General features: G+C 31.2%; 3 long non-coding RNA genes and 1 pseudogene across 5 annotated transcripts; 1 reads left to right on the top strand and 3 right to left on the bottom strand.

Annotated features, from left to right (window-relative positions):
• Nucleotides 1-16,530: 16,530 nt before the first annotated feature.
• Nucleotides 16,531-18,113, bottom strand: LOC110648879 (choline monooxygenase, chloroplastic-like; annotated as a pseudogene).
• Nucleotides 18,114-18,169: 56 nt separating this feature from the next.
• LOC131171862 (uncharacterized) lies at nucleotides 18,170-22,811 on the bottom strand. The gene is made up of 4 exons (XR_009142502.1): nucleotides 22,699-22,811; nucleotides 18,683-18,992; nucleotides 18,294-18,339; nucleotides 18,170-18,187 (listed from the first exon to the last, which is right to left on the bottom strand). It is a non-coding gene; the product is annotated as an uncharacterized LOC131171862 (long non-coding RNA).
• Nucleotides 22,812-24,617: 1,806 nt separating this feature from the next.
• On the bottom strand, nucleotides 24,618-27,469 carry LOC110648878 (uncharacterized). Of its 3 annotated transcripts, none has more exons than XR_009142504.1 (3): nucleotides 26,831-27,469; nucleotides 26,387-26,515; nucleotides 24,618-26,240 (listed from the first exon to the last, which is right to left on the bottom strand). It is a non-coding gene; the product is annotated as an uncharacterized LOC110648878 (long non-coding RNA). The 3 variants fall into 3 exon arrangements; XR_009142505.1 differs by having other exon boundaries at nucleotides 26,387-26,521; XR_009142503.1 differs by having other exon boundaries at nucleotides 26,387-26,749.
• A 25,468-nt stretch (nucleotides 27,470-52,937) lies between these two features.
• Nucleotides 52,938-55,118, top strand: LOC110650694 (uncharacterized). Its single transcript, XR_009142506.1, has 2 exons — nucleotides 52,938-53,384; nucleotides 53,857-55,118. It is a non-coding gene; the product is annotated as an uncharacterized LOC110650694 (long non-coding RNA).
• The last annotated feature ends 16,971 nt before the right edge of the window (nucleotides 55,119-72,089 follow it).

Consider the following 72,089-nt stretch of genomic DNA (forward strand, 5'->3'; position numbering starts at 1 on the left):
TAGTATTGTATGCTTTGGCCAACTGGATCATACGGCTTTGTTCCTTGTGTTTTTGGGCCTCAAAGAAGGGGTTCAAGGGACAAAATCGCGAAATTCAGTTGGCGAAAGTAGACAATATTATCCAATTCCAAGAGAGGCGTTACGGTAAAATTCATTTTAAATGAATTCTAAAAGTTGTGATGAATTGAAGCAAACACTATGTTAATGTTTGTTAAGCATTATTGTTTGAGCCGTTATTGAGAAAATTTTCTAACCGGAAGATCCAAAAATTTTTACAAGCAAGTCATTTTTTTTCCTTGTAATTTTCTGTTAATGTTTTTTTACTCCCTTTTCCCTCAATTGGCAAGGACTTAAAACTCATAAAAATAATTTTTATGTATTAAAATAAATATTAAACCTTAAAAATAAAAATTTAGGATGTTGATCAGACTTTAAATATAAATATAAATAAAAATATGATAATATCCAAATAAATGTTATAAATGTAATTTAATTTATAAATAATCGCATAAAAATAACTAAAAGAATAATTTTAATGACATTTTATGTAAAAAATAAAATTAATTTGTGCGTAGCAAGGATTCACTTCTCTTACTATAGAAGCTACGATGCCTGTGAAATGGCGTGGGTATTTTTTTTTTATTAAAATTTTTACAATATTACAAATAAATGAAATTTTTTTACATGTATATATATTAAATGAATTTTTTTTATACACTTAAACTATATCTATATAAATTGTCTGGAAAAAAAATATAATGCTATGATTTTATAAATTAATAGGCTAAAATAATTTTGATAGGTAAAAATTTTGTCTCAATTTCTATAAATTTTGTTAGAAAAAAATTTATAAATTTTGTCTCAATAATTTTGATTTTTTATTTAAATCAAGGAATTAAGAAATTTAGCTTATAAATTTTAATTTTTAAATTAAATTAAGCTAACCTTTATCGGCTAATTTATACAAAGACTCCTTCACCCCACTTTTTTTTCTTTTTCAAGTGATTAGTGATAAATTACAAAACAAACTTTTTTTTAAATAAATCATAAGTATTTTCTAGCCTAATGAGTTAGGTCTAATCCTGTTCACGTTGGAGAGGCCCATTATGAAAGTAAAGCACTCATTGTAAAGATTTTTCTTATTCATAAGGATCGAATATTCGACCTTTTATATAAAAATTGAGATAAAATTTTTAAAATTTAATATTATAATGAAAAATCAAAAGTAGAAATTGAGAGGGTTCAACCAATTGAAATAAAAAAGAAAGAGAAAAAAAAATACCAAATAAAATTTCTGCAATATTGTTGCTGAAATAGTAACTCATAATTGAGTTTTGATATATATAAATAAGATTGATTGCATATGTGTAAAAAATAAAAAATAAAATTATATACCCTCCCATCTCCTTCTCGCCTTTTTCAATTTTTTTTATCTCATCTTTATGAATTAATATTTTATATTTTTCTCAAAAAAGTAGTTTTCCTTATACTCCATTTTTTTTATTCTTCAACCCTGAAAGAATACTATCATTTTTTTAATTATTTTAATTATTGGCTCAAATAATTTTATCATTTTATTGTGATGTAAATAATGTGAAATATTTAAATTTTTTTAACTTTATTATGCATTCAATAAATTTTTATAATATTGACACCCTTAATTTTTGTTTTAGTTTAACTATACTCTATGATGATATTTTTTAAATACATAGCATTGATTCATTTAAAATATATAAATAATGAGTGTAATTATTTTTTTTTCTAAATTAATATTGTATTTGACTTAACCAATGGTTAAGCTAAAAATTTTATTTACTAGAGTCATTTATATAATTAGTCAATTTTAAGTATATGTATATAATTATATAAACCAATATATATATATATATATATATATATATATATATATATATATATATATATAATTAAAATTTGAAAGAATTGTAAATAAGAATAATTAATTTTAAAAAATAAGTCAATTTTAGTATTATTTTTTGTATGGGGGATTGAGGAAATAAGAGTCTTAAATTTAATTCTATCAGATAAGAGATATATTTTTAGTTATTAAATTAATTCATGCTACACTCAAGTCAATAATTTTTACTATAATGGTTACAACGGTAGAATTATCATATATTAAGAAATTTTATCCTATAATTTGATAAAAGTTAAAAATGTAAAAAAAAAATTGATAAGAATAATAAAATAATATATTGATATGAAAAAGTTTAAACAGTAATGTATATTACACTAATTAATATTAATTATTATAAAATTTTAGTGGTAATTAAATTTAATATTTAATATATATATATATATATATATATATATATATATATAATTACATATTATAAATTATTTGTTGCAGCATGTGTTTAAAAAAAGAAAAAAATGATTAATATAGTATTTATTATTTTAAAATAATAGATATTATATAATTTTATTATTAAAATAATTTAATTTAATTTAAAGAAATTTACATATCCCACGTCGTTTAAACGTAAGAAATGAAAAGGATTAATATAATTTGCTCCCCGCTTACCCTCCAAGTAAAAGTTTGCAAGAATTAAAATGGAAGTGAAAGGGGGTACTAATGTACTTTTCTCATGGAAAATGACAAACTCTTGAGAATGGAGATGGAAAAATCAGAGGAAAATTGAAGAATCCAATTTTTTAAATTGGACCTACTTAAACTTCAATAAAATGGACCTTAAAATGGACATTTTTATTGAGGTGATGGTGATTGCCACTAGCAATCTGCCAGGAACTTTATTGGCAATGTTTATTGGCAATGAGCCCAATAGTTTATTGCCAATGTTCCCTCATTGCATTGCATTGCCAAGCTTTATTGGCAATGTTTATTGGCAATAGTTTATTGGCAATGTTCCCTTATTGCATTGCATTGCATTGCCAATAAACATTGCCAATAAAGTTCCTGCCAGATTTCTGGTGGCAATCACCATCACCTCAATAAAAGGGTCCATTCTATTGAGGTCAATTTTATTGACCTCTTGTTTTTGGCATTCTCGATTCCACTTCAGCTTCTTGTATATATATCCAAAGCTTAAGTGAAGGAAGATCATCTCTCTCTGTAGCACAGCAATATACCTACCGCTGCACAACAACTTGTATAGTCAGTTGAGCAGCTTCAGCACCTGCTTGCCAAGCCAAATGTGTGTAATAGTCTCTTTCCTCTTTCTTTATTTAATTTCTCTTGCAATTTCATTTCCTGTTTTAACAAATTAGGCATTTTGCCTCTCCCCCAATGCGTGTAACTTAACTACTCCTTTTTGTCTTTTCGGTTTAATTTGTCTTTCAATGACTTATTCATTTCTCAGGTTGCAATCCTTTCTTGTAAGCATGAAGTTTTTCATTGATTAAAGCAAAGATATATATGAATTTTTGGTTGAAGTTGTTGATTAAATTAGTCCTAACATTTGCTTAAAATGATGATTAAATATTTATATGCTAAAACTCTCAAATTAATACTATAACATATATTTTTAAAATTGAAAAAATTTGATTTGATATAACCCGACTAGATACATCCACTTGTATTTCATTTTGATTCGTGTAGAATTTAAAAAATTGATAAAATAAAGAGTTCAATTTGGCATTGATTCAAAATTTGTATGATCTTATCTCTAAACTCATCTCTCATCTCTTTAAGTTAAATCAATCAACATAAATTTTAATAAATAAATGAATATGAATTGTTTGAAAAAAAAAATAACATTTTAATCCAAATGACTAGCAAATCATAGATTTTAAACTGTAATTCTTCATCTAACAGATGGGCTAATTAAAAAAAAATTGAAAAATTATTATTTAATTCTTTAATTTTGACAAAAATAATTTTATTGATAAATAATTTCCAATTATGTTGACTATAAAAGTGAAAGAGAGAGAATAAAAAGTGGAAATTTTATTTTTGAGAGGGAGGGCAAAAGGTAATTTTGTTTTCTTTCTATAAACATTTAATTTTTTGGGCTCAAATCATTTTGCCAACACTGGTATTTTTCTTCCTATTTATTTTGATGCATGAGTTTTTCACGGATTAAGACAATGATATAAATGAGTTTTTTTTAAGTTATTTATTAAATTAATCCGAACATTTTCTTCAAATGACAATTATTTGACTAATTATTTTTTAATTTTATCAATTAAAATGTTAATTGATAATTATTTTAATTTCAAATTAAAATGTTATTTTTATAAAAAAATTACATTGAATTTTTAAATTAAAATTCGAGTTAATCAAATTAATCTATATAAATTATCTTCATGTTAGAATCTTAGAAATATAATATATAAATATAATTATATCAACACAACAATTGAGATGAAAATAAGGCTAGAGGCTTAATTCCTTCGCGCCACACTTCTCAAGTTCGATTCCCAGTTCCAACATTTGTGTTCTCTTTTTATTTAACTTAACTAATCCTAGTTGTCGATTCCATTTTCGATAATCTCATCCCTTATAAGTCTTAGTATACCTGACCCTAGCCTCATCCTCACACTAGTGCTCATATCCTCCAAATTTCTGCTGATTATGGATGTCTTCCTTGCATTCTCATTTCCATTTTTTTTTTCTCCAGCAAGCCCTTGTGCTCTCTTTTGATTTCTTCTCCATCTCTAGATTTCTTTAATTTAAAGCCTCTCTATTTTATATTTTTTTTATTTTTTTTTATTTATGTAGCCCTTAGTATCTTTTCCATCAATCACCACTCTCCTCTCATCAGCTTGTCCTTTCTCTTCTCAGTGGCCAGTGGTCTCCTCTATGATTTTGGGAGATCATATGGCCCCAGTATCAGTAACAATTCTCCTTTTGCATGAGCAAGTCATAAGTGGCAAAGAGGTCAACAATTCTCCTCTGCGATTTTTGGGAGTTACTTTCTCTTACTAGAATAGATGGAAGAAATTTTTATGTTTAAATCTATGCTTTTTAATAGGTTTTATTAATTTGATAGTTTTGTAAATGATGATATTGTATTTTGGTATTTAGTTAAATACATTAGATTTGTTCTTTTTTTTTAGGCCTTTACTGTAATACATCAATTTTTTTTTTGTGTTTGCTGTAAATCTGTGCCTTGTGATGCTTGAACCTTGATGTTGAATGTGATAAATGTGTTGAATGTGATAAATGTGCTGTGAACCTTGCCGTTGCTTGCTTTTGTTTTCCTTCAAAAGATATGAACTTTTTCCATTGCTTTTGTTTTCCTTCGAAAGATATGAACTTTTTCCATTGCTTTTGTTTATCTCTACATATTTACTCTTTGAACTAACTATTTTTAATAACCTCCTCCTCTCTCTTCTTTTCTATACATATAAATCAGGACACATGATGAAATATTATCTATCCTTCAAATATTGTTTTCCCTCGGAGATCAGCTATCTTGGAAAATGAAGATGTTGGTGGTCACTCTAATCAACTATGCAATAGCGATGGCAATTGAACATGAACTCCAAACTCATCCCAACTCAAATTATAAAACATGTGCTAGAAATATTAGTCTCCTATTGGGTTGTATGGCAATTGTGCTATCGGCTTTGATTCATGTTCTCATTTATAGTGTGTTACTTCTAAGTTTATGGGTCTACTTGGTTACACGAGTAGCATGCAACCCATATCAAGACTTATATCTATTAGTAGGTGAAGATTTGCAACACTTAAAAGAGCTAGCTGAAGATGCAATCCAAAGGCTATTTGATAGGCAGGAGTAAGCCATCAAACCAATTGTCTAGTTAAGTATGTCATTTTAATAAACCTATTTTGTCCTTACAATTTTAGATCTCTCTATAAAATGTATGATTTTAGCAATAATTTTAAAGGTTTAAATGTGATAGTTTAGGCCATATTGATGTATCTGGAGTTATAGAAATAATACTTAGTTGTTGAATTTTGAAAGGGTGTTCATTGAAATTCTGAATTTATTTATATGTCTATTGCATTTTTAAATCTCCCTCTCTCATTTGTAATTTTTTATGCAAAGAGGATTTTGATTTATGTGTTGTTTGTAGAGAAAGAGATAGAGAGAGGGAGAGAATTTTTTATTAAATATTTTTTTAACAGCATTGAATTACAGTATTTGAGTTGTAGAAATAATAAAATTACTCATCTCCCTCATCACAGCAAAATACCCATCTCATTTCCAAGGTGTGTTTGAGAATAACATTGGCTATTGAATCTATACTCAAAACTCGTAAATCAAATTGTGTTGATCTTAGTCCCAAGCTTTGGATGGTTTCTTCTAGGCTAAGGACCTGCATATTTAAATGGGTAGCTTGGAACTCATACCAAGATCTTTACCATTTGCTACTCCAAGCATTTGATGAGCTGAAGATACTTTCATGAAGTTCATTTTAGTTAGTAAAAAATTAATAGTTTTAGTCATCTCCTGATGGGCTCTCTGGCAATTGTGCAACTTGTTTGGATTCTTTTCCCATCTTTAGTGTGTTACTTTTGAGTTTATGGGTCTACATATTTATACGAGTAGCATGCAACTCATATCAAGACTTATGTCTATTAGTAGGTGAAGCATTGCAGCACTTAAAGAATCTAGCTGAAGATGCAATCCATAGATTGGATAGGCTAGCTACAGTTGTTAGATATGACAGGAGTGAGTCACTAAATCAATTGTCTAGTTAGAGTCACTAAATCAATTGTCTAGTTAAGTATATCATTCAAGTAAATCAATTTTATCTTTTCAATTTTAGATGTCTCTACAAAATATTGCAGAATTTTTTATAGAGCGTTCATTATTTTCAATACACAAAATAATAATAATAATAATAATAATAATAATAATAAAAGTACACATAGCAAGCTTGAGCTAGCAACAAAACAAAATTAGATAAAAGTCAAAACAAAGCACACACTGGTCAAAGAGAAAGACCAAGTAATCAATGACAAGATAACAGCAAAGGTAACAAAACTCAACACCATAACTGAAAGACACGGTAGATGTATCTTAACTTCCTCAAGAAAACAAGTTGGCTTAGCCCACAAAAACAACAGCCAAGATGTGATTCTCCTGAGAGAAAAAAAATTACACTGGACCTTGAACAATTGAACCAGCAAGAAGCAAGAACACTTCGCGAAGAGAACTGGAACCCACAAAGCATGAGGACAATCAACCAATAGAACTCCTTAAGGCTCTAAAAACCAGAGAACATGAGTGAAAATGCGCAGAAACATTCAAGCTTGCCTCAAATCAGAACTAGATATTCCAACAGACATATCCCAACAAAGAAGAAATAAAGTAAATAAAATTGAGGAAACTTGAGGAAAAGAATCACCACTCAACATACATTAAAAAAAAAAAAAAAAAAAATTCCACAACCGATTTTACTACTCCAACACCAATTAGAAGACTCAAATGTAACACGTTAAAAACACCTCAAATAAGTCAGTTTCAAAAAGCCCAAGAATCAAAATAATAATAATAATAATAAAGAGACCAGCAGCACCCAATGACAGAGCAAATCAAATTGCAGCATTAGAGCGATGAACCTGATAAGATTTAATCTGATTTAAGAAAAATAACAATGTCGCCTCATTCGATTCAGAATTTGTCAAACCCAGTTCCTTCCCAATCCCCAACATAGTTGCTTCAGAATTTACATCCTGTTATGGAAAGTCAATCACTATATTATTTCTCTGTATATTCTGTATTCTATATTCCTATTTAGGATTTCTTATTTAGGATTTCTTCCTAATTAGTAGAACACAATTATAGGAATCAATTGTATATATATACCCATGTACAGATTAATTAAAATTAAGGAGAATCATCTCTTTCTATATGGTATCAGAGCAGGTCATCAATCCAGGGTGACTATTTGTTCTCACCACCTAGCTCAGGAGAGACCTTGGCCGCCGATCGGCCGTTTCGACCCCGATCAACATCGCCGGCGTCACCTCAACCCCCTCATTCCACCACAGTGTCTTTGTTGCACGATCGATTACACCATTAAAGGACTTCTGAGGTTTGGCTCTCAAATCCTATTTTGGTATTTGCTTGATTTGTGATTTTGGGTTATTTTGCTGCTATAAGCACTTTGGATTAGTGTTTCAGTTAGTTTTCTTTGTCTCAACAAATGGCAGACAATAAGAATGTTATTTCTGATGTGATTCCGATGATGACTAAGATCACGAAATACAAACTTAATGGTTCGAATTACCTGGAGTGGAGTAAGACTGTTAGGGTCTATTTGTGTAGCATTGATAAGGATGATCACCTTACTAAAGATCCACCCACTGATGATACACGACAAACTTGGCTAAGGGAGGATGCTCGGTTGTTTTTGCAGCTTTGGAACTCGATTCACAGTGAGGTAATTAGTTTAATTAATCACTGTGAATTTGTTAAGGAATTGATGGATTACTTAGATTTTCTGTATTCTGATAAAGGGAATATCTCTCGTATTTATGATGTTTGTAAGGCATTCTACCGTGCTGAGAAAGAGGATAAGTCTCTCACGGCTTATTTTATGGATTTTAAATGGGTATATAAGGAACTTAATGTATTATTGCCTTTTAGTCCTGATGTGAAAGTTCGCAGGCCCAACGGGAGCAACTGACTGTTATGAGTTTTCTTGCAGGCCTTCCTTCAGAGTATGAGACTGCTAAATCTTATATTCTTTTCAGTTCTGAGATTTCCTCTTTGTATGAAACGTTCACACGGGTCCTTCATACAGAGAGTACCCAATCTTCACAGTCTGCCAGTAGTGCTCTTATTAGCCATAATTCAAATGGACAACAGGGTAATAGAAGAGGAAGTAGAGAAGGAATTACAGGCAACAGAAGTAATCAGCGTAATGGAGAGGCTAGTTCTAATCAGGACTCAAGAGGAGTCATTTGTTATTATTGCCATGAGCCTGGCCATACAAAATATAATTGTCCGCAACTTCAGAGGAAAAATCAGCGATCACAGATGGCAAACATGGGAGCAGAGAATTCTACAGTATCTTCCTCTGAGAAAACTATTTTGGTATTTGCAGAGGATTTTGCACAATTTTCCCAGTATCAAGCATCTCTAAAGCCTACCAGTTTCCCTATCACTGCGATCGCTGAGTCAGGTAAATCCACTACATGCTTTGTGTCTTCCTTATCCAAATGGGTTATTGATTCTGGTGCGACAGATCACATGATAGGTAATTCTAGTCTTCTATCTGCTTTTCAGTTTAATCTCACTTCTTCTACTGTTACTTTAGCTGATGGTTCTACTTCTTGTGTCATGGGTTCTGGAACTACGAATCCGACTTCGTCAATTTCTTTGTCTTCTATTTTGTGTCTGCCAAAATTCTCTTTTAATCTACTTTCTGTTAGTAAACTTATTCGTACCTTAAATTGTTCTGTTTCCTTTTTTTTCCTGACTAGTATTTGTTTCAGGATCTTAAGACGAAGCAGATTATTGGTAGATGACGCGAGTCAGGTGGTCTCTACATTCTGAAAAATCATGTACCGAGGTCGCTTGTTTGCTCCAGTACCTTAACACCTCTTGAAGCTCATTGTAGATTGGGTCATCCTTCTTTGTCTACCATGAAGAAGCTGTGTCCTCAATTTCAGTCTTTATCAGTACTAGAATGTGAGTCGTGTCAGTTTGCAAAACATCATCGTTTGCCTTCTGTGTCTAGAGTCAATAAACGGGCTTCATCCCCTTTTGAGTTAGTTCATTCTGATGTTTAGGGTCCTTGTTCTGTTACCTCTAAAACTAGATTTCATTATTTTGTTACTTTTGTTGATGATTACTCTCGTGTTACCTGGTTATATTTAATGAAGAATCATTCTGAGTTGTTTTCTATCTTTTGTGCCTTTTGTAATGAAATCAAAACTCAATTTAATATTTTTGTGCACATATTAAGAAGTGACAATGCCAAAGAATACTTTTTAGCACAATTTTAGTCTTATATGACACAAAATGGCATTCTTCATCAGTCTTCCTGTGTGAATACCCCATCCCAAAATGGCGTGGCCGAAAGAAAAAATTAGCATCTTCTTGAGGTAACTCGTGCTCTTCTTTTTCAGATGAAAGTTCCTACACACTTTTGGGCGGATGCAGTTTCTACGGCATGTTTTTTTATTAATTGTATGCCGTCTTCTGTCCTTAATGGGGATATTCCTTATACTGCTTTGTTTCCTACAAAATCTTTGTTCCCTATTGAACCCCGTATTTTTTGTTGTACCTGTTTTATGCGTGATGTTTGTCCACAGGTTACTAAATTGGATCCAAAATCTCTCAAATGTGTCTTCCTTGGGTACTCCCGGCTCCAAAAAGGGTACCGTTGTTTCTCTTCTACTCTTAATCGTTATCTTGTTTCTGCAAATGTCACATTTTTTGAGTCCACTCCATTTTTTCCTCAATCATCTGTGTATAAGAGTTAGGGGGAGGAGGATGATCTCTTAATATATACTATCCAACCAATGTCTAGTCCTCTCCCACAGCTTGTTCCTTCTATCTCTAGACCTACTCAACCTCCCGTTGTTTATGTTTATTCGAGAAGATTGGAAATTCCTGACTCAGATCCTCCACCAGCTACTTCGTTGGGAGATCCTGTACCTCATACTGATCATGATTCTGATATAGACTTACCCATTGCTCTTCGTAAATGTTCATATACTTACCCTATCTCTTCTTTGGTTTCTTATAATCAATTGTCTTCTTGTTCTCGGTGTTTTGTTACTTCTTTAGACTCTGTTCCTATCTCTAATCGTTGATGAGGCCTTTGTCTCATCTGGCGGTGTGATGCTATGAAAGAGGAAATGGAGGCTTTAGATGCTAATGTTACATGGGAACTGTTGCCTTTGCCCACTGGTAAGAAAGCTATTAGTTGCAAATGGGTATTTATAGTAAAGGTAAATCCTGATGGTTCCGTGGCTAGGTTAAAAGCATGCCTTGTAGCGAAAGGATATGCTCAGACATATGGGGTTGATTACTCTGACACTTTTTCTCCTGTAGCTAAACTTACTTCTATTCGCTTGTTTATCTCTTTAGTAGCTACATATGATTGGCCCCTGCATCAATTGGATATCAAGAATGATTTCCTTCATGGTGATCTTCAGGAGGAGGTGTATATGGAGCCACCACCTGGGTTTGTTGCTCAGGGGGAGTTGGGTAAAGTTTGTAGGCTTCGGAAGTCTCTTTATGGCTTGAAACAAAGTCCTAGGGCATGGTTTGGGAGATTCAGTGAAGCAGTACAGGAATTTGGCATGCAAAAGAGTAAGTGTGATCACTCAGTATTTTATAGGCAATCTGAGGCTGGTCTAATTCTCCTGGTAGTCTATGTGGATGACATTGTCATCACTGGGAGTGACTCTGCAGGTATTTCATCTCTTAAAACCTTCCTCCAAACCCAATTTCAGACCAAAGACTTGGGATTGTTAAAGTATTTCTTGGGTATCGAAGTTATGAGAAGTAAGAAAGGTATTTTCTTGTCTCAAAGAAAATATCTCCTCGATCTATTGACAGAGACAGGAAAATTAGGTGCTAAGCCTTGTAGTGCACCAATGACTCCAACTTTACAACTGTTAGCAGGGGATAGTGAGTTGTTTGAAGATCAGAGAGAATCTGAGGAGATTGGTAGGAAAATTGAACTACCTTACAGTCATTCATCCTGACATTGCTTATGCCGTTAGTGTGGTAAGTCAGTTTTTGTCTTCCCCACCTATTGCTCATTGGGAAGCCTTGGAACAAATCTTGTGTTATCTGAAGGGCGCTCCAGGAAGAGGTTTCCTATATGGTAAGCATGGGCATTTGAATGTTTAATGTTGAATTTTGACTGGGCAGGATCTAAGGTTGACAGGAGGACAACTCTTTGGATATGCGTTTTGTTGGAAGAAATTTGGTGTCTTGGAGAAGCAAGAAGCGAGTGTAGTTTCTCGATCTAGTCTTTGAATCCGAATACAGAGCCATGGCACAATCAGTATGTGAGGTAATGTGGATACTTCAATTACTAGATGAGACAGGTTTTAAGACCTCCCTGCCTGCGAAATTGTGGTGTGATAATCAAGCTGCTCTCCATATTGCTTCTAATCTGGTATTTCATGAGCGAACCAAACATATTGAGATTGATTGTCACTTTATTCGTGAAAAGATTCAACAACAGATCATCTCAACAGGACACATCAAAACTGGAGAGTAGTTAGGAGATATTTTCACAAAAGCTCTGAATGGAGCTAGGATTGACTACATTTGTAACAAGTTGGGCATGATTAACATCTATGCTCCAACTTGAGGGGGAGTGTTATGGAAAGTCAATTACTATATTATTTCTCTGTATATTCTGTATTCTGTATTCCTATTTAGGATTTCTTATTTAGGATTTCTTCCTAATTAGTAGAACACAATTATAGGAATCAATTGTATATATATACCCATGTACAGATTAATTAAAATTAAGGAGAATCATCTCTTTCTACACGTCCAAACCCCCATCATCTCGAGAAGTTTGGTCCTTTGCATGTCTAAGAATAACCCAACAGATGTCACTCTTGTCCAGTTGTTCAGTCAGACAATTTCCACATTCGATTTGAGGGAGACATCAGTAGAACTACTTCCACCTTCTCGATTGGTCCTACCCATTTTAATTTGTTTCTGTCCCTTCTTGCCTCCCCTGTTCAATTTGGGAGAGAAATCTAGCAAATCAAAGAGAAGCTTACGCTTGCCCCCTTGCTTGAGGATTCTAGAGGCTCAAGTTTTGAAAGGAAGCATACCCTCGTTTTTATCAGCTGAAATGGATGAGTTTTTGTCAATTGAAATGGATGTTGGTAAGAGAGGCTCGCCCGAAATTTCATGTCTAGATATTCTTCATGATTTGGGCTGTTATAAGGGATGAGATCCGAGTTTTGATTAGAAGCCCGTTATATTGTGAAAGCTCATTAGCCATGGGCTCCTTATTAGTAGCCCAACCATTACTCTGCAGCTCACAATCTTCCGAATTAAGGGGAGGTGGAAGAGTGAGTCTCATAATTGTTATGGTTCTCCAAAAGCTCAAGTGAGATATCCAGTAAGACACCAGTAGGGACCCCATCATACTAGTTACAAATAGGATGAAGGCCATGTAGCAGCTCTCCACTATTAGAAGCCTCAAAATAATCTCCCGTTAATAAAGAATCAGATGATTTGGCCTCACTCACTTGGTGACTCGAAATATTAGACTCGTTATTCTTGAGTGTTGCCATTGATGAAATCTGTTTCAGGGAATGAATTCTCGCTCGAGGAACTCACCATTGGTGACATATTAGAGGTGATGAGAGCTTCACTGCAATTGTCTTCAATAGCCATCATAGGAAATTTAGAGTTTCCCATATATATTCAGAGATGAGGTTGATATAAGCACTCTTGCAATATTTAGTCTATCCAAATGTTGTTCAAATATTTTAGAATCCCAGTGCTGCGGAAAGTTTTCTCTCTTTTAAATGACTCTCAAATAGAAAATGTTTCAATTATGCAACAACATAAAATTACAGAATACAAAGACTTATATTGAGCCGGTTGGCAACCAAAAAACTAACAAGCAATGTGATTGTTAGAACAAATTAGTCTTAGAACTCTTCATCGACATTACCTGCATATAAATTTTGAGATCTCTTTATAACCTTTTAGATTATCTGATCTCAATAATTTTATAATATGAAAATATTTACAAGTTTTGGATATTGATGCAGATTTAATATCTAACAGAGTTGAATGACAAAAAAATGTCGATACAACACGACACCAATTAATTCAGAATTAAGATTTAGTTATTATTTATCTGTGTTTATAGTTTTGAGGTTGTTCTTGAATTTGTCACACATTATTAGACTCCCACTCATTTTCTTTGTCATTAACTCTTCATAATCTCTTAAGTGTTTGTACTCTTATAGGGCTTGCATTTCTAACACTAATCAAAGTTATTTGAGCTCTTTCAATGGACTAGGTCCAACCTATGAAAAATAAGGATTGCCATTAGAAATTGCCTTGAAAATCTGGGAATTGGGGCTAGAGTTATAGCCTTACCAAATCCTTGTGTGGCTTTGGCTTATAACAGATGGGCTTATTAAAAAATATTGGAAAAATTATTATTTAATTTTTCCATTTTAACAAATCTTACTATTTAGTTTTTAAAAAAATATATATTAGTTTATTGTTATATTTTTGTTTCGTCTATTATCTAGTCTTTTTTTTCCAGTTTAAATCAAGATTTTTTGTCCGTCAATGTATTTAAAAGAAAGAAATTACTATTATAAGAATTAAATAGTTCAAAAACTTATAAAATAGAGTGACTATATAATTGTATTTTCAAAATTACAAGGACTGAATAAAATTTAAACTAATGCCTGAAATGACCAGAGGGACCAAAAAGTAAACAAAACAAAAATATAGAGCCTAATCCTAAAGACTATTGTATAAAATCTTTTTGGTAGAAGGAAGCTTATTGAAAATCCTATTGTCTATGTGCCATGTGGCTTCTTTTAATAATATATTGGTTTAACTTTGCTTTGAACCTTAAACTCTTAACTTTTTGCCATCATTGATTCAATAATAAGACCAGATTTAAAAACTGTATTTTAAATTAAAAATGTTTTGAGGGTAGTGGGTTATGTGATGTGGGATTGTCAAACTTATAGATCTTATTTTATGCACCCTAATCAAGATTATTATTTGATTAATTAATTTTTATATTTAAAAAATATTTGGACGTTAAAATTCAAATTCTTTTAGCTTAAAAAATTATATGAAATGGGCGTAAAGAATCAAACATGATGTTTTTTTGTATTGGAAATAGACAAAATGGTGGGTTTAAACCTTTTGTTGTTCTGTTGCTCTCCATCATAAAATTTCTAGAAATAACTCCTAACAAATTATTTACACCTTTGAACTACTCTTAGATTTTAAAATTAAAAAGTGAATTATCGCTCCATATGATTTTCTTCCATTCTTACCTACGTGAGATAGTCGGAGCTTTGTTTAGTTTGTAGAATTAAATAACATGGAAATTAAATATTCTATAGATTAGCTATTAGTCACTAAATTTGTAATTCAGAAGAATATATATCCTATCCAATAACAATGTTTTTTTTTTTAAACAACAGAAAGATAATAATTATTGCATATTAAAAGTTTTGATAAAAATATTAAAAACAACGAAATAACTATTTCTTGATATTATTTCCATCTTGTCATATGCTATTTCATAAACCAAACAGAGCAGAGTAAAATAACTTATCTACATATCCCACTAATGATCAAGGCCTTGTATAGTAATATTAGTGTTGTTAGCTGTCAATTATTTTACCAGTTGTTAGTTATTAGATATTAGTGATTTAAAGCAAAAGTATTCAATTAAAATGACTGTTGAATTAGTTAGTAAATGTAAAAATAATGATATCATCTCATTGACTTTAGTCAAATCACTCACTCAACCTCTAAAATCTAGGAAGAGTAATTTTTCATGAATCACCCCCTTAACCTCTAAGAGCAAGTATAAACACTATGCCACTGAACAATATATATAAGAGAAGAGTTAAAATACTAAATACCACCTTAAAAGTTATTGCCAATCAAGACTTTAAAGTAACCAAACTACATAGAGCATGAAAGAGGCTGCAAATTAGGGGTTCGTAGTTTTCGATTCTAATTAAATTGAACTGAATTAATTCGAAATTTGTCTATTTTTTCATTATTGATTTTGATTTTGTTCATTTTTTAAGAAGTTTCAATTAATCGATTTGGTTTAATTTATTTGATCAAAAGATCCAACTAACTAAACCGACTAAAATTTAAAACCCATAAGGGAGCTTAAGCCTAAGTGTTAACCCATATATAGTCCCATGTTTGCACAACCTCAATAGGCCTTGCCATGGTGTTAAGTCTCCATCTTCAGTTGAATCAGTTGTTCTACTCTATAGACTTCTATTTGCCTCCCTCACCCACCCTCGACCTTCGCTCTTAACTCTTTGTCTACATCCAGTTGCCTCATTCCGTCCTGGTCAGCCATCTTACCGCTTCCCTCACACTCACTCTATCTGTCTCATCGTTGTCCCCCACTGTCTCTATCTGTCTCTTCAACACTTGGCCTCCTTCACCCACGCTCTCTATTTGTCTCACCCTTGTTTGCTTGCTCTATCTCACCCCTGCCCCTTGGTCTTTGTCTCGTCAACGTCGTCTAGTCTCCCTCCCTCTCTTGACGATTCCTTTGTCATTTGGTCTAAGTTTCAATGGATTGTGATTATTGGGTTTTGTTCAACTATTGACACTAAACAACAACGTTTTGTGATTTTTGGCTCGATTAAAAAAATGATGAATTAAACCGAACTGAACCAATTTGATTCAGTTTGATTCAATTCTACCATTGACTTTCATTTCATAAGATTTTGATACAGATCAATTAGGTTTGGTTTGGAACCGAACATATCAATTGTACACCCCTATTTGCAATTATTTTGATTGTCTTCATCTTATAGTATCAACAATAAAACCGATGAGGAATTGAAATCTCTTGTATAAAACCAAGTACCAAGAACTTGATGTACTTGATATTCATTTACAAAAATGGGGGGATTGAGTACTTGAAGATCTTGCCTAAGTTTGTGAGTGCATGATTGTACTTGATACTGAACATGAAACTTGTGATTAAGGCATTAGGACACTCACATTTTAAGATTATCATGAGCAATTGGTGGAAATGATGCATAGCTTTCTCAACTGTGGGAGCATATCTACTGCTACAATATTATGGAGATTCAAGACCACTATGAATGCCTTCACAAAGTATAATATCCTCAATCTGCAAATCATGTATGAACCCTAAAGATCTGCAACATAGCTATTAATTTTACAAGAAAGAACTGTAGTCTATCTGTACCTGTACTCTTTCACTATCTACTACTCCTTTCAATGAAAGCTTTGTCATCCTGAGGACACATATTAATATAGATATCATTAGAATGGGTTCCTGTTAATTACATTCAGTAATTAATAGCACGCATGTCAACAATTTGAGTATGTGTTATTGGTTAAAACCATGGCAACTACTCAGTTTAGCATCTATGAGACAGAGAGAGAGAGAGGGGCAGTCACAATATTTTTAGATCTTAAATATTACATAGTGCAGAATTAGTAAACTTGAGATGGTACCTTGTGATAAGCCTCAATAAAGTAGTCAAATATCACTTGGCATTTCTTGGCTCCGAGAAGCAGCACAAGGTTGGTGTCCATCCAAGGCCCATATCTGTAAGACCCAGAAATGGTTCAAAGTACAAAAGAATGGGAACAACAAATAAATCAGTCATTATTATTACATCTTCCACCCAATTACGCACTGTCAATCATGAAATTAGGATAAATGAAAGCACATAAAGCTTTTGATCCAAGCCGAACAAAATCATCTTCACTTCTAGCTGAGCCACCTTCACAACTTTGGATACTGACCTTTTCGTATATCTATCTCAAAAAAAGCAGTAATTTAGGTGGAGGACAACCGCACTTACTATGAAATTTCAAAAAAAAATGATGTTTTTATATAATAAATTGGGTTAATTTCATTAAAGGACATTTTTGTCGCACAATTTCAATTTGTATAAATAAAAAAGCTCAAAGTTTGATTTTGATTCAAGAAGATTGCTTCTACAAAATTTTTGTAGACATTTAGCCAAATTCTTTATGTGACGATAAAATATAATAGCTCTAAGCCTACAAAAATGTATTTGAAAATTTTTACTTGGTTATCATGTAAAAAAATATTATTTATATTTTATCAAAATCTAGCATTGATGATTTATCAAAATAAATTAAATTTGGGAATTTTACTGATAATTGAAATTTAGTGAAAATGCTGAAATTGGAGACCATGAGCAAAAATCATGGCAGTCTTATAGACCTATCATAATCAAGTGCTAAAATTGATAAAGCTAAAACAAAATGTTCAAGAATGACAAGGAAGCGCGAGAGGCATACTATGGTGGAGTAAGAATCAAGCTTCAAACCAGATGCCAAATCTTTATGTGCATATGGAACATGGTAGCCACCATCTAATTAGTTGTCGCAAAACATCTGAAAAGGAAGAAGGGGAATTAGCGGTCCATGAAATCAAGTCACACAATGCAATTAATGGATATTGGTTTCAGTGTCTTAAGTTTAGAGTAGAGTGAGCAGACAAATTGAAGTCATATTCAAGCATTTCCCTTTCTTCTTCTAAGAACCTAATGGAGCCCAAATGATTAGCAACATTTAAATGACAGCATACTGAAAGAAAGCAAGAACAACAAAAAATAAAAAGAACCAAATTTTCTACCAATATAAATGTACCTTACTGTGAAAAAGTCACGAGGATCCTTTATCTGTTCAGTGTATCCTGAAATTCAACATACAACCCAAAATTGGTAAATAAGATTCTACTTCTACTGTGTTACGATATGTTTGATGTATGCTAATCGCTAGGAGTTGAAGCCTCCACTTTATACATAATGAAAATACAAGGCAAACCCAATTATGCTCTGAATTCAATATTTCAATTTAGTCTTAAATTGCCGTATTTGATAAAATCATACCAAATTATCAAATTTCTTGTGTTATTAACTATTCTAAGCAACTTAAGACTCTTTTTTTTTTTGTAAAAAAAAAAAAGAACTAACCAACAACTTGCCATCCTCCATAGAAAACAAGATGGAGCTCATAATCGTAAAATGAAGGGTTACCAGGATCTGGGTGGAGTCAGGGCTTTCTCTATCGGAATACGAGGGTCAAATTTATCGACGAGTTTCTGACAATGAGTATGGAGAGAGCTTGGATTGTGAAGAACGCAGCATGAGACCTTGAAGGGCCGATTTTGAGCAAGAAATGGAGTATGATTTTTAGGTTGAAGCCTGCGACTGGTGATGAGCTTCAAAGGGATCACTGCGGTGGCAATGGCCATTGTCTTCGCTACGACGGTTGCTTCAAAGTAAACGACATCGACATTCCAGGGTACTCTTGTGTCCTTCAGTTCTTGTTTTGGCGTTCCTCTGCCTGTCGAAGAATCTCTCAGTTTTTTCCACTCTTTTACAATTTTTTTATTTAATTAGTTTTAATTAAAATTTAAAAATAATATTATTCAATCAAAAATTATTAAATTATCTGTAATTTTAATAGATTAAATTATTCTTATGTACAAGAGAAAGAAAAAAAAATTTTCCTTTTCATTTTTTTAAGTAAAAACAGCTGTAATTATTATAAAGTTTAAAACTAAAAAAATTATTAAAAAAATTAAAAAAAAAAAACATTTGACGCTGTGCTAGAAGATTAAGAGAAAAAATATTTATAAATATATTGTAGTAGCTATTGTTAAACTAAAAAATATTAAAAAAAGAAAAAGAAAAATGATATTTGAGAGGAATCATATATATATATATATATATATATATATATATATATATATATAAACTAAAGCATATAAATAAGGTCACAAAATTATGTAAGGTATTTTAAAAAATAATTTAAAATTTTATCATTTGTCATTTTTTTAGTATAGTTATCGTTAACCTATTATTTAGATCATGGTAAGTCCTAGCTTCTTAATGTAAATATGGCTCACAATATATTAAAACCAAAGCATATAAATAAGCTCACGAAACTATGTCACATATTTTAAAAAGTAATTTAAAATTTTATCATTTGTCATTTTTTAGTACAACTGTCATTAACCATTATTTGGATCATGGTGAGTCGTCACTTCTTAATGTAAGTATGGTTCATAGATGTGTTTGGGAATAATGACAAGTCATGATCATAGTATTTCATGATTTTTTCATGATTTAATTACAGGTTTGCCAAATTTTTTTAAAACCACTAACTCAATGGATAAACATAGTTTTACTCATTTTTATTCCAATATTGCCCATATACAATTAATAAAAGTATCTCTTTGTCCCTTAAAACCCTATCTACCGACTATTACTCACTCATAAATTTCTATCCCAATCTCTTACCCCTCCTCTTTTTCATTGCGAACTCTCAAATTTTTATCCTAATCTCTCGCCTCTCCTCTTTTTTATTTTTGTTTCCTTTCTGTTCGCCGACTGGATCTCCTCTTCTTCTAGTAATTTTTTTTCTTCTTTCCTTTTTAATTTTATTTTTGTATTATTTACCACAAAAAAATGCTATTTTTTTAGCCAGTCTTCTTTTGCAATTATTTTTATTTTTTTTCTTCTTTTTCTGTGATTGAGGTTTATAAAAATTTGTTGATATTTTCAAAGAATCTGCTGCCTCACTCTCCTTTCCTCTTGAAGGTAATTCTAATAGATTATGCATCTTGTGCAATGTAATGCTCACTCTCCTTTCCTCTTGAAGGTAATTCTAATAGATTATGCATCTTGTGCAATGTAATGCTGATAAAAGAAATTTCACTTTGTATATATATTATGCATTTTTGTGTTATTGTTTTGAAATTTTAATGTGGAAATTTGACTTGATACCCTTTTAACTTTGCTAACATTTTCTTCTGGAATCAAAACATTAAAGTCTATGGGTTCCATTGCACACACTAGCTAGGAGCCTAGGATAAGCTTGTCTATCTTAATGAAGCATTTGTAGACAAAGAAATAATGAAAAGCTTTATTATAATACACGAAAGTTCCTGATTTGAGGCATCTATTTATCTATAACTACTGAAAATTATAGCATGTGTTTTTGTGGCATTCCTAATTTGAATATTTCATTATTAGTAGATGGGGAATGATTACATGTAACATGTTCATGAGTATGTGTGTTGGTGGTGTGACTGGGGTGTCTTTGGGTTAAGGAAATTTGATTAGATGATTTAGGTCAATTTACCATTGAATTATACTCATAAGAATGTATTCTCAATTTTAAATTTGAGTATGGAAACCAATTGGAGAAGGTATGCTTTAAAAACATGCCAAACCTTTCACTTAGAAAACAAGTCACCTAGTGGTACCTACTTTCTATTAGAGTTTCAAATCAACAAATTGGTGAAGTTGAATTTGGTTTTTTCTAGTTAGTTAAGTCTGTGTCTTATGAGTTTGTAGCATTTTGAGGAATCAAATTCCGATTTTGGACGGATAAGTTATTGACATTTTAGTTTAGTCTATCTTGCTTCACCTAAGTTTGTCACATAGTATGCATTTCCACCCATTTTATCATAGTAAATCTACTGAATTAGGTCTAATTATCTTCATGAGAGTTGTAGAAAATTTTGTCCTCTTTCTAGATTGTTATTATAGGCTTAAATCTAATGAGCAGATTGTGAGTTATCACTTAAAAACAGAATCTAGTTCTGTTAACTCTGCTCATTCTGAGTTTTGTCTTCAGACCAAATTTTATCTAGCTTAATGAAATAATCAACCTTAGGTGTCTTCATGAAAGTTGTAGTGCTATTGATAAGGTTTCTGGAAATGTAAAGATCATTCATTTCTGAATTTCCTAGAGAGAATAAGCTTGAAATACCTACCTATGTGCAAGAAGAAATGATTTCTACACTTTTATCTATAGTTTGGGCTAGATTTGATAGGCTTAACAAAAGAATAGAGCTGACCTTTCTTTTTATGATATGAAACCCAATGGGTGTGGAGTCCAGGAATACTATTTTGCGTTTTGTTTTTTGTTTCAACCACTTTTGGCATATTGAGTGCATGTTTTTTGTTTTTTAATTTTTAAAAATTGAAAACTATTTATACTTTTTTGTTTTGTGTTTTCTGAAATCTATTTTTTTGAAAAATTTATTAAGTTTCTCATATGACTAGAAAATAAATAAGAATATTTACATTTTTTAGAAATTAAAAAATAAATAAATTCTAAAATTAAAAGTAATATTAAGTATAACAATATATTGGTTTCTTTATATATTTTTAAAAATATTATTAAAAATAAAGATTAATGAAAAAAATAATGTATAAAAAAGGTTCATTATAAACCATTACTTTAATAAATTTACATAATATTTACTATTATAATTATTAAGTAAAATGAGCAAATTTAGAAAAGTTTAACTTATTTGAAAAAATAATTGTCCTATAATAGTGGAGGAGTGAGGTCAGGGAATAAAAGAAACTGAAATAGAAAACCAAATGTGGTTGTTTCCCATTTTGATTGCCAAGTTTTAAAAACAAACAAGAAAAAAAAAAGAAAATATAAAATAAAAAGCTCAATCAAAAAAAATTTTTATTTTTTAGGATGAAAAATCAAAAACAAAAGTGAATCTGAATACACTTTACAAAATTTGTCTGTGTTCTTATGTGGTAAGAGTGGAATTGCATTTTATTTGACATTAATTTCTTCTGTTTTATGATGATTCAAAGTCATCTGGGAATATTGCTTTTTGTGGAAATATGTTTTTTTTTCAATTGTGGAAGTAATGGACATTGTTCAACAAACCAAATCAAATCAAAACATTTAATTCGATTATTTTATAAATTCAATTTGATTCAATTTTTATAATAACATTAATAATTTAAAATTTTAATTTTTTTTATTCAATTTCAATTTAAAAAACTAACCAACCCCATGCAGACCCTAATTATATATATTTGGTCTGCAAATGCAAGGAAATGAATACAAAAGTGCATTTTCAAATTCCATCAAAGAGCAACAATTCCATTCTCCGTCTCATTATCAAATAATAATAATAATAATAAATTTTAATCTAAAAATATTTAAATTATTTTATGAAAACTCAAATTTAAATTTTAATAAATAAACCATTTAAAAGAAATCTCACCAAGTCTCCATTGACTGCGTTTTTCCTTGGCAATGGGTATCTTACACGAAATCTCCTAGAAGTTGAATTTCAATCCTGATTTGTTTCCTCCAATTTTATAAGCTTCATGACCCGCACAGATAATTTTTTATATTTAGATGAACTGACGAAACATCTACAAGAGAGTATTCCTTGGTGCATGATATTTGCGAATAATATTGTTCTGATAGATGAGACACGAGAAGGAGTCAATAGAAAGCTAGAACTTTGGAGAAGTACTCTAGAGTCAAAGGGTTTTAAGTTAAGTAAAACGAAGACAGAATACATGCATTGCAAGTTCAGTGAAGGCCAAACTGGTGATAGGGAAGGAGTTAGTTTGAATGGAGTGGTACTGTCCCAAAGTAATCACTTTAAATATCTAGCTCAGTCCTTCAAGTAGATGGGGGATGTGAGGAGGATGTTAGTCATAGGATTAAAGCCAGATGGTTGAAATGGAGATGTGCCACGGGAGTTTTATGTGATCATAAGATTCCAAATAAATTGAAAGGAAAATTTTACCGTACAGCCATACGATCGGCTATGTTATATGGTAGTGAGTGTTGGACACTGAAAGAGTCGTATGCATCTAAAATAAGAGTTGCAGAGATGAGAATGTTAAGGTGGATGAGTGGTCATACTAGACTATATAAAGTCCGTAATGAGAGTATTAAAGAAAAGGTAGGAGTGGTGCCAATTGAAGATAAGTTGAGAGAAGGGAGATTGAGGTGGTTTGGTCATGTGAAGCGTAGACATACGGAGGCTCCAGTTAGACAAGTAGAGCACATTAGGTTAAAGGATAGAAAGAAAAAAAAGGATAGACCTAAATTGACTTGGAGGAGAGTAGTGCAACATGACCTAGAAGCATTACACATTTCTGAGGATTTAACCCAAAATCGTTCAGAGTGGAGAAAGCGAATCCATATAACCGACCCCAAATTTTTAGGATAAAGACTTAGTTGAGTTGAGTATATTAATATAATTAATAAATAAATAAATATTTATATTAATAATTCATCTATTATATTTTATAAATAAAATTATTATCTATTAATAATTATTAACTTCATTTTGTTAAATTTAATTGAAATAAAATTTTAATTATTTATTATATTGCATATTATTTTTATGTATATAATTTAATTTAAGAACAATCATTATTAATAATATAGTATTTATTGTTTACGTATTATAATAATAAAATATAATTTAATAACAAAATTAAAACTAAAAACAAAGAAAGGACAAAAGTAAGATTGACATTTTACTGTTCATAAAAAACCAAACGCGCAACTCATTTAATTATATCATTATTAAAAAAACAATTTAAAAAATTATTAAATTATTTTTTAATATTTTCTAATTAATATATTTAAAAAATTAATTTTCTCAGCAATAAATTTCAATAACAATTCAAAGACACCCTTAGATACAAGCTATATCATACTGGCACAATGCTGCTGGTGTAATTTTTTTATTAAAATTTTTATAATAATATTAATAAATAAACTTTTTATATGTATATATTTTAAATAAAATTATAATTTATTACAAAATTTATTTAATTTTTTTTTTATTTTCTACACAAAATATATTATATACGGTTTGAATAAAAAAATTATATTATTATAATTTCTTAAATTAATAAATTAACAATTTCATAGTCATTGTAATCATATTGTGATTATATATATTTGAAATATGAAATTAACACAAAGCTGATTCCCCTATAGAAATAAAGCCATTAATCAAACCAAGCTACTTGACACCATCTCTTTGATCTCATTGTAACTTATTCTATAGGCAAATAAAAAGATATGCAGGTAATTAACTAAAACAAAGGCAAAAAATGACACGAAGCCCATAAAATATCAGAATGCCATTATCAAAACATTAAAAAATACTTAAGCCACTGCAAACCAGCCTCAGCAGGTGGATTAAATTAAAATAAAAAAACTGGTGCATAAATAGAAAGCCACACCATGCTCATTTCCAAAGAGTGTAGCTAAATCCTATGTTTGCTTGGATGGAAAAAGAAAGAAAGAAAAGGGGAAAAAAAAAAAAAACATGAAGACTAAAGAGGAAAGAAGAGTGACTTCCCTTCCTTACATGTAAACCGTAAAATTCCATCCTTCACCAAATTCGAAAAAGTGTTTAAACATGTAAGTTTAAATTGTGTCTCTGTTCGTCTGAGCAGTTGGCTCCTTGTAGGGGTACCTGCCACAAATTAAAGGAAAAAAATACTTTAGAAACCCCATTTCAGTTTCTTGCAAACCTTTAAGTAATAAATAAGTAAATAAATAAATAAATAAAAATGTAATGGAAGTTTTAAATTATGCAGTGATTTTGAAACGATTAACGAAAACACAGCAGAGTTTAAGCCAGACTAATCATCCTCAACTGAAATGCATGGAAACTATTGTGTTTCTTTGGATGCGATATAAGCTGTGCTGACAAGATTTCATGTGAAGACTTTGGTGATATTGAATTTATAACACATCATATGACTTACCAAAGAGGGTGGAAAAAAAAGGAAAACTTACATTAGATGAAAGTTAAACATGTAAATAACAATCTGTCTCCTATGTTTGAAACAAGACACGCATTATTAGTCTTTTGAAGTAATTTCACTGAAGGACGTCTAAAAAGCATGGGCAATTTGCAGGTTTGGATCCTATGTAATGACTGCAATGACACAACAGAAGTTTACTTCCACATAATTGGACAGAAATGCAGACACAACAAATCATGCAACACCCACACAATTGCACCTCCTGTTCTTCCTCATTGACTTGAGTTATGGTTCTTGGAAAATATCCAGCCACATAAGAGCATTGAGAGCTTACATCCAAAGCATAATCATATGGGGTACACATAATTGCAGCTTAAGCAATTTCAATGATCATTGTTTATTAAATTGAATTATGTACCATGCTGTACGATTCAAATACAGCATTTGAATATTCTTCCTTTAATTTACAAAATTAAAACCCAGATATTTAATTCTTCGGGGTGGGTCGATGTAAACATTACATATACAGCAATCTACAGGAATGTAGTTTGATAGCTATGAATTCTCACTGATTGTGTTTTCAATGATTGTATTAATTGGTTGGAGTGTCTTTTATCTTCTTCCTAATCTTGATGCTATATCTAAACAAATTGTCATTTACATATTTAGGAAGAAACAAATCAAAGAAACCTTCTAAGAAAATGCAACATATGTTTTAGTAGGTTTTTTTTTTTTTTCTTTTAAAAAAAAATAAGCCAACTAAGGCATACTAAGTAGATCAGAGCCTAACTACTTAGGAAAATAGAAAATTGCCACTATATCAAACATCAGAAGAAACCAACATCCATTAAAGCCCGATAAAATCTATAAAATTAAAGAAACACACATGATTTTGATATTATAGAATAAAGGGTATGAACCACATATAGATGTTATGTTTGGCAAAAAAACACCAAAGCAATCAGACTTGTCCTCGGGCTTGAGCGTCTGGACTGAAACAGAGGCGTGAACTTTACTGCAAAACAAAAAATAATAATTATAAAAGTTAATTTGCTGATTTATTGGCCAAGAATAGAATTCAATTAATAAAAGAGCTAAGTGTCTACAACTTTAGAAAGCAAGCAAAAGAACTCGGAAATAGAGATATCGATATAGAAATACCACAGAGAACAAATTCACAGAGCGGTAGAGGGAGAAACTCAGAACATTCTTTACGGACTTAAAAATGCTGAAGGAGGTGGATGACTCGTAGCTTTCTCCAACAGCCTTCACAACAACAGCCTCAATATTCTGTCTCTTTGCAATGCAAGATCATCAAGGGTATAGAAAAAAAGAATAACAATAAATCAGGGAAATCAAGCATGGATGAAAACGGAATTTAATCTAGGCGCCTATCTACCCTATTTCACTTGCATATTCAAAGATACACAATTCTTAAAGCATGAATACACTCCTGAAAAATTATTCCATTGCTACAATTATCAATCACAATCGCGAAACTTCGACACCAACACCAATCAATTTCTGCTTTCCAAATTTATAGAAAGTTCCTTAAATTGAACATGAAGTTGAAAAATATAACTCATACTGGAAATAAGAAGTTACCCATCATTTTTACTTCAAAAAGTCATAGATGGTCTTCATAGCTCTTGTAGGCTGCCTTTTCAATTTCGAATCATCACAGTCCATGTGCTCAATCCCTATTTTGTTCATCACCAAAAATGGAATCCTTCTCAGATTAAACCCAGCTGTTGAATCACCACTAATGCCGTTCTTAATCTCCGCATGAACCCTAACTCCTCACCGAAATTTAGCGCCGCTTGACTCCACACAGCCACAGGTAGCTTCCTACTTTCCGTCACTTCCACGGCAGAGAAAGCCCTAGCAATCGCTCTCGCAGTAGGTGGCGGCATTCTCCTCCCCGAAATTCCGTTCATCAGCCCTACTCTGCCTCTGTTTATCACCGCATCACTCTACTCACCCTCTCACCTGTCCTCACTCCCCCCACTCATGATAACGCGCAGACCTTACATCTCAAGCAAATAATTAACCGGATTTCATCTTATCTCTGAATCTCTCAGAGATAAGAAGGAAATTAAAAAAAAAAAAAAAAAATACAGAAGGAAAGATGCTGTGAAGGGGAAGAAAACAAAGGCTAAACAGCGTCGTTTTGAGCAAGCACTGGTTAAATGCACGAAGCAAAATCTCAAAAAGACAAAAGGAAATCCGAGGCGTAAAAAGATAGAAAACCCAAAAAATGCAAAAGTTTATAGGGTTTTTTTTTAATATAATAATGTGCAGAAAAATTTGAAAAATGAGATAGAAAAATATATTAATATTAATAAATTATTTATAAATAATAAATTAATAATTAAAATATATATTTTTTAAAATATAAATATTAATAAAATAAAAAATACTAACGTTAATATATTATTAATTTTAATTGAAATGATTATAGTAAAAAATATGTAGATAATTATTAAATTTATAGTAAAATATTTTATTAAATTAATTTATAATATATTTTTAAATTTAATTTTTTATAACTTTTTTTAAAAGTAATCGTTAAATTTCAATAAAAAAAATTATTAAATTCTTGTAAATAAAATTCTATTAAATGATGTAATACTTATATTTATATGAAAATTATAATTTTTTTAATTAAATTATCAATTTATGTTTATACTTAAATATAAATTTATTAAATTAAAATAATAATTATATATTATATATATTATTTATAATTCTTTTTATATGTATTTACTATTTACCAAGTTAAGATAACATTATAGTATTAAAAAAATTTAAAAATATTATTTTTTTTATATATATAGACATTAACATTTTTAAATTTTTAATAATACATCATTTTATTAATCATATTAATTTTATAATTATATTCAAACTTAATATATTCTGTTAATTATTAATTTTTTAAATAAGATATATTTATCTATTTAAATGTTTTTTCTCATATATAATTTGTTTTTTATGCTTTGTACATAATTATATATTATTTAAAACTTTTAGATTCATATAATTTTAATATATATTTTTTATATACTAATTAAATATTTTTTATAAATCAATGAATATGAATTTTTTTTATCCGTTGTTGAATATATATATATATATATGTCACTACCAGAATTTTGGGCTATATCGGTATTAGGGCTTGGGTCAGCATAAAGTCTTCAAAATCCGTAGTAAGCCTAACTATTTTTAGCTCAAACTTAAAGCCCATAAATGTAGTTTAAATTCAAGAAAATAAACGAACAAAGTCCAGCCATAAATTGGACTGTCCAACGGGTAGCCTTAACTCACTTGACTTATAAATCGATAAATCAACAATATGGGGAGCTCAGCTCACTCTCATAATCCTTAAAGCAAATAAATAACCAAATGAGAGCTTAGCTCCCTCATATAGAGAAATGATCATCTCATGCATCCAAGCATATCCACATAAATATGTTTACAACTCCAATAAATTTAGTTATTACAATCCCAGATAAGATTAATACATCACTAATACATGCGGATTTCTAGAATTTGAAACAAAGAAAATAAAACACAAGTAAGCTTTTTCTGGTAAACCTGCAAGAAATAAAACAGGTTATTCTCAAAAAGTCCACCTGTTACCTAAGAAAAAATAGTTGAATAGGGGTGAGCGTTCGACTCATAGATTAAGATATTGATTTTAAATACAATTTCTATAACTATCTACAACTAATGCATTGCCTAGATATGAAATACAGCATAGTCATATAGTATTAAACAATTCAAGCAATATTCGCACAAAAGATAATTGAGAGCATACATACACCCGTGTGTCACATTAATATATATACATATGGGAGCTGATCCCATATACAGCTCTCTTAATTCCAATACCTCCCAGAGAGGTCAATTCAAGCAGGACTTTCTCTTAATAATTTAAGTGCAGGGGTCAGCGAGATTAACTCAAAGCCGTACTCATCCCGACTTATCCACATACAAGGATCGAGTTCCAGTGAGTTAAGCTTCAGCTGCGACTACCTGTCTTATCCATATCTACATTCACACCACGTGCACTCCAACACACACACACTCAGCTCCAAATTACTTTAAGATGACATCCACAACAATTTCATTAATAAAATATGCAACACAAGAGCATGCCTAGCATTTACTCTCTCTCTCTCTCTCTCTCTCTCTCTATATATATATATATATATATATAAATATATATATATAAGTGAATGCATGAGCATGCCTTGAATATATAATAATATTGAAATTATAAATAAAATCAATATCTACTCATAGAATAATCGGAAATCACTGAGGCGGCTGGGCAGAGAAAGAAGGCTTACTCGGATCACCTAAATAATTATATTCATGAATCTATCAGTATTAAATTAAAACAATAATTTAAAGAGTCAAAGACATCCTAAGTTTATACCGAAAATTCGGCAGAGTTTTTCCTATACTTAAAACCTATTCAACCTGCAAAGTAACTCAAATAACACTTTCTAATTCAATGGCCTCAGGGCTACATCACAACAACATCATATTGCCTCTCCTGGGCTCTCCAAATCAACCAAAATTTAAATAATTACACAATTCAGCTATAAAGTTTAAAACTAACATTTTGAAAAAAACAACCAAACTAACCCCAAAAATTCTATAAACATGTCTCGCAGTCCTTAGCAATGCTATTATGCTATTGCAAAAGAAATTATAATTTACTGGCTACCCATGAATATTTTATAAATTTTATTCTAAATCTAGCATTAGACAAAAATGGAAATTTAGAGTTCGGGTTCACTTACATCAATTATGACACCTGAAATGCGTTCGGAGCATCTGAAAATGGCGAGAAGCACTATAATATTAACCCACTTCTGAAGTGGGTCTGACAACCCGTCTGTCCGGCTCGAAAATACAGTTTTGATCATCGATAGAATTTCCTCGAAATGAGAATACCTACGAGAAGTCCTAACACTAGGAGTTAGAATATAATTTTTATTTAATTAAACAGACTCATTAAAGATCCGAAAAATCACTGCTAAGTTCATGGGAATCCACCAAAATTTTGATGTCAACAAAATTTCAAATTGGTGTTGTTGCGAAGCTCTTAACGAGTGGAGTGTGCTGGTGGTCTCAGAATCTCAGTCGGATTCACGGTTTGGAAAAAATTTAGTCCAAAAGTCGAAATGGGCTAAAACTTTCTGGACTTAATTCGCACAAACTGCCCAATGAAAATCGATGAAATAGGTGTCTATGGAAAGCTCTCGAGGAGTAGAAGTCGAAGGGGACTGGACTCGGTCCAATCGGTGGCCGGATCGGCCGGAATTGGCCAAGGAAGGTGAAATGGCGTGGTTTGAAGGGGAGGGACTTTGAGGCAATTTTTCGGCCGGCTAGAGGGGTAGCGCCAATGGGGGAGGATGGCTGGAGGTGCGCTGGCGTGCAGGGAGCTGGGGGGAGGGACGGTCGGCAATGGGGAAGGGAGGAGAGAGAGAAAAAGAAGAGAGAAGAGAGGGGGAGCTAACACACAAGAAAGAAGAGGGGAGGAAAAAAGAAGGCCGGTCTGATTCGATTGGTCTGATATGATCCGATTTGATTCAGCCAGTTCGATTCAAGGTATTCAAAATTAGATTTTTGCTCTAACCTAAGCGCAAAACGAGGTCCAAATGTAACAACCAGAAAAAAAAAATAAAAATGAAATGATGAGACTTTGGCGTGTGACAGTGGATTTCCACTGTCACTGCCAAAGTTTTTATAAAAAAAAAAAAAAAAAAAAAAAAAAGAGGTTAAAAAAAAACAGGAGGAGGACCCCCCCCCCTAATTTTCCCTTCTCTCCTCTCCTCCCCTCTCTTCTTCTTCTTTCTTTCTTCGGTGACCGGCCGGCGACCTCCCAAGCGGCTCCCCACCCGGCCGGCGACCCTCCGGCGACGGCCAGAGCCACCAGAAACGGCGGCAAGAGAGGGAGAAGAGAGAGAAAACACGCGCACAGTGGGCAGCGGCTTTCCGGCGCGATTCCGGCTTCATCCGACATCCAATCGAGGCGATTCAAGTGGCGTTGGAAAGCTTGTTCCGAGAGCTTTCTTTTGATACCAATTTTGTAGCAAATGGAGGTCGAATGAGTGAGATATGGAGGAGAGAAGTTTCGGGTTTTTCAAGCTTTTTTGTCAGATCTAGGACGATCCGACCGTTGGATTGACGATCCGAGACCATTTATGGACTGAGGGAGAGGAGAGGAACATGGTGGTATGATCAGATTCGGAAAATGTCGCCGGCGACCGGCGGCCGGCCACCGTGCGAAATGGTTCCAGCGGTGGCTCCGGTGGGCTATGGAGATTATTCAACTTCCAGAGGCTTCCTCATAAATTTTTGGAATTTTTGAGACACAGATAAACTTCGGGTAAGACAATTTTTATTATTTCTCTGTCTGTGGAGCATAAACACAGTGTTTCTTAAACAGGAAAAATTAGAGAAAAATTCTAAGAAAAATATATGATGAAAGTAAAATTATTTGGAGATATTCTATGGTATTTGTTGAATTTTTGAGTGATTGTAGAATATTTTTGGAAAATATAGATGGATTTTAGTTAGATTTTTAGCATATGGGCATATAAGATTATTTGAAATTAAGATAATTAAATTTTATATAATTGGTTGAAGCTTGAGGATGGAGGTTTAAATATGTGAATATTGAATTGGATTGAATTAAGAATATGTTAGATGTTGGAAACTTATAAAATCGAGTAAAATTCTTGAATAAAATATTCATGGGTGATTAGAAAATTACAATTCATTTTGCAATAGCCTTATAATATTATTAAGGACTGCGGGACAAAATTTTAAAATTTTTAGAACATGTTTGAGTGGATTTTTACAAAATGTTAATTATAGAGAGTAAAACGTAATTTTTAAGGTTTTGAGTATTGCTTGGTTTGGAGGGCCCAGGAGGGGCCATATAATGATGATGAGATATGAGTTGAATTTAGAAGTGTTATTTGAGCCTTTTTGCAGGTTGGGTAGATCTCAGGTATAGGGGAAACTCTGCCGGATTTCCGACATAAATTAGGCTGTCTATTGCCTCTTTAGAGTTTTATTCTAACTTAGTACTAATAAATTTATAATTTAATTATTAGGTGATCGAGGTCAGCTATTTTTCTGCATCCAGCAGCCATAATAGTCTTCGGTGTACTGTGAGTAAAATATTAATTTTAATTGTAATTTCGATATTATTGTATATTTAAGCATGCCCATGCATCACTTATATGTATGTATCTATGTAGTTAAACTCTAGGCACGTTTTATGTTGCATTCACAACTGTTAAAGTGCCATGGATGTTGTTATGGTAATTTGGAGCAGTGTGTCACCTTGGGGAGCGCCAGTAATGTTTGTTAAGAAGAAGGATGGCACTCTCCGGTTATGCATTGACTATCGACAGTTGAATAAGGTGACAATAAAGAACAGATATCCATTGCCCCGTATTGATGATTTGTTTGATCAGTTGAGGGGTGCAGCTGTGTTCTCCAAAATTGACCTGAGATCAGGTTATTATCAGCTGAAAGTACAAGAGCAGAGTATTTCTAAAACTGCCTTCAGAACCCGCTATGGTCATTATGAGTTCTTGGTCATGCCATTTGGGTTAACTAATGCTCCGGCTGCTTTCATGGATCTGATGAACACTATCTTCAGACCATACCTCGACCAATTTGTTGTGGTATATTGGTCTATTCGAGGAATGCAGAAGAGCATGATAGACATCTGCGGATTGTACTGCAGACTTTGAGAGAGAAACAGCTATATGCCAAATCATTTAAATGTGAATTTTGGCTGAAGGAGATATCCTTTTTGGGGCACATAGTATCAGCAGAGGGTATTAAGGTAGATCCTAGCAAGATTGAAGCTGTCCTTAATTGGAAGCCACCCAGAAATGTCACAGAGATTCGCAGTTTTCTGGGGTTAGCTGGATACTACCGTCGATTTGTGAAGGGATTCTCCATGTTGGCATCTCCATTGACCAAGCTGCTTAGAAAAGATGTGAAATTTCAGTGGACGGACAAATGCCAGCAAAGTTTTGATGAATTGAAGAGATGTTTGACAGAGGCTCCAGTCCTGACTTTACCTACACCGGGTAAAGAATATACTTTCTGATGATGCTTCTCATAATGGGTTAGGTTGTGTGTTGATGCAAGATCGAAATGTCATTGCCTATGCATCACGCCAGCTGAAACCGCATGAGAGGAATTATCCGACACATGACTTGGAGCTTGCAGCTATTGTGTTTGCTCTTAAGATCTGGAGACATTATTTGTATGGGGAGAAGTGCTACATCTACACAGATCATAAGAGTTTGAAGTATTTGGGCACCCAGAAAGAGTTAAATTTGAGACAGAGGAGATGGTTAGAGTTGATAAAAGACTATGATTGTCTGATAGACTATCAGCCAGGGAAAGCTAATGTTGTGGCTGACGCCCTAAGTCGCAAGACTATGGCAAGTCTACGGGTTACTCCTTTGTCTTTGGTACATGAGTTGAGGTTATTACATGCCAGTTTAGAGATTAATGATGAGGGGCAGACAGCAGTTGCATGGCATGTACAGCCAGTGTTAATTGATCAGATCAGAATGGCTGCTCAGAATGATGAAAGGTATTAGAAGCTGTTGAAAGAAGTCCAGCAGGGTAAGAAACCAGAGTTCTCAATCAGAGATGATGGTTTATTGTTACACCAAGGCAGAATGTGTGTTCCTAATGATGTTGATTTGAGGCAGATCATTTTGAAGGAAGCACATGAGTCTCCTTTTGCTATGCACTCTGGTGCTACAAAAATGTATAGAGGGCTAAAGGAGCATTACTGGTGGATGGGTATGAAGAGAGATGTGGCAGAGTTTGTATCCAAATGCCTAACTTATCAGCAAGTAAAGGTAGAGCATCAAGTACCCACTGGGTTGTTGCATCCACTACCAATGCTGGAATGGAAATGGGAAAGAATAACAATGGATTTTGTAATGGGACTTCCGAGGACACAGAAGAGTCATGATGCAGTATGGGTCATTGTCGATGCATCGACTAAGTCCGCTCATTTTCCGCCAAATCAATGGACTACGCTTGGACAGATTGGCCGATTGTACATCGATGAGATTGTGAGATCGCATGGAGTGCCGATTCTATCGACGCATGCAGATCCTAGGTTCACTTCTAGATTCTGGGGTAGTCTTCAGAGAGCCCTAGGAACTAGATTGAACTTGATCGCATTCCACCCACGCATGATGGCCAGTCTGAGAGGGTAATTCAGATCTTGGAGGACATGCTACGGGTTTGTGTGATTGAGTTTGAGGGTAGTTGGGATACACACTTGCCTTTGATTGAGTTTGCTTACAACAACAGCTACCAATCAAGCATTGGGATGCCTCCATATGAAGCTTTGTATGGCAGGAAATGTAGAACCCCGTTGTGTTGGGATGACGTGGGTGAAAGAAAAATGATCGGACCCGAAATTGTTCAACAGACTGAAGAGAAAATCAGGGTGATCAGAGATCGACTTAAAACTGCCTCAGACCGTCAGAAGTCCTATATTGATTTGAAAAGAAAAGATATTGAGTATGCAGTGGGTGAGAAAGTTTTCCTCAAGGTTTCTCCTTGGAAGAGAATTATGAGATTCGGCAGAAAGGGGAAACTAAGTCCTCGTTTCATAGGGCCATATGAGGTTCTGGAAAGAGTGGGTCCTTTGGCATATCGTTTGGCACTACCTCCAGAGTTGGAAAAGATACATAATGTCTTCCATGTGTCTATGTTGAGGAGGTATCGATCAGACCCATCTCATATTCTATCAGTAGAAGAAATTGAAGTAAATCCAGACCTCACATATGAAGAGGAACCCATGGAGATTCTGGCTTATGAGGTGAAGCAGCTACGGAACAAGCAGATACCGTTGGTAAAAGTGCTGTGGAACCATCATTCGGGCCAGGAGGCTACTTGGGAACAAGAGGAGGACATGAGGAGACAACACCCACAGCTGTTCAGAGATTGATACCAGGTAAAATTTCGAGACGAAATTTATTTAAGGGGGGGAGAATTGTAACGCCCCTATTTGTATAGCCTGGTAGATTTCACTGTTCCGGTGACCGGTGTTGGTCCGGACAATTAAGGGGATTAGAACCATACTTAAGACAACTAGAGAAGCCATAAACACAAATAATTAGTAATGTTCAATTAGTTAAGTATAAATAAGAAAAACAGAACATAAGAAGTTAAACGAGCCGAGAGTCACAGCGATGGGTGACCTCATCGAACGATCGCAAGTCGCTTTTAAACTCAAATTTCGAATCAGAAATGTGACGCCGCGGTCCTTAGGACCCTTATGAACACAAAGTGGAAAGAGAAAATCATGAAAAGAACTGTTAAGCCAGTCAAATAATTAGGTCAGCAAATGGAAGAAATATTGGATTATTTGCAAACCAGGATGAACTTGCGAAGGGCAATTTAGTCAATTGACCCCGAGAGTGACTCTGACCTAATCACAAATAAAATCGGAGAAAAGAAAATTTTGGAATTGAGAATTAAATTAAAGAACTAATAGAAAAAAATAAATAGAAAAAAAAAAGAAGATGGAAAAGTCAAAGGTGATGACATCATGCATGATGTCATAAAGGATTAATTAACTTATTTTATTAATTTGGGATTTTTGGTCTTCAAAAAGGGGATAAGATTAAAGAAAATAAAAAAAAAAAATTAGAATTGTCTTCTTCCTTTCCCTTGGTTGCCGCCCCACTTCCTCCATGAATCTCCATGGAATTTTCTTCCTTTAAGCTTACACTTAAGCTTAATTCTCTTCACTTAACCTTCATAACTCCCTTAAATACCTCACTAGAACTTGTAATCTCAACTTAGGAAGAAGAGTATAAGAAGAAAGAAGGGCTAAAGCTAGAGATTTGAAGCTTTAAGTTAAGGTTAGTATGTTAACTCCTTATTTTTCCATTTAAATGCATAATTAGTGTTTGAAATGAGCTTAGAACTTGATTAAATGAAACAAATATGGGGGAAGGACCCATGCTGAAATTTCGGCCTGGTTGAAGGGAGTATGAATTGCATGAATTAAATGAGTTAGAATGAGTTTAAAAGTTTTAATTAGTTGAATGATTAGCATTAAAACCATTAAATGTAGTTAAAGGCATGAGATGAATGAGTTAGGGTTTCAATGTTAGGGTTTGTGAACCAAATTTTGGAGAAATGCATAAATGATAACTTTGGTCTATTGTGAGATGAAAATGGTCAATAATGACCAAAAGAGATGTGTGGAAATTGTGAGAATGAAAGTTAAATTCGTAGGTCAAATGGTCATGCTGCTGGCAGCATGACCAAGCCAACTTTGAAGGACCAAAACAGAAATTTTACAAGTCCAATTGATATGCCACCAATTGGGGATGAAAATAGACATAAAATAGCACAATTTTCATTAAGGAACCATGGCAAAAAACTGACCAAAACTTAGTGAACCAATTGACCAAAGTGAAATGAGAGCAGGCTGCCACTGCACAAACTGACTAAATGAACAGTAATTGTTCATTTGGTCATAACTTGAGCTAGGCAGGTCAAATTGACCTGAAATTTTACCAGTAATTAGATAAGATATAGATCTAAAACTTTCATGAAGAACACCAACCCAAATTATGCCATTAACCCATTCAAATCATTGAGTAAAGTTGAGTTATTGAACCTGCAAAACTGCAGATTTCCATTTGAGCAGTAAAGTTTGAATGGCTATAACTCTCTCTAGAAAACTCCGATTTAGGCGATTCTTGAACCAATGGAAACCTAAGACATAGTAGAACATTTCATATGAAGAAAGTTAGACCAAATTATGGACTTAACTTGATCAAATTACTGAACAAAATTGGATAAAAAATCTGCCAGAACCAAAATACCAGTATGAACAGTGCATGTGAACAGTAATTGTATTTTGGCTATAACTTGAGCTACAAAACTCCGATTGGGGTGATCCAAAAATGAGAATACACTTAAGACAATAAGGAACATTTTCTATGAAGGAAGTTTTACCAAATTCCAACAGTAGATTGACTAATGGAACAGTGCAACTTCGGAGCACCAAAACCGAAAATTGGCAATTTTGCCAAAATGACCTAAGCTTTGAGAAAATGACCAAAACCAACAAGTTTAATGACCAAAATGTGGTATGTGGGTGAAGTTGGAGTTCCCATACCTATTAATCCTTAAAAAGTCAACAATTTGACTTAAATAGTGTAGTGAATAGTAACCCGAAACACAAAAACTTCGAGAACGTCGAATTTAACGCAATAGAGCTAGTAAAGTGAAGTTAAATTTATTTTTGGACTTATGTTAAATTATGGTACTGAAACACTATGAAATTGTGTGTTTCAGCTGAAAAAGACTTGGAAGCCCTTAAAGACTGAGTCAAGGCCTCGAGGCGACTCACTTCAGGTCTGTGCACAATAATACTTGTTTAAATATTTTATTCTCAAAAATTTGACTTCTTTAATTTATTTATGTACTGTGTTGCCATTTTATAATCGTAAATGTGACCTTGGAAATTGATCAGATTTCTTATAAATTGTTTGAATAAATTATTTTGAATTGATTTTATGTTCACACTTAGCATGACAGTATCACATTATTCCTCCTCCATTGTGGGGTTGAGATCGTTTATTTTCCTCCCTCTCTGGCTTGCCAGTTGAGGTTGAGATCGGATGAGTACTCATTAGCTAGCTAGCCACCTCCCTCATTGATTTCGGTTAATGGGGTTGAGATTGCTTTGTCGTGGTGTACAACACGGCATTGATCAGAAATTTTGTGTCATGGCTTAAGTTGTGTATGATTTTGGCAACACTGTGTTTAATAAATTATTTGACTAAATGGAGTTGTTATGAGCTTTGATATTTGTGAAATGTGATTAAGAAGTATTCAAATTGTGTTTCATCAATGAATGATTTATGTATTGCATTTTAAATTTTTATTGTGCACCACTGAGTATTTTTATACTCAGCGATAGCTTATTTTGCTGTCGCAGATAAGAGCAAGGAAAAAGCAGCAGAGTGAGCTGCTACTGAGTTGAAGATCACATCAATCTCTTGTACGGGTATTATTTTATACCCTTGTAGATAATTTTGATGTAAATATAGAAATGTTGTATGTATCAATGTAGTTGAGCAGTTGTAAATAATTTGTAATAATATTATTTTTGGATTTTCTTCTGTAAATTAGTATTTGTACATGTGAATTTCTTACCTTATGCTTTATGAATGGAGATATTAAATATTTGAGATGATAAATCTTGATTTGTATTGAGAAATTATTTTGAAGTGCATTGAATTGAGTTGTTTGAGATTTATTGAAGGTTGGGAGTTGAGAAAATTATTGGAAGTGTCTTTTTTTTCAGGTATTTGAAGAACTGTTTTCTTCAAATACAAACGGAACTCTGTCAAAATTTATATAAAATTTGCGGCAAAATTTAAATGGACAAAATTTCTACTAGTATTTAAACTTTGAATAAATGGTTTTTAATTCCTACCAAAATGCTCACCACTTCCAAAATGTAAGAAAATTATTTTAAAATCCCTTGTAGGGTACTTAATGAGTTATCGGTAGGTGAAGTTCGGTAGTTCATTAAGTATTCTACGGGATCATGTTATGCCTTACGGAGGGGTAAGGTGTGACATTTAATTTAAATTATTTTATATGCATATTGGGCCTAAATTATAGGCCTACTCATGGGTTGAGGAATAGTAAGGCTTACTACGGGCCTCGGGGGCTTTAGGCTGGCCCAGGTCCTAGTGCCGGTCCGGCCCATAGGTTGGGTCGTGACAAAGTTGGTATCAGAGCTTAGGCTCTAGATTCATGGGAAATAATATAATTGGGAATGTAAAAGGAGTCTTGTTAGGATGTTACATGCGGAGTATAGGATTCTGTTTCGTCTTTTTCTATAATTCTTTGTTTCTAGATTCTGCGTTATACCTCGGGAAATATAAGAGTACCTCAGTTAGTGTCTTGGTTTTCATGGAGTACATAAAAACGTGAAATAGAGTTAGCAGACATGTTGAGGTTTGTCATGAGGACACGTACTCCAATAAATACTATATTTCTGTCTGTATGGGTTTAAATGGTGTGCCCATTTCGTGCAAGGCACGAGTACATAAAGGTGAGTCTTGAAAGTACAGTTGCCCTAGATAAGGATGAGGATACCACTGCTGGCAGTCATCAGTGGATGAACCAGTCAGAATAAGTTTATGATAATAGAAGATTCATGAGAGATAAGAAATTAGGAGACCTAGTCTGTCAGGACGTATCGTAGTAACTATACAATATTCTCGATGTCTGCTCTGTAAGCTGCAGATTACAGTACCGACATGAGATTATTGTATAGAGCTACGTGCATCCCCGTGGTGCTCCCTAATGAGGGTGTTTACGGATGGCCTCTGTTTTGGTACAGTAATACCAGAACAGAGTTCTATATCTGCAGAGGAGTTGAGAACTCCTGGTTAAGAGTCTAGAGCTAGAATATCAAAAGGTCACAGTTGGGTAGTAACTAGAGTTAGTGACTCAGTTACCCTAGCATGAGCTAGAGTTACATCAAGAGTTGCCATCAGACCAGAGGTTTCGGACTAGTTGCAAGGTAAAGGTGACACCTATAGAGTGAGACCATCTAGTCCTCTGTATGGAATTTTGGATGGTTTTTGTAGAACGATAGACGTTTTGCTTAGAACTTAGTGAGAATAGAATATCTTGTGTGTATCAGTATGGAATAAAGTACAACCCTACTACCTAAAGAAGGTCAAAACTATGAATTGATGATTTACAGAGCTATGATATGATAAGAGAGACATTAATTTGACATGGTTTTGGGCAAGGTGGTAAATGTAGTACCTTTGTTGCAGTAAGTTAGGGTATAGTCCTATCTTTTCAGAAGGGATCGAAGGTTATTACTAATAATGGTGACCAACAAAATAGTGTCTCAGATGGGACTGTAAAGTGTGGTAGAGAGTAGTTGGCTCGGGTATCCTGGAGAGGATACAAGTTCCATTATAGGAATCATTTATAATCAGATCATGATGGATGTAAATCCTTTGAATTGGATGATAGGTTTGGGTGCCCGGAATCTTAAGTTTTGGCGAATTGAGTAAACATAGAAAAAAAAAATAGTAATAAAAAAATAATAATAATAATAAAATAAATAAATAATAATAATGATAATAATAATAACAAATAAATAAAATTGCTGCAGAATCAATTCTCGAGGTAATAAGGATATTATGTAAGCTAAAGGATAAGAATAGAAATCATACGATAAAAGTATGACTGCAATTTTCTGAGTTCCTTTCTAACTTCATATTGTTCAAAACAATAGTATAATCTAATTATAATAGTGTTAATAGTAATAAATTAGCAAAGATAAATCATAGAAGGCCAATGGATAAAGAAAGTGTAAAAATGAAAGTTTGGACAATTGATTCCAGATGCAATATAATTTAAATGCCAGTGAAAGTACTAGCTAGAGTGGTCAAAGGACCAAATCTGAGTAGCACAGACATATGATAACGCGATAGAGACTCTGAAAGATATAGTTAGCAAGTATAGCTGTCATGTTAGGAAGAAGAATGGAACCAGGGATTGAATAGTCAAGTTCTATTTTGGGTAAGACAAAGGAAATAAATGAAAGGACAACCTAAAGAGTGCATAATAAAGGAAAAAAGTTAAGATATAGGGTAGGCTAAGTGTTATTCTTGGCAAGGTAAATGACAAGGACGGAGAACCCAAAATGGGACCACATTAGTGAGAATAGTGATGGAGATATGAAATCTAGTAATGTGATACTCATAGCATGATATAGTTGAGGTAGTGCCAGGGGCTAAAATATAGAGCTTGGAGTTACATGATCGGATCATACTTTATCTATTCCTTATTCCTAAAGTGAAGTGGATAGCAATGGGGCAAGATTCTTTTAACTTGTTAACAGTATCAAGAAGATTAGGCGAGGAATACAATAATAATGAGCAAAAGCTAGAAGGTGTGCAGTGGTATTGCGGACTATCTAATTAGGCAGAGACAAAAGAGTTAGTAAGTAGTAAGTTGAACAAAAGTCAATCTAAGGGATCAAATAGGTATGATTAGAGGAAAAGAATGATAGACAATGACACATAGTCTTTAGGTTAGACCTTTGAGATAGTGAGAAGGTAGTTAGAGGTTCGTTATGAATGTTAGGCAAACATTTTTAGTGTGATCAACAGAATCACTTTGCAGTGAAGCAATAACGATAGAACAACAGTAGGGGTAAAATGAAAAGTGACAAGTCTGGGTGGTTATAAATCACTAGAAAGTTCAAGGATCAAATTAATGACCATAGATAAGGGTGGAATTAGTGTTGGAATAATCTATTAGCGAGAGAAATCTTTCAGGAATCAACAAAAGTTAAGGGCACAATATAAACGATGATAGATGTGAATCATAGGTCGAGTATAAAGTTAATAAATTATAAAATATTATGTCAGGAAGGACAATGGTACGGTAAAGGGTTCATGCAGATGATACCTTATCGGTAGAGCACAATTGTGCTAGGAGATAATGAAATTTGAAGAGAAAAGAAACCAAAAAACATAGGTTAAACATTATTATAAGGACAATCAAGCGTAGTTGAATATAAGAGAATATTTTTCTTTCTTTTCAAGTTTAGCTCGTATATTTGATTCTAGAGCGTTATATAAGGAACAGAAACTGAGTCAAGGAGACCTAGTTATTTAAGAGTTTGGTAGGCACCAATTCATACATAATTTCTTGATATGAGAATGACAGTAAGTACGTGCCTAGTGTTAAGTATGAAAGGACGATCAGAATAGTGACAGGAGTCAAATGGAGTTAGCTACCAAGGCTTGCAACTATTTTAAACTATGAGCTAGAGGAAGTACTATTTATGGATGAGTTTCAATAGATGAAATTGTTTCTAATGGGAAAAGTTGAGGCTGAAGTTTGGAAAGCTATAGGCAGTATATGTGATAATATTAAGGAGAATGAACACATGAAGTATTTTGTTTAGAATTAAAGCATGGCACACATTTCCCACAGCCGTGTTAGTTCAGATGGAACTTATAGTTTCAAGGGCTCCTATCCATCCAGGATGAGCAATTTCCTACTAAGGCTAGTAGGGAATGATAATGTTCTGATAGTTAAGTTGGGAAAAGGGGATACAAGAAAAATTTTCTATGGTTAATTACAAGTGTTATATAAGGTGAAGAATGTGCTGGTAGGAGTAAATCGTAAGGTTAGAATTTCTGAAGTAATAGAACTAGTAATCAAGATAAGACTAAAAAATAAAATGAAAGTTAAAGTTATTGATGGGATGGACATCCTTGAAGGAAAAAGGTGTAAGGGTGAAATAGGATTAAGATTAAGGAATAAGTGGAGCAGGTTGAAAAGATATCAACAATAGCAGAAATAGGAAAAGGAAGTGGATAAGATCCAAAGGATAGGAAGAAAGCTTGGTAGAGCTAGTTATAATGATGAGGATAAGGAGGAATAAGTATGCTAGGAACACACTAAGAGATGTTTAAAATAAGTTATTATGAGCTGATAGATTAAAGGAGTAGTAGAGCCTCGATCTGAGTGCCAATGTGTCAGAAGTAGGCCACATACTAAGAAGCTATAGGAAGAAGTCTAGATATTTCCATTCCAGAGAAGGAGTGAGAATTGATCAAGTCGCATGGATTGAGTTGTCAGGGAATATAAAAACTTTTGTTACCTAGAAGGAGAGACCCAGTTTACTTTCCAATGCCGATAAATGATACACTTGGCCCTTGGAGGAGACTCTACCTGACTAGTTACATAAGATGGATAGAGGTTGGTCTAAGTACCTTAGTAATGACACAAAAGAGATTAAAAATTTGAAGTAGCATGGGAGTGAGAAGATTTATAGGTATTGACCACTGAGGTCATAAGAAGAGTGAAGATCTCGAACAAGATGCCTAGATTAGGTGCTACAGGAAAGCTACTCATAGGATACCATGGAATAAGGAACATAAGTTATGTCATTGGGGAAACAGAGATTATTGAAACAAAGGAATGAGGACTGAAGTCACCAAGAGACATGTTGGGGCGTAATAAAAGTGAGGTAAGCACCAAAGTTGATTGAAGTTATGAGACATCAAGTCAAGAACAGTGAGGTATAGCGAATACTTGAAATGTCAGAAAAATGGTCAATAAATAGTTACAAGATAAAAGCCCTCTAGAAAGAGATGATGACAAATAGGACACTATAGTAGAATCAGAGAACAATAGAATGTCATATATAATATACGAAGAGTTTGAAGAATAAATGTTTTACCAATCTCTGCATAGCTGAAGGAGTAATGATTGCACTTGTTCTAATAATCTTCTTTTCCTTATTTCTTTGTTTATTTGAAAAGAGGACGAATTTTTCTTAAAGGGGGAAGAATGTAACAACCAGAAAAAAAAAAATGAAATGATGAGACTTTAGCTTGTGACAGTGGATTTCCACTGTCACTGGCAAAGTTTTTATAAAAAAAAAAAAAAAAAAAAAAAAAAAAAAAAATATTTAAAAAAAAAACGGGAGGAGGACCCCCCGCCCCCCCATTTTCCCTTCTCTCCTCTCCTCCCCTCTCTTTTTCTTCTTTCTTTCTCCGGTGACTGGCCGGCGACCTCCCAAGCGGCTCCCCACCCGGCCGGCGACCCTCCGGCGACGGCCATAGCCACCAGAAACGGCGGCAAGAGAGGGAGAAGAGAGAGAAAACGCGCGCACAGTGGGCAGCGGCTTTCTAGCGCGATTCCGGCTTCATCCGACGTCCAATCGAGGCGATTCAGGTGGCGTTGGAAAGCTTGTTCCGAGAGCTTTCTTTTGATACCAATTTTGTAGCAAATGGAGGTCGGATGAGTCAGATATGGAGGAGAGAAGTTTCGGGTTTTTCAAGCTTTTTCGTCAGATCTAGGACGATCCGACCGTTGGATTGACGATCCGAGACCATTTATGGACTGAGGGAGAGGAGAGGAACATGGTGGTATGATCAGATCCGGCAAATGTCGCCGGCGACCGACGGCCGGACACCGTGCGCGGTGGTTCCGGCGATGGCTCCGGTGGGCTATGGAGATGATTCAACTTCCAGAGGCTTCCTCATAAATTTTTGAAATTTTTGAGACACAGATAAACTTCGGGTAAGACAATTTTTATTATTTTTCTGTCTGTGGAGCATAAATACAGTGTTTCTTAAACAGGAAAAATTGGAGAAAAATTCTAAGAAAAATATATGATGAAAGTAAAATTATTTGGAGATATTCTATGGTATTTGTTGAATTTTTGAGTGATTGTAGAATATTTTTGAAAAATATAGATGGATTTTAGTTAGATTTTTAGCATATGGGCATATAAGATTATTTGAAATTAAGATAATTATATTTTACATAATTGGTTTAAGCTTGAGGATGGAGGTTTAAATATGTGAATATTGAATTGGGTTGAATTAAGAATATGTTAGATGTTGGAAACTTATAGAATCGAGTAAATTCTTGAATAAAATATTCATGGGTGATTAGAAAATTACAATTCATTTTGCAATAGCCTTATAAAATTATTAAAGACTGCGGGATAAAATTTTAGAATTTTTAGAACATGTTTGAGTGAATTTTTACAAAATGTCAATTATAGAGACTAAAACGTAATTTTTAAGGTTTTGAGTATTGCTTGGTTTGGAGGGCCCAGGAGGGGCCATATAATGATGATGAGATATGAGTTGAATTTAGAAGTGTTATTTGAGCCTTTTTGCAGGTTGGGTAGGTCCCAGGTATAGGGGAAACTCTGCCAGATTTCCGGCATAAATTAGGCTGTCTATTGCCTCTTTAGAGTTTTATTCTAACTTAGTACTAATAAATTTATAATTTACAAGAGTAAATTAGTTTACTTGCCCTTTTTAATTTTAAAAAATAATTTTTTAAAGTATAATTTGAATTAAATAATTAAATTCAAATCTCAATATAAATAAGATTTTAATTTGTTTTAAACAAAATAAATTAATTTTTAAATATTAATGACAGTTATGTAATTAAATCATAATAGAAAATTCATACATAATCTGAATTAGGTTTAAGGTTTGCTATTATGGTTTAAAAATTAATTTATTTTATTTTAAATTAAATTAAAATTGCACTTATAATTCTAATTAAATTGAGATTTGAATTTAATTATTTGATTAAAATTATGCTTTCAAAAATTATTTTAAAAAATTAAAGAGAGTATTTAAATTAATTTGTACTTGAATTTATTATTTGATTGAAATAAAATTTTAGAAAATAATGTTCTAATGTGTTCTAAAATTAAAGGACATATATTTATTGATGGTTTCAATTAAAGTTTAATAAAATTTAAATTAATTCCCATTTTGTGAGGCCTTAAGATTAAATTGCGGTTGTCAATCCTATCACCACCCAACCCATGAGATGAATAAAGCCATGAGAAATATTTTATTTAATAGAATAAAAATATGACTATATAATTTTTCTCATATATTTATGCTTAATTTATTTAAAATATTTTAAGAGTAATTTGTAAAAAAATTTGTGAAAGTGTAAAGAAAAAAATGAGAAGAATAAATATAAATTGAAAATGAATATAAAAAATAAATAATAAAATACCAATATAAATAAATTCTTATCCGATAGAAATTATTTTTGTGATATTTGTAGAAATTGTTTATCATCTTTTTCAAATGTGTTGATTACTAAAATATCATTTGGTAAGTTTAAGAGAAAACTTTAATTAGACATTATATCTTTCTATTTGTATTTGGAGGTGACTAATTTAATTTTTCATGTGTAGTATTAGTTTATATAGTTTATAATTATGACTTTTAATTTTCTTAATATTAATTCAATTGTAACTTTTGTTATTATTTTCTTTTATTATAAAGAATTAAGTACATGATTTTTTAATTATATTGGAAAATAAAAAGATTACTTTAATTTATATAATTTATAACTATGACTCTTAATTTTCACAATATTAATTAAATTGTAACTATTTTTATTACTTTTTTTATTAAATATCTTATAGGTCCATTAGAATTTACATGTCACTACATATCAGTAATTGATGTTATAAAATTATTAGGAAATAGATACAAAGCAAGCTTAAGAATTTTTTATATTTATTTTATTAATATATTTAATAAAAAATATTTATATAAAAAATATATTCAATTTTAATCTAAAATAATATAAATATTATACTTACATATTATAAATAAAATTATTATTTATCAATAATTATTAAAATATTTAGTCAATTCAATTAAAATAAAATTATATTCATTCACTATATTACATATCAGTTATGCATATATGCCTACTTTAAGACAAAATAATGTTAATAATACAATATTTATTAATTACTTATTATAATATATTAAATAAAATATAATTTAATAATAAAAAATATTTAATTTCAAATCTAATTATGAAAGAAGATAATAGTAATATCTATTAAGAAAAATAAATGATTATCCATCTGAAAATAGCTTAACATTATTCTTATATTAATAAGTTTAGTATTTATAAATAATGTATATGCACATTATTTTAAAATATTTAAAATTGATTAAAAAAATTAAATATATTATAAATTTCATCAAAAATTAAAAGCAAAGAAATTTAATTATTTGTTACTTATAAATCAAATTTACACATCTAATATATTAACAATTCTGGGTTGATATCGCTTAAAACAAAAAACTCTAAATCGATATTATAAAAAAAGTCTATAAATAATTTTTTAACATTTTTAGATAATAATAATAATAATAATAATAATAATAATAATAATAATAATAATGTCAACCAAAATAATAATTTATTTTTATTATATTTTTGTTGTAATGAAATGGAAGTTTGATATTCTATTATATAATACTAATGTATGAATTAAAATATTTTATCATAAAATAAAGTAAATTTTAAATTAATTTAAAAAATAATATTTAATATAAATTAAATAAATAATTAAAAATAATATCTTTAGGGTTTTCCATTATGGTTTAAAAACTAATTTATTTTATTTTAAATTAAATTAAAACTGCACTTATAGTCCTAATTAAATTGAGACTTGAATTTAATTATTTAATTAAAATTATATTTTCAAAAATTATTTTTTAAAATTAAAGAGAGCATGTAAATTAATTGATACTTGAATTAAATTATTTGATTGAAATAAAATTTTAGAAAATAATGTTCTAAAATTAAAGGACATATATTTATTGATGGTTTCAATTAAAGATTAATAAAATTTAAATTATTTCCAATTTTGTGAGTTTTTAAGATTAAATTGTCATTGTCTGTTCTATCCCCACCCAACCCATGGGATAAATAAAGTCATGAGAAATATTTTTATTTAATGGAATAAAAATATTATTATATAGCTTTTCTTATATATTTATGCTTAATTTATTTAAAATATTTTAAGAATAGCTTGTAAAAAAATTTATGAAAATAAAAGAAAATAAATGTGAAGAATAAATATAAATGGAAAATGAATATAAAAAATAAATAATAAAATACCAACATAAATAAATTCTTATAAATGGAAATTACTTTTGTGATATTTGTATAAATTGTTGCTGATTACTAAAATATAATTTAGTAAAGTTAAAAGAAAACTTTAATTAGACATTCTATTTTCTATTTGCATTTGGGGGTGACTAATTTAATTTTTCATGTATTTTATTAGTTTATATAGTTTATAATCTTGACCTTTAATTTTTTAGTATTAATTAAATTGTAACTGCTGCTCTAATTTTCTTTTATTAGAAAGAATTAAGTACATGATTTTTTTAATTATAGTGAAAAATAAAAAGATTGCTTTAGTTTATATAATTTATAATTATGACCCTTAATTTTCCTAATATTAATTAATTATAACTATTTTTATTAATTTTTTTCATTAAATACCTTATAGGTCTATTAGTATTTATATGTCACTATAAGTCATTAATTGATGTTGTAAAATTATTAGGAAATAGACGCAAAATGGACAAATGGAAAAAAATATAATAGTGTTATTTGTCACATTGTGATAAGTTCATTTTGAGACCAATTTTATTATATCTATTATAAAGATTATAAAATGGTGTGGTGTGATGTGATTAAATTAGAATTGTAATTGTGTGGTGATGGACAAAGTATAAACCCCAGAGGTGAAAATCATTAGGTACAACTTCTCATAGGATCTCTACTTACGTGTAAGTCAGTCCATATTATTATGAATTTCATCTACAATATGTATTATAAATTTCACAAAAAAAAGTTATATATTTATCTACAATATATATAATTATAAATTATATATTTTTTTATAAAAATAAAGAACAATTACTTTTCGTGTTTGAAGTATAATATAATTAATACTTTGTCTCTTTATTTTAAAAGCCAACAGTTTTATTATGTATTTTCAACCCATCAAAATAAAGGTCCTTGCGTCAAAATTGCCAGTATGAAATGACCATAGTATTCTTGATTAACTTTAAAAATTCATAAAAAAAAAACTGCCACTCTCTCACCCAATATAGGCATGTATCGCACAATATTCTGTCAAATATTTCATAAAAAATGAGACATGCATTGCACATAAATAAGTACGAAGAAGAATCCAATTAAAAATTTCAATACAACGCAAGGATCAACAACAAACAAATTAGTCCCCCTCCATCTATAGTTCCTCGCTACCTCCACTTCCTCCTCCCCTCTCCATCTCTTCCTAGTCCGCTCTTGTTTGCCTCCACCAGTTGCTTTGTTTCCCAACCACATTTAACCTGCAACCTACTTCTTAAGAACCAGCCTCATCACTTGTATTTATGGAATTGATTTATTAATTTTTAAATTTTTTATTCGATTTTGATTTGATTTAAAATAAAACTAATTAAATGCATACCTTAATTATATATGTTTAATCTATAGATACAAAAAAATGAATGCAAATGTGCATTTTGTCCCTTGAATTTGAAATTCATAAATTTAATTTTTTTTCTTTTTGGCTAATAAAAATAATTTTTATTAAAATGCCTATAAATTATGTGTAGAATTAATAAATTTAATTATAGTGAGGTAAATTTGAAATAAAGACTAAAATAGTTATTTTAAATCTTTATTTTTAAACTTCCCATGAACATATAAAATTTAGATTAAATTTAAATCTATTTTCATCTATAATATTCAAATAATATTTTTAGTATGAATTTAAATATATAGGTCAAATCTCTCTATTCAAATATAACATTAAATTATTTTTAAATTTATGAAATCTCAAATAAATTTTAATGAAAAGTATATATAAAAAAAAATAATTAAAAAAAAAACTCACTAGTCTCCGTTGACTGCGTTTTTCCTAGGCAATATGGTCATCCGTAGGCAATGTGGCTTTGGACACGAAATCTCTGGAAGTTGAATGCGTGGTTCCTCCAATATGAGTTGACATTCAAATTACATAAAAATTATAAAATTACTCTCTATTTTATCAATTTATATCATAAAAATATATATAATAAAAAAGTACTAAAAATTCACATCATTTCACTATTAAAAAAGAAAAAAAAAATAAATTTATTAATATAAATTTTTTTCTCTATAATTTTATTATAATAATTATTTCATTCTTTTAAAATCAAATAAAGCTCATTTTATTTCATAATAATTGATGTTACTTTTAAAAATTTTTTTTAATCATTATTTTTATTTATTTGAAAAGATAACTAAAATTTTGCTTTCATTACAAATCATGTGCATTGACGTTAATCATTAAATTTTACATATATTATATAGAAATACAGAGATTACTAACTTAAAATCGAATTAAATTGTCAATACTTAGATAAAGAATCAAATGTGGCAGTCAAAGTGCCCGTGCTTAGTCAAAGAAAGAAAGAAAAGCCTATTCTTAAACCAGACAAGACAAGTAGAGATTGCTCAATCAATCTGACCAAATAGAAGAGTATTCAGTAGCCAAAGGTGAGCAAAAGAATGTTTGGGCATTAAAGACTGAGCGAAATAATGATTGGACAACCCAGATCAAGCAGAAGAAAAGTTTAACTCAATATTCTGAGATTTATAAAGATAGCTACAATAATCACTTAGTCATTTGATCTGTAAATAAGAGAAATAAACATTAATTAAATACGTGTATTCTGTCAAAATTACTATAGAACACTCTACTTTTCTCTTTCACTCTTAATCAATAATTTATAACTTTAGCAATAGAGTGGCTGATTAAAAGACTACCAACCTCACTACTTTTTTGTTTTATAAGCTTATATGGCACTTGAACTGGTTTTTAGAGGCTCATAGCAGCATCAGTATACAAAGGAATAGGAAAAGTAAAAGAAAATTAAAAAGTAAAAATTAAAATTATACATCATCCCATCTCCTTCTCACCCTTTTTTTGTTTAATTTTTTTTTATCTCATCTTTACAAATAAATATTTTACAATTTTCTTTAAAAAATTAGTTTTCCTTAAAGTCTTTTTTTTTTTATTCTTCAACATTGAAAGAATACTATCATCTTTTTTTTTTAAGTATTATAATTATTGCATCAAATAATTTTTATCACTTTATCATGATGTAACTAATGTGAAATATTTGAATTTTTTTTAATGTTTATGGTATATTCAATAAATTTTTATAATATTAATTAATATTAATTTTATTACATCTTATTTAATTAATTAAATTTAATATTTAATTTTTGATGTATTTGCTTAAAAAATTAATATATAAAAAAGAATTAATATATTATTTATCATTTAAATATATATATATATATATATATATATATATATATATATATATATTAGATAATTTTATAGTTATAATTTTATAGTTAAGCAAATTTGATTTAATTTAAAGAGATTTACATATACCATATTGTCTAAATGCTAAAAATGAAAATGATTAATATAATTCACTATATTTTTAGAAAAAAAGAAAAATATAATTTGCTCTAAAAGGAGCCTGACGACTAGTATATCCGCACTTAACAATATGTTTTGGAACTTTTTAGAGGGGAAGAAAAATAAAGGAGGGAAAATAAGGAATGAAAATAAAAATTATTTTCCTTCTTCTTGTTTGGATTGAGAGAGAAAAATATTGGAAGGAAAGTTGTTTTATGGATAATAAAATTATAATTTTGCTCCTAAATTAAAAAAAAAACTATAAAATATAGGATTATATTTATAATTTTGAATGTTTTCCTTCCACTTTCTCTCCATTTTGGAGAGAAAATAGAAAATGACAAAATATTTTTATTTTCCCTATAAATTTTCCTTCATTCCTTATTTTCTACTCAATCCAAATAAAAATAATGAAAAATAAAATTATTTTCCCTTCATATTTTCTTTCCTCTCTTACTTTCCTCCCTTCCCATAGTGCAAATGAATACAAATGTTAATGAAAAAACATTGTAGTGGTTTTTTTCTTTTCTTTTTTTTTTTTTTTCCATTTGTCTCAAATGCATTAAAAAGCCCTAGAGGCTTACTATGTTTGTTAACTTTATTAGTGAGGAAAGAAAATAAAAGAGAAAAAATAAAGATGGAAAATAAAAATAATTAAAATTTTTTTATCTTTATTTGAATATCAGGAAGAAAAATAAGGATAATTTTTTTTAAATAGTAAAATATTTATTTTATTTTTTTTTATTTGAAATTAAAGTAAATAATTATAAAGATAAAAAAATAATTTTATTTATTTATTATCTATTTTCGCTTCAAAATAAAAAAAAAAAAAATAATGACATTTATTTATTATAATCCACTCTTATTATCATCTTTCTCAAATTTTGCGCAATCTCAGATAAGAGAGGTGAGAAAATATTTTTATCTTTCTTCAATGACTAACAGCCACTTGTTCCCTCGAGAATACATTGTAGTGGGTTTTGGATTCTGTCCTTTTCCCACTTTTCATTCGTTAAACCCACTTTACACCACTTTATACGATATATTATACGATAAAGTGGTATATGATCGACGGTTGGTAAGACTCTATATAATGCATCACTCAAGCATGAAAAAAAAGGCATCCATCCAACTCTTGGGTCTGTCACTGCAAAAAATTTGATGCTCTCTGGCTTTGGATTTTGTGATATATCATCCGCTATTCACAACTTCTACATTGTTAGTTCATTAGCTTCCTTGGCAAACCCAAACGTATGTACTAATTCTTCTTTTATTTAATTTCTCATGTAATTTTACTTTTTCTTTTTTAACAAGTTAGTCCCTTCTCAATATTTCACCTCCTGTTTTATTTTTTCGATCTAATTTTTACTTTCATTTTATTAATTATATACATAATAATCTTTTAAATTATTATCAATTATAACTAAAATTATTAAAAAAATAGGTGTTAAAACTCTCAAATTAATATTATAACACATAAAAATTTTGATTTTACATAATCTCACTAGATACAGTAATTCATTTTAATTCACATAAAATTTAAAAAGACTTATAAAATTAAAATTTCAATTGGGCATTAATCTTGCAATTTGTATGATCTCAATATGAATTTTAACAAATAAACAAATATGACTTGTTTGGAAAAAAAAAATCTCTTTAATCTAAATGAACCCGTAATATTTTATGCGGCCCAATGGCTAAATGTTTAAAGCCACATTTCTTGAGTTGGATTCTCAACCCCAACATCATTTTCTCCGTTTTATTAACTTAACTAATCCTAGCCGTCCCTTCCACTTCACTTCAGATAATCTCAGCCATTTAAGTCTTACTGTATATACATTTATTTAAGCCTAACCCTACCCTCATCGTGCTCATCTCCTCCTTCTCCTCCTCCTTTCTGCCGATTTTGGAGGTCTTCTCTGCTTCCTCCTTTCCATTTTTTTTTCTCCAGCAAGCCCTTGTAGACCCTTTCGATTTCTTCCCCATCTCTAGATTTCTTTGATTTAAAGCCTCTTTTTTTTTTTTTTTTGTTTATTTATGTAGCTTTCAATATCCTTTCCATCGACCACCACTCTCCCCTCATCTGCTTGTACTTTCTCTCCTAATTGGCCAGCGCTCTTCTCTGTGATTTTGGGAGTTCTTCTGGTCTCAGTATCAGCAACAATTCTCCTTTCGCATAAGCAAGTCACAGGTAGCAGAGAGGTCAGCAATTCTCCTCTGTGATTTTTGGGAGTTATTTTCTCTTACTAACCCAGATGGAAGAATCTTTTACTTTTAAATCTATGCTATTTAATGGGTTTTATTAATTTCTTAGGTTTGTAATTGATGATATTGTATTTTGGCATTTAGCTAAGTACATTAGATTTGTTCTCTTTTATTTTTTAGGCCTTTTGCTGTAAATACATCGAATTTTGTTACCTTTTTTATGCGTTTGCTGTAAATCTATGCCTTGTGATGCTTGAACCTTGATGTTGGATGTGATAAATGTGCCGTGAGCCTTGCTGTTGCTTGCTTCTGCATTATTCCTTAGGAAGATACAGACTTTCTTTGTCGCTTTTGTTTCATCCTACATATTTACTCTTTGAACTAATTATTTTTAAATAACCTCCTCCTCCCTTTTCATTTGTGTATATATATATATATATATATATATATATATATATATATATAACAGGACGCGCCATGAAATATTATCTACCCTTCAAATATTGGCTTCCCTCGGAGAACAGCTGGGAAATGAAGATGTTAGTGGTTGCTCTAATCAACTATGCAATAGCAATGACAATTGAACATGAACTCAAAACCCATCCCAACCCAAATTACAAAACATGTGCTAGAAATATTCGTCTCCTATTGGGTTATATGGCAATTGTGATACTTGTTTTGATTAATGTTCTCATCTATGGTGTGTTACTTTTGAGTTTATGGGTCTACATGGTTATACGAGTAGCACGCAATCCATATCAAGACTTATATCTATTAGTAGGTGAAGATTTGCAGCACTCAAAGGAGCTAGCTGAAGATGCAATCCAAAGGCTATTTGGCAGGCTGGAGTGAGCCACGGAATCAATCGTCTAGTTAGGTATATCATTCTAGTAAATCTGAGTTGTCTTTACAATTTTAGATCTCTATATAAAATGTATGATTTTAGCAGTAATTTTAATGGTTTAATTGTGATAGTTTAGTCTATATTAATGTAACTGAGTTGTAGAAATAATACTTAGTTGTAGGATTTTGAAAGGGTTTCCATTGAAATTTTGAAATTTATTTATGTATTTCATGATTGAATATGTTAGAATATTTGTTTATTACATTGTTAAATCTCCTTCTCTCATTTGTAATGTTCGATGCAAAGAGAGATTTTGATTTATGTGTCTTTTGTAGAGGAAAAGATAGGGAGAGGGAGAGAATTTTTTATTAATAATTTTTTTATCAGCATTAAGTCCAATTTTGAAATATTTTATTACAATATCCGAGTTGTAGAAATAATTCCGATGCTCATCTCCTTCAGCACAACAAAATACCCATCTCATTCCCAGAATATGTTTGAGAATAGCATTTGCTATTGAATCCATACTCAAAGCTTGTAAATCAAATTGTGTTGATCTTAGTCCCAAGCTTCAGATGGTTTCTTGACCTGCATATTTAAATGGGTAGCTTGGAACTCATATCAAGATCTTTACCATTTGCTACTCCAAGCATTTAATGAGTTGAAGAGGCTCTCAAGAAATGCATTTGAAGCACTGAGGAGGGAGGCCAATTTGAGATGGGGAAACAACGTAATGCAGGAACTGAATCATCAATCTTCTTCATCTGTTAAATATTGTTTAGTCTTAATTATTGCTTATTCATTAATATTATGTAAATGACCTTGTTCATATTCCTTACTGCTACTCTGACCAAATTGGTGATTAATATCTTTATTGCTTATTGCTACTCTGACCAAATTGGTGATTAATTTCTTTGTATTTCTTGCCCAGCACTGTCCATGGATTGAACAAAGTTAAGCTTCTTGTTGTAACTTAAAGCTTGCTTGCTATCAGTTCAGATATCTTGGGTCTTTGATTGTACCAGGGTAATTAGCAAAGCTTCTGGTTCATAGTTATTTCCTCTTGAATCTTAGGTTTGGATCTATTCAGAATCATAGTTGTGTTGTGCAGTAGTTTTTTTGGGTCTTTGGTTATGCAGCTTGAGTGGGAGCTTCTGCTACTATGTATATTTTGGTTTGGTTTGGTTTGGTTATTTTTTATTATTATTTTTTAAATTCAATGGAGTTAGCAGTAATTGATGGATTATATAACATGGGCAGCTTTCTCTTTTTAATAATTCTCAAATAGATTTTGTTTCAGTTTTGCATCAATAGAAAATTACAAAATACAAAGACTGATATTGAATCTGCTGGCAGCAACAACTAGCGAGCAATGTGATTGTTAGAATAACCTCTTAAAATTTCATCATAACCTTTTAGATTTTCTAATCTCAATAATTTGTGGTATGAAAGAATTTACAAGTTTTAATTATTAGTGAAGATTTGATATTTAACAGCGTTGAATAATGAAAAACTGTTTAAAATTAAGACTTAGTTATTATTTATTTATAATTATGGTTTGAGGTTGCTCTTGACTTTTCATATGGTATTAGAGCCTAATTTATTTTCTTGGGGTCGTGTAACTCTTCACAGGGCTTGTATTTCAAATGATGATTATTACTTGAGCTGCTGGCCATGTACCGGGTCTAGCCTACAAAAAATAACGGTCTAGCCTACAAAAAATAACGGTTGCCATATAAAGTTGTCTTGAAAATCTGTGAATTAGGGTTACAATTATGGCATTATCGAATCTTTGTAGGGCTTTGACAATTAAAAAATATTTAAAAAATTATTATTTAATTTTTTATTTTAATAAAATTATTTTTTTTTTATTTTAAAAAATATATTAGTTAGTGATTACATTTTTGTTACGTTTACTTTTTAATCTTATCGTTCAGTTTAAATTAAATTTTTTGTTAGTAAATGTATTTAAAATAAAGAAATTATCATTACATAGACTGAATAGTTTAAGACTTGTAAGATGAATGAACTATGTAGTTATATTTTTCAAATTACAGTGGTTGAATAAAATTCAAACTAATGATTAAAATGATAAAAAAGACTAAAAGTAAACAAAACAAAAATATAAGAGCTAATCTGAAAAATTATCATATAAAACTTTTTTGGTAAAAAGAAGTTCATTGAAAATTCTATGCCCCTTTTACTAATTGTAAAGATTTTTTAAAATTAATTGCATCAATAATCTCTTAATTTAAATATTAATTTTATTTCAGTCATTCAATTTCAATTAGTTAAAGTATAATTACTCAACTTTAATTTCATTTAAAAAAAAATCTCTCTTAACTAACAGTTAGTTTTCAAGTTAAAAAAAAAGTTAAATTACTATTTTACCCTGTTTCTCTTCTCTCTCTCAATCTTATTTTCTTAATCAAATTAATTGTCATTTATTTATCAATGAAATTATTTTCTAAAGCACTATTTTCTAAAAATTTATTTCAATTAAATAAGTTAATTCAAGTGTAAATTAGATTACTGGCCCTTTTTAATTTAAAAAATAATTTTTTAAAGTATAATTTGAATTAAATAATTAAATTCAAATCTTAATATAAATAAAATTATAATTACAATTTTAATTTGTTTTAAACAAAATAAATTAATTTTTAAATATCAATGACAGTTATGTTATTAAATCATAATAGAAAATTCATAAATAATCTGAGTTAGGTTTAGGGTTTGCCGTTATGGTTTAAAAATTAAATTATTTTATTTTAAATTAAATTAAAATTGCAGTTATAGTCTTAATTAAATTGATATTTGAATTTAATTATTTAATTAAATTATACTTCCAAAAATTATTTTGTAAAATTTAAGAGAGTATGTAAATTAATTGGTACTTGAATTAAATTATTTGATTGAAATAAAATTTTAGAAAATAATATTCTAATATTCTAAAAGTAAAGGGGATATATTTATTGATGGTTTCAAGTTTAATAAAATTTAAATTAATTCTCATTTTGTGAGGTATTAAGATTAAATTGTCGTTGTCTGTGCTATCACCACCCAACCTATGGGATAAATAAAGTCAAAAGAAATATTTTATTTAATGGAATAAGAATATGAATAGATAGCTTTTTTTTATATATATATTTATGCTTAATTTATTTAAAATATTTTAAGAGTAGCTTGTAAAAAATTTGTGACAATATAAAGAAAATAAATGTGAAGAATAAATTTAAATAGAAAATGAATACAAAAAATAAATATAAAAAATAAATAATAAAATACCAATATAAATAAATTCCTATAAGATAGAAATTCTTTTGTGATATTTGTATAAATTATTCATCATCTTTTTCAAGTGTGTTGATTACTAAAACATCATTTGGTGGGATTAAGAGAAAACTTTGACTAGACATTATATCTTCTATTTCCCTTTGGAGGTGACTAATTTAATTTTTCATATATGGTATTGATTTATGTAGTTTATAATTGTGACTTTTAGTTTTTTTAATATTAATTAAATTTTAATATTGTTATAATTTTCTTTTATTATAAAGAATTAAGTACATAATTTTTTAATTATAGTGGAAAATAAAAATATTGCTTTAGTTTATATAATTTATAACTACAACCTTTAGGTCTCCTAATATTAATTAAATTGCAACTATTTTTATTATTATTTTTATTAAATATCTTATAGGTCTATCATTATTTACATGTCACTACATATCATTAATTAATGTTGTAAAATTATTAGAAAATAAACACAAAATGGACAAATGAAAAAAAAAAAAAAATAGAGTGCTACTTATATGATAAGATCAATTTTATTATATTAATTATAAAGATTATTAAATGGTGTGCTGTAGTGTGATTAAATTAGAATTGTAGTTGTGTGGTGGTGGACAAAGTATAAACACTAGAGATGAAAACCATTAGATACAGCTTCTTATAGAGATCTTCGCTTATATGTGAGTCAATTCATATGATTATAAATTTTATCTATGATATATATTATAAATTTAAAAAAAAATATATTGCATGTTTATCTACAATATATATATATATATAAAGAATTACTTTTTGTAGATAATATAATTAATACTTTTGTCTCTTCATTTTAAAAAGGTCAATAGTTTTGTTCTGTATTTTAAATTCATCAAAATAAAGGTCCTTGAGTCAAAATTGCCGTGCGTGCATGAAATGAACATAGTACGATTGATTAACTTGAAAAATTCATAATTAAACTGCCACTCTCTCAACCAACATAAGCATGCATCACACAGTATTCTGTTAGACATATCATCAAACAAGAGACAGGCATTGCACATAAATAAGTATGAAGAAAAATCCAATTAAAAATCTCAATACAACCCAAGGATCAACAACAAACAAATTGGTCCCCCTCCATCTACAGTTCCTCGCTACCTCCACATCCTCATCCCGTCTCCAGCTTTTCCTTGTCTGCTCTTGTTTGCCTCCACCACCTGCTTTGTTTGCCAACCACCTTTAACCTGCAAGCTACTCCTTAAGAACCAGCCTCATCACTTGTATTTATGGAATTGATTTATTATCGTAGCTCTAGTGTCTGAAGCAGAGCACCTAAGGCGGTAGTTACTCGTGGAGGGAAGGACAAGGAAGAAGTCTGGGTAGTGGGTGCATGCAATGGTTCTAATGCCACAGCCAGACCACCACTGGCTTCCAATCATTTCCCAAGCTGATTTGGCACTTTGGGATTTTTCTGCGGTGATAAATGGGGATTGGATCTATACCCTGTAATTCGGCAGGTTTTGGTTCGCACTGCTCAATGTGCAAATGCAGTTATTCTTGTTTGTTTGAAAGTTCAAATGGCTCCCTTCTGTGCCCTTGGTGTCACTTACGCAGTTATGATTTTGGTGGTCTAGTTTAGTAGTACAGAAGCGAGAGAGACAAAGAAATGAAATGGAAAGAAGAAGCGTAAAAATTTATCAGGGGTTAAGAGAAGGATTGATTTTGTTTCACGATTGAATTCAGCTTGTGAACTATCGGGTTATGCTTTTGGAATGCAATTGCTCTGATTATGCTATTGTTTTTGAGGCTTTACATGAAAGCACATTGAATTTAGGTCGTTGGAGTTTGGAGAAGTAAAGGGAATAGGCCTATGAGAGAGGTGGGGGGAAATGGGTTTGTGAATGTGATGGCATCCTAGTTTTGGGCAGAGTAGAAGACCGAAGGAAGAGATGGTCAGACAGATGAGAAGGAAGAGACAGTAAATGAGAGTATTTTGGGAACTAAAAATGTTTCTCTACCATCAGACCCCTGATACACATTTGATTTAACGGAAACGTGATTTAAATTTGGATAGAAGGACTTAAATGTACAATGGAAACAAAATTCAGGGATATAATCGTTAGATTTTAAAAAATAGGACAAAAGTGTTAATTATGCTATATCTCAGAGATAAAAAAAATATTTTTTCCTAAAAATAAAATAAAAGATCACTAGCCACTTAAGATAAACGAAATTTTTTATTTATCATTTGTATTTTAAATTAAAAAAAAAATTGAAAAACAAAGAAAAAATTTTACCAAGCATAATAAATTTAAATCTTATATAATAAACTTCAATGTAATATGAAACCTATATCTTTATTGATTGGAATAAAATCAATCCCACTAATATAGATATAACAAACATTAGCACTCCATAAAATAATTATTCTGAAAGAATTCAATTCTATTCTATAAAAAGAATTTAATTCAAATGAATTTATAAGAAAATTTATATATTTGGAATACATTTTAAAATGATAAAATTTACTTGAATTTTATTGTTTGAAATAATTGACAAATGAAATGAATGAGTTATTCAATCAACATGAATTTTAACAAATAAATAAATATGACTTGTTTGAAGAAAAAAATTATTATTTTAATCCAAATGACCCGTAAATTGTATATTAATATGAAAATTTTTTTATAAATAATATAAATTTAATGAGTAATTTAAATCTATCTATGACTCAAAATGATTAATTTCGTTCAAAAAAATGAGATAAAGTCAAAATAAACTCAACTACTTCCACTCAACTAGTTTGAAAACTCTACATATTTTATTTAAAAATGCTTTTCATGTAACTACTCATACTAGACCTAGTAAATACGTATGGTCAGACTATTTTGAGTTACAAATCATTTTGATTCTACTTTGCTCAAGTAGATATGTTCAAATAAAATCATTTTGAGTTACAAGTTTATTCAAATTATTATAAGATTGCTATACATAATGAATCTATAATCAAATTGAGAGTTACTGATTCATTTTAGATTTATATATATATATAATTCTATTCATTTAATTTCTGAATTAAAATGGAGTTAATAGGATCAATCCAAATAAATTATCTTCACGTTGAGGTGTATAAGTTATTAAATTAACTCTTAATTTAGAACTTATTAATGTTAAAAGAAACTACAAGTTAATTTGAATGAGATTTAGATAAGGCCGAAATTTACCATATCGCCATGCTTATATAATAAATTTTTTTCTTAATTAGGTAACATCACTTTTTTTTTTTTACCAGTGAGAATGGGAGAGTGGAGACTCAAGTCTAGCTTTGTCAGATGAGTGATATACCATTAGCCAAGCCAGGCTAGGCAGTAACATAACATATTTACTCTTTGAACTCAACTATTTTTAGATAACCTATATATATATATATATATATATATATATATATATATATATATATATATATAATAGGACATAATGGAATATTATCTATCTTTCAAATATTAAGTTTCCTCAACTCAGAAAAATAATTATCTTAGGACATGAAGATGTTCGTGATCGCTCTAATCATATATGCAGCAGCAATGGCAATTGAAGATAACTCCAAATTCATCCTAACTCAAATTACAAAATAATTATTAGTATTACTCTTCTCTTAGTGGGTTATCTGACAATTTTACAACTTGCTTTGATTCATATTCTTATCTATGGTTTGTTACTTCTGAGTTTATTAGTCTACTTGTTTATAAGAGTAGCATGGAACCCTTATCAAGACTTATGTCTAGCACTGAGTGAAGATTTAAAACACTTAAAGAACCTAGTTTAAGATGTAATCCACGGATTGGAAAGGCTAGCTAAAGGTAGGAGTGAGCCACCAAATCAATTATCTAGTTAAGTACAGGGTTCTTGTAAATCCGATTTATAACTTAATATAAGTGATTACAAACGAGATTTATCTTTATAGTTTTAGATATCTTTATAAAATGTATAATGAATTTAGCAATAATTTTCAAGGTTTAAATGTGATAGTTTAGACCATATTAATATATTTGAGTTGTAGATTTTTGAAAGAGTATTTATTAAAATTTTTAAAATTTATTTGTCTATGTCATAATTGAAATTTTGGAAAATATTAGAAATATCCCTCTCTCATTTGCAATTTTTGATGCAAAGAGAGATTTTGATTTATGTTTTGCATGAAGAGGAAGAGTTGAGGAGAGAATTTTTTTAATAGCATTATATCCAGTTTTAAAATATTTTATCAATTTCAATGGAAAAAGGAATTCAATTTCAAAAATTATATATATTCAAAGTCAATGTAAAAAATAATAATAATTTAGAAGCATGTAATCGATAATACCACTACATAACCTATTTTTGTCAAATTTGCAAATGTTAATGAATGAAAAACAAATATGCTTTTTCTTTTGACCCTTTGCATGGATCTTAACACGGTGAGAAAATGGAGAGAAATTAAAGAGAGAAAATGAAGAGAAATAAATTTATTGAGATAGATTGTTAGAATAGGAGAAAAAAAACAATTTATTATCATATTTTCACTTTCTTTCTTATGTTTATATACCGTGGAAGGATATTTAAATATTTTAACAATTTTTTTTTTCTCATTTCTTTCCCTTTTCATCAATTTGGAGAATTTCTCCTCCTTTCTCTACGATTCCCTTCAATTTTCTTTTCTATTTAATGTCCAAAAAGGGAAATTTAGAGAAATCAAATGTCCTTTTCTTTTCTCTTCCCTCAATCCAAACAAAGGATAAGAATCTAAAGTATTCTCATTTTTTCGGTGATCACAGGGCTGTAGAGTTCTGTCTTTTTTATTTTTAATTTTTTACAGGGAAGAATAATTTTATTAATGAGAAAGATAAGTCAGGAAAAACCTGACAACGAAGAACAATAGAACAAGAAAACATTACACCTAGCAATGTTGAGCCAGCAGTAAAACAAAATGAGATACAGAGTCAAAACAAAAGCACACACTGGTACCAAGAGAAGATCAAGTAACCAATGACATGATAATAGCAAAGGTAACAAAACTCAATGCCAAAACTGAAAGACATAGTAGATGTATATCCTTAACAAATGACTTCCTCAAGAAAACATTTTGGCTTAGCCTATAAAAACTATAGCCAAGATGTGCTTCTCCTTAAAAAAAATTACACTGGTCCTTGAACAATTGAACCAGCAAGAAGCAAGAGCACTTCCCAAAGAGAACCGGAACCCACAAAGCAATAGGACAATCAACCAAGAACTCCTTAAGGCTCAAAAAACCAGAAAACATGAGTGAAAATGCACTACAAAAATTCAAGCACATCCTTAACCCCACCAGCAATACCTAACGACTGAAAGAGCAAATCAAATTGCGTTATTAGAGAGACAAACCTAATCATATTTAATCTGATTTAAGAAAAATAACAATATTGCCTCATCCGATTAGAATTCGTCAAACCTAGCTGCTTCCCAATTGCCAACGTAGCTGCTTTAGAATTTACATCCAAACCTGCATCATCTCGAGAAGTTTTGTCCTTTGCATGTCTAAGAATAACCCGACAGATGTCACTCTCGTCTGGTTGTTTAGTCACATAATTTCCACATTCAGTTTGAGGGAGACATCAACACTATTACTTCCACCCTTTCGATTGGTCTTAACCACTTTAATTTGTTTCTTTCCCTTCTTGCCTTCCTTGTTCAATTTGGGTTAGAAATCTAGCAAATCAAAGAGAAGCTCACTCTTGCCCCGTTGTGAGACTCTAGTTTTAAAATGAAAAGGACCTTAGTTTGCATAAGTTGAAATGGATGTTGGCAAGAGAGACTCACTTGAAATTTCTTGTCTAGATATTCTTCATGATTTGGGTTGTTATAAGGGATGAGAGTGAAGTTTTGATTATCTTGTAAAAGCTCGTTATATTGTGAAAGCTCATTAGCCATGGGCTCCATATTAGTAGCCTAACCATTTCTCTACAATTTACAATCTTCCAAATTAAGGGTAGCTGGAAGAGAGACAGCCTCATAATTGTTATGGTTCTCCAGAAGCTCAAGTAAGATATTAGGAGGGACATTATCATACTGGTTATAGATAGGATGAAGTCCATGCAGCAGCTCTCCACTCTTGGAAGTCTCAAAACCATTTCTCGTTAATAAGGAATCAAATGATTCGGCCTCACTCACTTGGTGACTTGGAATCTTCTTGAGTATTGCCATTGATGAAATCTGTTTCAGTGAATGAACTCTCACTCGAGGAACTCACCACTGGTGGCATAGGCAGAATTTTAGAGGTGATGAGAACTTCACCACAATCCTCTTCAATAGACGTCATATGAAATTTAGAGTTTCCCACATTAATTGCTATATTTTGTGAATGAAATTCAGAGATGAGGTTGATATAAGCATTCTTGCAATATCTAGTCTATGCTTCCTAGACATGCTGTGATGCCCTCACTTAAGGTAGTCCTGTATATTCCACTCTATGCTTCCTAGACGTGCTGTAATGCCCTCACTTTAGGTAGTCCTATATATTCCACTGTTCCGGCGACTAACGTTTATTCGGATGGCTAGAATGTCTGGAACTATCATTAAATTAAGGTGAGGAGATATAATTTAATCTTAAATTGGTCAATTAAGAGTAAAAGAAATCAAAAGAAATAGATTAGAAAACAGTTAAATGTGCTTAAGTCCCGGCGATGAGTGACTCCCCTGGGAAGTAGCTAAAAATCGGTGTTTTGGATCTGTTTGCTATTCCAATTCATGTAGGACCTTGTAAAACTCTTAATTAAGACTTAAATAAGGTATAATAAAGAATTAATAAGTTAAAGAAATAAAAAAGAAACAAATAAAATGCATTAGAATTGGAAAATGGCATATATGATAATTTTAAGGAAGATTAAGGGCAAAGATGAAACTAACACTTATCATGTGACTTACACATGACTATGGCAGCCATAAAATGTCTCAAATTCATATTAGGATGCAGAAAATAAAAAGAAAGAAGAGAAAGAGGAGGTGGCTGAATAAGGGAAGAAAAAGGAGAAAGGAGAACCACCATTTTTCAACTTGAATTTTCACGCCAAATCAAGGTATTTTGCTTCCCAATCATTTCTAAGCAACTTATTTTTACTTTTCTTTATTTTATTTCATGATTTGGGAGAAAGGAAAGTTAGGGTTCATGTGAGTTGGATTATGAAAGTTGATGGAAAATTGGGAACTGATGAAAGTAACTTGATTTAATTATGTTTAATTTGATTTTTAGAATGATTTTAACATTCTAAACATAAAACCAACAAGAATTTTGCATGAGTCAACAAAATCCACTTAGGGTTCCTTGTGATATGGCTCGGCTAACATTAGAGGAATTGGGGAAAATTTATTTTTGGTCCAATTAACTAGTTAATTTAACTAATCAAGTAACCTAGACATGAATTCTACCATTAGATTAATTTATTTTGTGTTGAATCAAATTTTTCATAATGTAAAGTATGTAGGAAGTAATTGAAACATAGTGAAATTGCCATATTTGGTAGCCACTTTGATGAATTTATTTGGAATTGTGTGGATGTTGGTTGGTTGATTGCAAATTGCAGGATTAAAGTGTTTTTTAAAGAGAATACCAAGGTATTTTCTGAGGGTCTGAAAAACAAAGGACGCTAGCTCTTTTTGGCATGCAAATCTTGTATACCAAGTGTTTGATAAAATGCCTAAATGAACTTGACATAATGTGAGAGGTATGACCAATTGGTTAAAGAAAATTGTTATGGTTTATCAGGTAGGAAAATTCTTAAGTAAACAACAAAATTTGCTCAACGGGTGTGCTTATTAAAAATAATCGATGAATTTATTCTGAACTGTCTATAGTTTTTTATATGACAGTAGTTCCAAAGGAGCAAGGTAGAAGTGTTGACTTAGGAATCAAATTCACCTAAATTGGAAATAAATACGTTTGTGCACAACTATTATTAAACTATTAAATGTTTCTACATATTTATGTTGATAAAATGACTTTATTGATACATGTTTTATGCTCTCCAAAAGATGATTTTACCACAACATTTGATTCAATTTCATTATTGTTATGATGAATTTTAATTAAAATTATGACTTATATTGTTTTTTGTGTGAAGAGTATATGTTGCTGAGATTTGCAGTAAATGGATTCATATTGAGATTTCATACCTATACAAAAGGAAATGAATTTATGATATTGTTTTCATATCTCACAGCTAATGCTTGACATGGTTATTACCCGTCTCTCATTTATTGAGGTGACACGCTGGTGTTTAGATGGATGTGATCTGGATACCATGATATGTGCACATTGATATGATATGGTCTCCCTCATGTAAGAGGTGAGATGAGATTTGAAGATGGCCCTTGCGGATTATTTATATATATGGTGTTATGGATGGCATGTGCACGGTGATATGATATGGTCTCCCTCAGGAAAGATGTGAGATGAGATTTGAAGATGGCTCTTATAGATTAATCTTGCATTAGGCTGGTGAGATTAAGAATGAAATTTAAATTGTGCAAATGTGTTTTAAAGATGATACCATATGAGTAAATGATATATAAGAAACTATTTTCTATATGTGATCCATACTTTTATATTCACCTTGTGAGTATATTTGAATATCCATTTCCATTACTTTTTTTGAATATTGTTTTCATGACTTATTATTTGATGATTTAATTGTTTATGGTTCAATATTTGTTGTGCATCACTGCGTACATTTGTACTCAACGTTAGTTGTTTTCCTAACTAACGTAGATAAAGGAAAGGAAAGATTATAGGCAAGTAGGAGTAGTGCCTGTTATCACCAAGATCAGGAGCCAACTTGACGTAGGGGACTTAGTTCCTTGATTTTGTATATATATGATGTTATCCATTGGCAATAGGATATTTTGTTTTAATATCTGAGCAGAACACGATAAAATTTTGTTGTTTGTATATAAATATAAACTTTATGAAATAATTTATTAGTTAATTGATTAAAGAAAACTAGTATGCAATTCTGATACCCATGGGATTGTTGAGTTGTGGACTATCACAGGTTTCCACAGGTGTTAATTAAAGTATTATTTAAACTGTTTTAGTTAAAATGTAGCAATTTTAAAATTCTAAATTATCTGATTTAAAACTTTTCTATAGGGAAACTTATATTTGGAAACTATATCATTTTCTTAAGAAAGTGTACTGCATCTAATTTAAAAAAAAATATATAGTTGGAAAGTACTTTGAAAATAGATTAAAATGAGTTATAGAAAATTTCTGATTTACAGTTATTTCGATAATATTTTTGGTAGTCTAAAGTTCTGTAGTAAAATATTTCTTACTTTGTTATGTTTTGAATTAAAATGATTTTAAATCGTACTTAATCCCTTGTAATGTGTTCACTGAGTTCTAAGAATTCGATCTTGGCATCCATTTAACATATTACATGAGGCATGTTACGTCTAGGAGAGGGGTAAGGCGTGACATGTTGTTTTGTCAAATGAAACAAAATCACCAAGAAAGGAGCAAATCCATAAAAAAATTTTTTTTGTAGCAAAGCGATAATGGTATACTTCACAATTTAATCCATACAAATCTGTGTGTGTTTTTCACTCCAAAGGCAGAAACCTTGTCATTTGAAGAGCAAAGCTCATAGAAAGCTACTTTGTCAAATTGGCCAGAAACCTTAGACACATAGAACAAGAAAACAATGGAGCTAGATGAACTTCTATATAGATGGTTGAAGAAACAAGCACAACATCGAGCCTATAACATAGTTAGCATATCTATTATATAATATTATAAATATCAAATGTAGTGGTATTTACCTATGTTCCGCATTTGCAATGAACAGTAAATCGCAATTATTTTGAAATAACATTTATGTCCTCTACCTGGGTTGCTTTAAGTCTCCTTTTCAAGGCTTTTTTTGTCTTTTCATAAGTGCTCCTCCTTTGTCTTTTCTATTTTATACTTTGGCATTTTAGCCCCTCCTTCCTTTATATCCTTGCCCGCAGCACATATTCAAGCGACGTCGTGTTCTTTGCCTCTGTCTTATTAAGCAAGCTCTTTTCCCTCTTCGCTTTATGGTGTTATTCCTATTTTATCCCTTTTTTTTCCTTGCCACTTTAAAATATAATAAAAAAGAAATATAATAATAATTCTCTTCCTTCTAACCGCATTGTAGAATGATATTTACGTATCTCTCAATTTTCCATCGATTTATGGGGAAATATTTTAGTTAATATTTCTCCACCTTCTTCTTCCTTTCTCTTTAATTCTATCCTCTATTTTGATGTCTAAATAAGGAAATTTCTCTTCTCTCCATCTTTGTAAATCCAAACAAAGGGTCAAAGATTTGCATGAATTCGGTGAGATTTGGGTGGATGAGGATTATCAATTGGGTGAGAAGCAACTTGCGCAGAAGGGTGGGTTGCAATTTCCCGTCGGGAGGATTCCCAGATTTCTCAAGGCTGGAAAGTATGCCGAGCATTTTGGTGCTGGAGCTCCTATATATCTCTCTGTTGTCCTCGATACCTTACTACTGAGGTATTGGAGCTTGGGCATCAGGCTGAAAGCGGGTGCAGTATCAAGCATCAGCTTTAAAAGTGAGCTGCAAATATTGAATATCAATTGGTTTCAAAACCCGTCGCATGGAAATGTTGAGGCAAGTTTAGGGTTTTGATTTGTTTGAAAGGAGCTGAATTTTTGGTAGATTTATGGGTTTTCGCCATGATTGTGTATAAACTTTAGAGAGATGGGTGCTCTTGGATTTTTCTTTTGCTTCGTGATCTTTGGTTCTTGGTTTGTATGATTTTGTTGCTGGAGTTAATCATGCCTTGTTCCTTACCTAATTTTGCAAGGATCAAATTTCTTAAGATATTGGTGGTTGTCTTAGAAATACATAAAAATACATTGCTTTCGGTGATGAAATTTCCACTCGGGAAATTTCAGGCAATTACGTGGTTATGGCTCAATTGAAGGGTAATTCATTGTTGTTGATGACTTACCTGGTTTTGGTTACTTTCTCAAATTGCCGTCACATTTTGTTTTTTCAAATTAGTTTCCATACTTTATTTTGCTATTGTGGGTTGTGCATGTGCTTCCTTTTCTTTTTTCACTATAGATATATAGTTACATGCGATTGAAGGGTGAGAGACATTTATGGATACGATAAGATTTGGTAGATATTTTGCTTGATATAGGAGGTTTGAATTATGATGAGAGAGTGAGGGCAAGTGAGAGGGTGAGAGGAGTGAGATTTCATATCAAACCTAAAGCTTCTCCGTTTGCTTAATGTCAGGATTATTGGCTCTAGGCTTCTCTTTTACTTTTGATTCTTCTTTGGAAACTTCTGTTGTGATACAATATGTGAAACTGTGCGTTTGTCAAGTAAAACGTTTGTCAAGTAAAACGAATGTCCAACCGCTGATGAAGAGTTGTTATGGATGTCGGGTATTATGTTAGTTCAATAGCAAGTTGAAGGGTAGTTTGTTATAGGAGAGGGAAAGGGAAGAAGTTGTTTTGAGGTTGTTAGATATGATCAGATATAAAGTTGTAACCAACTATATACAGATTCATTCTTGATTCTTAATGAAATCTGACTGATTGTTGAGTTTCATTCTCTATATTCTATTTTTCCTATTTTCTGTCACAACATTGGTATCAGAGTGGTGATCCACGGCCATGGCAGGGGTGGAGACACAGTCCCAAGAGTGGCGGAAGGAGCTAGCTTCTATGGTGATAGAGGTTGAGCATAGGCAAGAGGCAAGATTACAAGAGATGTTGGCAGGCCAAGAAACCAAGTTTTAGGGAATAATGGATGAATTGAAGTCTTTAATCACTGGGTTGAATTGTCAGGATGTGGAGACGGTGGAAAAAAGGCATTGGGATGAACAAGTGCCAATTACGAATAATATTATAAGTGCTAATTCTTGGAATAGTTCTACTAAATTGGAATTTTCCCATTTTAGTGGAGAGGGTTTGGAGGGTTGGTTATTAAGAGCAAAATATTTCTTTGAAGTGGGTAGTATTGAGTATGAGAAGAGAGTTAAGGTTGTTGCTTTACATCTAGAAGGGCAAGCTATTAAATGGCACCAAGAGTTTGTAAAGGGTAACGAAGTGAATGTGAATTTGAATGAATTTGTTAGTGAAAGGAGCGGAAGCATGTAAATTGTTAGATTAGAGCATTGAATTAAAAAAAAATTTATTCTAGGGTTTCATGCATTATGCCACATCCATTATGTGCCTAATTAATTCTAATGCTCAATTGCATACTTTTAATATGTATTAGGATCTACATTTGCCATTTAAGATTTTTGAATTAACAAATTAATTCAATTGAACCCTAGTTTAAAAGAAGAATATGTGCACTAACCTTTTGATGCACTGTTGATGTAATTGGCACCTTTAAAAAGCACCTAGGACCCTAAATATTGTCCCTCTAGCTTGTCCACACCAAGATCACCAATGGGCAGCCCACAATCTTGCTTCTCAAGCCTTTGCCAATCAATTATAAATTGGGTTCTTACCTTTAGAGAGGTTGTATGTGTGTATAGGACACTAGAAACAATTCTAGTAATTTTAATTCAAAGGAACTTGGATAATTCTCTTTGAATTGATGAGAAAAGAAGAAAAAGAGAGGAAGAACAAAGTGTGTCGCCACCTTGAGAGAAAATAAGAGAGTGCGTGTTTCTTCTTTTCTTTTCCCTTTTATAATTAGGTCATCATTTAAACCCTATGCCACATGTCACCTCTATATTGCATCTTATTTTTAATTGACCTAATCACATTAAGCCTGTTAGTAGTATGCCCTAGAGCATATCATTTAGTATGTATCTTGTACATGTTTTATTAATAAAAAGACATTTTCACTTTTCCGTTTACATAATATATTTATGTGTAATAGAAAAGGTTCATTGATATTTTATTAGAAATTCTATTCTTAAGTTGTTAAGAATATGAGTTACAGTATTTCTAGCACAAAGTATCATAAATTAGTTTACAATCGAGGATACTTCACAATAAGGACATGACTTATCTAAAAAGATTGTAATAATGTTTATTCCCAAGTTATTTATATGAGATGTAAATAAGATGGAATGGTGAGTCTCATGCCATATAACAAACATGATAGGCACTTATGCATGATAAGTAGGCCGAACCAGTGACACTTATGACAAGTACGTGGAGTTTACTCTTGTCAATGCATTGTCATAAATTATATCAGTGCATATAATCTTTAGACCTGAGATAGCACAGTTATCTTGTATATAAGTGGTTTGAGTTTGATACTGCTTTCATACTTGTACTGTGTATGGGTATATGAGCATGTGTTGGCTCCTACCAGTTATATATGGAGATAGGTGTTGATCAAGATGGAATCTATTACCCTAAGTAAATAGGGATAAAATCCTATGTTCATTTAATTGTTCTTAATGTTTCAAGTTCCTGGCCAGGACAGACAGATTTAGTCAGAAAAGAGTTTTTGACAAGAAAATCTAATTGATCAAGAACTGGAATTAAAAGAGAACATAATATTCATAGCAAATGGGGTTTGACATAAACCATGACTGCAGCTCGAATTGGAATTTTGTAACAGAGAGATTCTAGTACATGGTAACATATGATTATAGGTTCATTTAAAGGTATTCCTTGTTACTAATTGGGTGCCCATGGCATGCTATACTAGGTGTCAACCATGGTCTATGAGATGCCTAAAATGATTTAGAGAAATCATTTATGGTAAGAAAGAGTTCTAATGATATTAAGAATTAATATCATATCTCATTGCCAATTAGTGATGAGCTTAGTAAGTCACACACATATACAAGATAATCACCAAGTTAAATGTGATTTAATTGATTAATTAAAGAGTTTAATTGATTAATTAAATAGGTTTAGTTTGCAATAAAATTGCAAAGTCCCTAGCATGGCTTGAAACCAAATCTAGGTTATTGGATGTATAGTATAAGTTAAATTTATATTTAAGGTGTTTAAATATGAATTTAATTATGAGAAATTAATTAATAGAGATTAATTAATTAATTTATATTTGATATACATTGATTAGAAGAAGAGAAATAATTATTTTAGGTTGAGAACTCAAAATTGAAACAGAAGGGTAATTTGTTCATTTCACATAGTGACACGTGATGGTGACACATGGCACCATATAAGTTTGCCATTTATCTTCCTATCATGCAAGGTGATCAAAGTCAAGATTAAATCTAGCTTTGACACTTGGCTTAATGTGATTAGGTCAATTAAAATTAAGATGCAATCAGGTGATGACATGTGGCAAGGGTTTTAAGTGATGACCTAATTATAAAAGGGAAAAGAAAGAAAAATAAAACACATTCTGATTTTCTCAAAAATAGGTGCCGCCACCTATAGTGCACTCCTCCCTTCTTATTCTTCTCTCATCAATTCAAAGAGAATTGCCCAAATCTTTTTGAATTAAAACTGCTAGAAATTATTTCTAGTGTCCTATACACATCTATAATCTCTCTAAAGGCAAATCCCTAATTTCTAATTGGTTGGCAAGACTTGAGAAGCTGGTTTAGGGGCTACCATTGGTGATCTTGGT

Source organism: Hevea brasiliensis, chromosome 13, assembly GCF_030052815.1.
Source record: "Hevea brasiliensis isolate MT/VB/25A 57/8 chromosome 13, ASM3005281v1, whole genome shotgun sequence".
Taxonomy (NCBI): Eukaryota; Viridiplantae; Streptophyta; class Magnoliopsida; order Malpighiales; family Euphorbiaceae; genus Hevea; species Hevea brasiliensis.